The following is a 72,089-nucleotide window of genomic DNA, read 5'->3' as shown; positions in this document are numbered from 1 at the left end:
GAGTTTTGCTCTAACATCAGCTTGGCGAGACATAGGGAGAAACATTTCTATGAACTTGATAGAAAGTTCCTCCCAAGAATGTATGGATCAAGGGGTGAGAGTTTTCATCTATGTTTTTGCTTTTGAGCCTAGGGAATGGGGGGACAGCCTCATTCTCATACTTTCCTCTGTCACACCCTCAGCTTTGAAGTTATCACAGATGTCTTGAAAGTTTGTGAGGTGTGTGTAAGGATCTTCTGCAGGGAGTCCATGAAAGGCTCCAGCTTCCCTTATCATGAGGAACATGAAGGGTTTTAGTTCAAAATTGGGAGCTACAGGAGGGAGGATTACTCCCATTTCTGGTCTGTTCTTGAAAGAAGCAGCCAAAGTTCTAAAATTATGTTCAGGAGGGATTCCTTCATTATTATTGTTATGATCAGCCATGATTTCAAAAATATTTTCCCTGAGATTTCTTCTCCTTCTATGTAAAGTGCGTTCTGGCTCAGGGTCAAAGAAAAACTCAGGTATCTCAGTGGAGTGGGGAGAATCTCTTTCAGAATCTTCACACATAAACCATAAAACAGATAGACGAATTAGCAGAATATGTGACAAAAATAAAACAAGAAATAAAAATGAAATATACAGAGTATGTATGTACTTAAAACAGTAATAAGGACAACAATTAGTGGGGCGCCAAAAACTTGTTAGGTTAAAAACTGTTGGGTGAAAAATATATTATGATGAAGACGTTCCTCAGTTCACTAAGAAAGAACACAGTTGCTCTCTTAGTTTCAACCCAAGTGCGCAAGTGCACGCATCAAGTAATAAATGGGAGTGTTAATGCCCAGATTATCGTTTCCACGAGGATGGAACTCTAATAAGTGCCTTATACTATTTTACAAAGAATGAAAATGAAAAGAAAAGTTAGTAATTGACCTATCTGGTCAAACGTTCCCTACTGTCTTGACAACGTTCCTCAAGAACAGTAGGTTTAATCTGACAGCAAACATTTCATCGCTTCGTTATGTATGATGCCCTTCTTGTTGAGAGAAAGAAAAGCAATATTCATGGGAGAGTTATAGATACAAGATCGAATAAATAATAGAAAAATAACAATAGTAATAACAGTAACTAAGAGACAATAGGATGGATGGTGTAAAACAATTTAACAGAAGGAACGGATCCACTGTTTTATTCTTAAATAAATATTTTCTCTACTCAAGTTTTAACACTTTTGTCTTTGTTCCAATCTCTTAACTGCCAACGTCTGATTCATCAGCTTATCGACTGGATGGCTCACAAGTTTCCATATTCCTATGGCTCCCTTGACTCCAATAGGTACTTGGCACAGGACCTTAAAATGAACGAGGTGGCCCCTTATTCCAAAGGCAACCAGCAGTGTTGTTTCCACAACACTGCCTTCCCCCTCTGGTTAAACTGTCTGAAATCCCTTCCTTATGGAAGTTCCTTTCTCAGTATGTGTTTAATTTCCATTGATACACAATGAATATAGCTCACTTAACCAGAGAAATCCAAAAGCTTAAATACAAAAGTATCGAAAATAAGTCTTTAAGAACTTTGCAGCTTTTCCGTTTCACAGATATGTTAGCCCATGGCTACTAGTTTAAACATAATTATTTCAAACTGAAATCCCATAGACCCGAGATTCAGTTCAGAGATAACGAATGGAAAAGAGAGAAATAACACTTGTATTTAAATGAAAATAACTTGATTACAACAAAATGAAAAGTGGAGAATATGGTTGTTGCTCATGAGGAGTCTCAAGTGGGTGATACAGAATGAAGAAGAAGTGTTGTCACTTATCTAAAGTTAAAACTATACAAAAAATACAAAGAAAACTATAAACTAAACTAAGTGATCTCTTCTTAAGGAATTCGATTGTTGTCTTCGTGCTGGAACGTCCTATTTATAAGCGGAAGAGTCAAGGGAAAAATGGGTAATTCTCTTGGAGTTGTTTTCTTGACTGCATGGAAGGGGCGGTGTGAACAGTGCTTTGAGGGGCGCAAGTGGCTGGATGGGACAGTTATTGTTGAGATTTGTCTTTCCTTCTGATCGTCACATGCCTTGCTTTCCTCCTTAGCCAATAGGAACCGTGTATTCTCTGCTGCGCACGTTTCCTCTTGCTTGATTGCTGCACCGCTTATGCTTTATGGAAACTTCTTTCCAACGTTTCCTACAAAATGGTTAGAAATATTAAATGAGTGGAGCAGGTGTATTTAATGTTCCAAATCCGTTTCCCTTTTTATATATTTTCCAAAGACTTACGTCTCTATCTGTTCCCCACTGTGTTTTTGTCAAAAAGATATTCAACATATGCTTTTAGTGCTAAAGTTGCTCATCAGGTGAGGGAACGGATGGCATTTTTCCATCAAAATGGGCTTAGATGGGCACGAACTTTCGTACCATCATTCCTCATTCTTAATTTTATACACCCATTCAGTTCTCATCTTCCTTGAGGCAACTCGATCAATTCATAAGTCTGATTTTCGTACAAGGACTTCATCTCGTCCTGCATTGTCTTCTCTCATTCTTCCTTATCTGAGCTCGTTACAGCCTCATCATAACTCTGAGGTTCACCATCTTCAGCAACAATGGTGTATTCATCAGGTGGATATTTTGTAGAAGGTCATCTCACTTGAGTAGAGTGTCTGGGTTGTTCAGCTGGCTGAAAATTCGACTCTTCATTCTCATCTCGGATGTCATTATCCCGGTCCTTGGAACCTCGGTCAATCTCATCATTTTCTTCATTCTCTTGATTTCCTCCTTCTACTTCAACTCGGACAGGAGGGACAGGTTTTCACTTAGGACATAAACCCGGACTTTGGGCTTCAATATGTCTTGAATAGTCTTGTTCTCATGAAAGGCTACTGATGAGACAAAAAGTCGTTAACATCTAAGCTTACTTTAGTGATAAAAATTCATCCATTCTGTTACCTGGCAACCATTTTTTGTTGTTAAAAGACGTTCCAGCTAATAAGAAAAAAAATACCAAAAGAGGAATGAATGTTGGCATAACCACTGATAAAGGAAGGAAAAATGGGAACATATTGACTTATTTCTACCTGCTCCACTAACCTCTCTTCTGACCATTTTGTAGGAAAAGCCTGAAAATAAGCTTCTAAAAGAAGAGAGAGCGCAATAATCAAGCAGTAAGAAGCGTGTACAGCAGAGAAGGAAGAGTGTTCATTGGTTCAAAATAAAAAGGCAAACTTCAACCCTAAGTTTCCTATTCGAACAACTTGATTCATTTGTCAGAACAACAGCTCATAAAAATCACAAATTTGCCATCACCTTCCTCAGTCTATAAATAGGAGAGCCTAACACGAAGAAAGGATCTCATTCCTTAAGAAGAGACCATATATTTTATAGTTTAAGTTTCTGTTTTATAACTTTATAGTTTTAACAATAGCTAAGTGACAATATCCTATTCTCCATTCTCCAACACCATTTGAGACTCCTCACGAGCAAACTTCCATATTCTTCATTTTATTTCATATTATTGTAAGAAGTTGTGTTTATTAATATACGTATGTTACTTCATTTCTCTTCCATTCGTTCTCTTCAACCTGAATCTTGGGTCTATGGGATTTCAGATTGAGATAACTCTATTTGTATTTTCAGCCATGGCTAAGTTATTTTGGAATAGAAAACTATGAAGTTCTTAAATAACTATGTTTAAAACTCTTGCATTGAATCTTTTGTACTTCTATGATTTAAGTAAGCTTTAACTAGTGGGTATCAATGAAAATTGAACGCAACTGAGAAAGGAACTTCCTCGAGGAAGGGATTTCAGACAACTTAATCATATGAGGAAAGTAAGATTGTGGAAACAATCTTACTGGTTGCCTTAGCAATAAAAAACCACCTCGTTCACTGAAGGTTCTGTACTTAGTAACTGTTGGAGTCAAAGGAGCCATAGGAAAATGGAAACTTGTGAGCCATTTAGTGCATGAGTTGAGGAATCAGAGTTGGCAGTGAAAAGACCTGAACAAATTCAGAAGGGTTAAGTCTTGAGTTGAGAGCATAGCTATTTAAGAATGGAACAATGAATCTATTCCTTTTGTTAAAACTATTTTCTGTTAATCATACCACCTTGTTGTCTCTGAATTATTGTTAACTTTAAATTCTGCATTTAATATTTTGCTATCACAACACCAAACCTCCCATGATTTTTTGTTCCTCCTAAAATCAGGAAGGATTCAATATATAACAATGCAAGGAGTTGTTTAGAGTCAATCTGAACTTTTTTGTTTTAGGGGAATGTACCTAAGATATTAGGGAACGAAAGACCAAACCGTTCAAAAAAAATGTTCTTTTATTCTTTCCACATTCTTTAAGATTAGTTCAAAATATTATTTAGAGTTATTATCCTCGTGGGAACGATAATTTGGGCATTAATAATCCCACTTATTACTTGATGCGTGCACTTGCGCGAGTGGGTCAATATCTTGAGAACGAATAAGTTTTCTCTTGATAGACTAAGTAAGGGAACGTCCTTCAAAGCACTCAACACCCAACAACTACATCTCAGCTTTTCACTATTTTCTTGTTGATTGGATCCCAAAGTCAAAATCCGAACTCACATCTCGGCAAATCGAGGTAAATACATTTTTTTGTCATTGCATCGAGCTTAGCCCTTTCGTCTTTGGGGATATGCACGAAAGCTCGGCATCCAAATACCTTCAATTGATCATAGGTCACTTTTCGACCTGTCCAGACTTCTTCAGGAATTTCTTCTTCAAATGGCCGTGATGATGAGAGGTTTACCAAGTCAACAACAGTTCTGACGGCCTTAGCCCAGAAAGATTTTGGGAATCCGGCATCGGATAGCATACTTTGTACCATTTCTTCAATAGTTCAGTTTGTCCTTTCAGCAAGTCCATTCAGTTAAGGAGTATTGGGGGTTGTCTTCTTAAGTCGGATCCTGGTCGCTCTACAATTAATAAGCATCAAATGGGCTACAGTACTCTCCACCATTGTCAGATCAGACCACTTTCAGCTTCTTTCCAGTCACCCATTCCACCATAGCATGAAATTCTTTAAAGGCTTGGAGTACCAGATTTTTAGATTTAAACAGAAATACCCACAATTTACGAGAATGGTCATCAATAAAAGAAACAAAGTATTGAGCTGATCCAATGGATCTCCCCGACGTGGAGCAGACATCAGTATGGACGAGGGCAAGAATATATTTGTGTCGTCTAGGTTGAGCCGGTCTCATGAAAGAAACTTGGTGCTGCTTTCCAGCTAGGCACTGCGTGCAGCTCTCTAGCACTTGGCCTTTCAACCCGGTCAATAATCATTTCTTATTCAAAATTTGGACCCTTTTGTCGCTCATGCGGTCGAGGCATTTGTGCCACAATTCCATACTAAGTCCATCTCGGATAGAGTTGGCTTCTCCATAATTTATCTTTCCTTGCATCATGTACAAGGATCTTTCTTTCTTCCCTGGGGCAATGTAACAGCCCGTTACGTACCGGTAGTGTTAACATTGCATATGGTATTAAGCGCTGTTACAATCACAGTAATTGAGTTAATTAAATTACGGGTAAATATTTCCTTTTTGAAATTCCTTGTTATTAACCATTAATCATTTCCGTAATCAATTATAAACAATATTGTAATTATAATTGCAAAACTTGCGGAAGCATACTACTTATTATTTATAACACTACTAAGAAATATCACTAACTCTGGGTTTTAAAATAACATATTTTTCAAATCTGCAGTGAAGGAATCGATTCCCATTCATGATGAATCGATTCCTGGCAATCGATTCTCATGCTTTAGGGAATCGATTCCCAGCATTTACTGTAGAAGTCAGTAGCTCCATTTTTGCTCCCCTGTTTTTAGGAATCAATTCCCATCACAAAAGGAATCGATTCATGAACTAGGAAATCGATTCACATCCCAAAAGTAATTGATTCCTAAACATCCCAGCGGCTAAATGCTACGTCCCTTGTTTCAGGGAATCGATTCCCACACTGAAGGGAATCGATTCCTCTACTGTAAAAATCACAGATGACAGTTTTTTCACTTGATATTAAACCAAGTATTTGATGAACCCTTAGTTCATCAGGTTTTTAAGCATGAATTAATATCAATTTGTGTGATTAAATGGATGGAAAAGAGGTTAATGTCCTGGAAATCTCTCAAATACAAGTTCTGAAGCTTATGTTGAAAATTTACATTGTTTTTGTAGGGAAATGAAGCTCAAGAAGCAAAAGAGAGAAGGAAGAAGATTCTGAAGAATGGAAAAATTCTAAGTGTTGGGCGCTAAAACGCCCAAAACTGAGCGTTTTAGCGCCCTGTTGCACAAAAGATGCTGGTGCTGAACATTAAAACGTCCAAAACTGAGCGTTTTAGCGCCCAAGACAGTTAAAAGCAGTTGGGCATCCGTCAAGGTTGAGCGCTAAAACGTCCAGAAATGAGAGTTTTAGCGCCCATGTCAGTTTTCAGTTGTAATTTGTAAATTATAAAAGGACAAGGGGCCTTCACATTCTGACGGATTCCAGATATCAGATCCAATCTATCATATCTCATTCTGACTTTTCCCATCACACTAGGAGAAGGGAGATCAGATCAGGTCTTTCATAGATCTGATCTGACTCCTCATTTTCTCTGAATTTCCAAATTCTTTAGGATTAGTTCTTGTAATAGTTAGTATTTCCTATGTAATTGTACTTGGAGATTGAAGACTCAACTATCATGACAATGGAGTTTGATCTATCTTTCTTCTCTTATTTGTATTTCAATTATGTCTGAGTAGAGTCCTTTGTAGTCTGATTCAATGGAACTCAAGTTTGAATTTATGAATGGTTAATTAGATGTTTTGTTTATCTATTATATGATTGTATGAAGTTGTCTTGATTAATTCTTTATGTTGAGGAATAGTGTAGAACAGACATGTTTACATTATTTCTCTATTTTTGACAACTTCATCATCAGTGTTCTAGTAGTCAAGGGATTGATGCTAGGATTCTGATGTGATCTTAAGACCTTAGTAATTAATGCATGTATTAAGAAAGGAATCACCAAGGGATTGGGGTTTCTGATTAATGTGTCTATCAGGGTAGTAAGGGATTACATCTTGAGATGATAAGAAAAAGGTTGATCAACATCACATAGTAGATAATTCATAATGGAAATTGGTTCATCTATAAATTCATGTTTGAGGGAAAATGACATCTGACTACTTGTTTATATTATTTTTTACATTTTATTTATTTATCAAGTTTTAATTCAATTGAGTGTAGTTTCTGGTGACAAGAAATCTATGCAATCTATGAACTTTTGTTTGATTCAACTCAAGTACATATGGTTAGTCAGTGCTTGACACAAATCCTCGTGGGAACGATCTTTACTCATCATTTTATTACTTGTACGACTAGTGCACTTGCTAAACGTCCAACAGTATTCTACTCCTAACACTTTAATACTAATTACACCACTTGTACCATTACTAATGTAGGCTCTAGGCACTTCCATAATGCATAATTATTAAACAATGCATCATTTACAATGTTCCTCATTTCCTTTGCCATTTAAACATCATATGGCTCATTTACAACACTAAAACTCCAAATGCCTCAAAACACAATATGTGGCCATGGACAAGTCCCATGCTCGCCAAAATACCAGTATAAGCAAAAGGCATAGAATATACATCAAATACAAAAGACTTAGAATCTAGTCATGAACACCAAAAAGCATGGCAATATCAACATGCAATATGTTCATAACCTAAGTCCAAAATGCTAAATACTATGCTATCTGCATCAAATGTAATTCTCCAAAATGCTATGCTCTCCATATGCACACCATGATCCGATCCTCCTCTACGCAGGCCTCTTGCCCGAAGATCCTCTATGCTCACTATAACCTGAAATGATGTCCTCAAACGCGAGGTGAGATATACAAATATATCTCAATAAACCAAAGGTACTAGAGGATCACTCCACCTCATGGCTCACTCAATGTGCATACAATGATCATCATATAAAATGCATAACATACAAAATCACATCACACTGCGCTCACATCCAAGAACATCCACACAAGGATTTCGTTCAAGGACCCCATCATATAACTCCCAGGAAGCTTCCTGGTGTCTCTCCCATGGTTGAGACGACTCCATGGAAAAACCTAACTGGAACTCCAAAGAGACCTATCCAGCGAAAGTCCCATGTTTGGATCATCCTAGTACCGCTCCCAGAGACGGCCCGAAGGCAAAACCCGACCGGAATCCCCCAAAGGGATATCTCCAGCGGAAGTCCAAACCATACACATCTACTGGCCAGAGATCACAGATATGTCACACAACATGCTCCAAGCATGTCACACAATCAAGCAATAATGCATGAACATACCATTTCACACAATGTCAAAGAGCAGACAATCCAACCACTACTTTCCACTAGGTGTGGCGGAAGACACAAGGGGATAAATCCCAGTACCAAGAGTTTACCTTAACTCTGCAAGTAATGCTCCTCAACGTAAGCTCCAAGCTTAATCCACCTCTATCGAGTCCGCGAGAGGGAACCTATAACGATCAAACAACAATGATCATCAATACAATTTCAAGGCAATCAATTCACTTTCAAAATACTAATACCCAAACCTATTCACTTAGGCCAAAGGGCTATTTTACATTTATTTTTCCTTAAACTTCCCTATAGGTCGAATTCCCACACACACATACATTCAATATTCTTCCTTCCAATTCCATTACATTACACCAACCCACCATCTATTTAAACACCATTCACAATCATACAACATCAATTATACCATTTTTACATCATCAAACCATACATGACCTCAATAGGTCGAATTGCTCATGCCCACCAACCTAGGGGTATTCAATCCAATTTCACACTTTCACACATCATATAATTAATTCATACCAGTGCTCCATAACTCAATCACACCATCCTACTACAACCATGCCATTTCACAAAGTCATGAATATCAACTTTAATTTTCCTAAGTTAGGAAATCTATTTCATCAATAATTTTTATTGCATCAATCATCATTATTTATCATTCTGAGCATTTAATTCCAAAGGAGACATACCATTTAATGCTCCTAACTATCACAACTCATCAACACATAATCAAACCCTCAACCACTTTATGATTTCAATTAAAACTCAATGAGAATGTAGAAACTTACCACCAATAGCTTCCTAGGGTCCAAGGGAATGAGTTCCAACCAACCAATCAACACAAGAAAGCACCAAAATCCCCTCAAAACACCAAATTTTCATGGCTGTATAGTGGGGTTTTCTCCTCCCATAATGCTCCCCACAAAACGCTCTCTACTTGAAGTCACTCACAAACTCAAGATGAACAACTTTGTAGTTGGAAGTTTCTCAAAAAAATGACTAGAAAAAGAGTTGGAAAACAAAAAGCTCCAAACCTCAACAATGGAGAAGAAGCTCGACGGTGGAGAAGGAAATAGGAGAGAGAAAATCATATTTTTGTGTCTCTTTTGGCTTCCCACCCACTTAAGTCACTTAAGTGAGTCCCACACGTCATTTCACTTTCTTAAATCACCTAATTTAACCCACAAATTCATAATCTACACATTTTTCTCGTTCACGTCATATTTTTACTTCCTAGAAATACTGATCATATTTTTGCACTTATCGGTACAATTATACCGCAATATTTTACACCGGTAAAATCATTATTCATCAATTTTCTAGAAATTTGCTTACCCACTTATTTTTTCGTTCTAGATCCATTTCCAGTGTCAATTTTTCCATTTGAGACCTTCTACTCAATTTTCCTTTCATAGGGTTACATATTTGGTAAATTACCATTTTACCCTTCTTATGCAATTTGACCCTAATTTCAGGATTTTCACTAATCCTACCCTTTTAAACCGTATTTTCACATATAATAATACATTTATGAAATACGAAGTATTAGAAGATGCTGATGCGCCACAACGGAGAATGGATCAGCGAAGATGAGCAAAATGTGTCTGAGCAAGAAAAATAAAAGATAGAGAATGAATCTGAAGAAGCAACTGAAAAGCAACCTGAGGTAAGTTGGGAAATGGATAAAGATGGAAGAACGAATTTCATACTTTCTGATTCATTCAAGAAAAAGCATGGAGACCATGGAATAAAACTATTTATGTAAATCTCCTTGGTAAGAAATTGCCGCTTATGTTTATGAAAAAATAAATTGAAAACATGTGGGCTAGAGAAGGTCAGGTTTTTGTTACAGACGTTCAAAATGGATATTTTCTGGTAAGGTTCTTGGATTACGAGGAATTTGTCTCATGCTCTAATTGCGGGGCCTTGGGTAATTTTTGATCATTATCATGCCATTCGTTCTTGGGAACCTGATTTCCACCCGTATCAGGCAACGATTGCTAAAATTATGGCATGGGTTCGTTTGCCTGGCTTCCCAATTGAATACACCAATACAGAATTGTTAAAGGGGATTGGGAATTGGCAGGGTAAATTCATCAAGGTGGATGCAGCTACAACGTCTCTAGCTAGGGGTAGATTTAGGAGAATATGTGTTGAATTGGACCTGACTAAGTAGCTTCAGGCAGAATACAAGATTGAGGGTAAAATCAAGCAGGTTGAGTATGAGGGGCTTCACCTAGTTTGCTACTAATATGGGAAGTATGGGCATAAAACTGAAGCTTTCCCAATTAAAGGCCAGCAGAATCAAGGTTTGAAGCTTTCTACTGAAAATCAGAATATGAATGAGCTAGATAGAACTTTTGGCATTAATGTTCAAATTCATCAAGAATCTGAGACAGGGGAACATGCTCAGGAAGGTAGATTTGGTCCTTGGATGTTGGTGAATAGATAAAAAAGAAGCTTCAAAGGCAATAGTTCAATTCAAAAAGGGCTTGATGGGGCCCCTAATCCCCAAGTCACAGAAAGAACTCTTGCTAGATATGCAGCACTTGAAACAGAAATTAGTGACTCAATACAGGAGACTGATGAAGCTCAGGAAGACTGGAATAAAGAGGATGGAGAAAAAGAAGGTCAGGGCATGCATAGTCAGAAGTTGGCCTTAAAGAAAAAAGAAAAAAAATCAAAGAAGGTTGTTCAGTTGGTGGAATCAAAAAATAATTTCAAGCTAGTTGGAGGTAAAAAGGAGACAGCTAAGAAGAGTGTTTCCCAAATAAATTTGGAGAATAAAAGCGTGGAAGAGGAAAGGGCCACAACTTCAGAGAATAGAAAGAGGAATACTTTGATTAACAAAACAGAGACTAATGATAAAGAAGTGGCAATGAAAGACTTCTCTAATTTGAGAGAGAACCCTTCAATCCAAAGGTACACAAACCGGAAGCCCACAAATACCAGTCCTGAGAGGAAGAAGCAGATAGACTTGGTTGGGGGGCTTCATGCTCCTAGACCTCCAGACTTGGAGCGTTAAGAAATGGATCAGGATTTTCCTGCGCAGAATCAAAGCTCAAATGAGGTTCAGTGTGAGATACATACGCCCATGGAGGAAGAGTCACATGTTCTCTATAACCCTATAAACCTTTCTTAATTTATTTATGTCTATTCTGTTTTGGAATGTGAGAGGTGCTGTTGGTAGGAATATTAGTCGTGTTATTTTTAATCTAGTTAAAAATCATCAAATTTCTATCTTGGTGATTCTTTAACCTAGAACTAATAGTAAAGTAGGATCAAATATTATGAAGAAATGTGGTTTTGACAGAATTCGGGTAGAAGAAGCTCAAGGATTTTCAGGTGGCATTTGGATTTTGTGGTCTTCAACAAAGGTTCAGGTGGAAACATTATCTCAGACTAGGAAAATGATTCATACGAAAGCTACTCTTAATCAAGGGGGTACTTTTCTGTGCACGACATCATATGCTAGCCCAAAGGAGGCTGGTAGACAAAGTTTATGGGGGGATTTGAGGAGTGTTGGCAGAAATGTAAATAATCCCTGGATTGTGGGAGGTGACTTCAATGAAATAGTAGCCAGTTGGGGAAAAAAGGTGGTTCATCTCCTAATATCTCTAAATGTCAAAAGTTCAGAGATATATTACAAGATTGTCAATTAGAAGATGTGGGTTTTAAAGGATCATCCTTCACTTGGCAAGGTCCAAAATGGACTCATTTAGATCGAGTTTTCAAGTGGCTGGATCGTATAGTGGCAAATATGCAATGGAGATTAGAGTTTGAGGATGCCAAAGTCACTCATCTTCCTATGATTAAATCTGGCCATAATCCTATTTTGCTTAAGCTTGTGGATCGTAAAGATGTTAAGGGTAATAAGCCATTTAGGTTCCTAGCGGCATGGCAAAATCATCCTAGTTTTAATCAATTCCTTAATGATTACTGGGATCATGGTTTTGATATTCCATACATGTTGCATAGACTGGTGCCTCATCTGCGTAATTGGAACATAAAGGTGTTTGGTGACATTCATAGAAAAAAAGATAGAGTGACAAGTCAAATTGATAAAATTCAGGCTACTAGACTTGTTAATGATTCAACTAGACTAGAGTATAGGGAGAATCAGCTTCAGCAACATCTAGCAAGGGTACTTGAAGAAGAAGAACTCCTATGGTTACAAAAGTCTAGGCAACAATGGATTGCAGATGGTAATAGGAACACAAAATTCTATCATCTCAATACAATTGTTCGAAGGAACCATAATAAAATTACTAGATTAAAAAAAGAAGTCAATATCTGGATTGAGGATCAGGAAGGTTTGAAGCTTTTGGCCTGTGAGTTCTTCAAGAAGCTTTTCACAGAGGAAAGTTCTAATAGGAGATGGTTATCTTCTCAAGATCTCTGGCCTTATTTAAATACAGAGGAATTGAGAATGCTAGCTAAGACTCCTAATTAGGATGAGATTAAAAGCAATCTGTTTGACATGGGCCCTTATAAAGCTCCTGGTGTTGATGGTTTTCCAGCTATTTTCTTTCAAGCGAATTGGGATAAGATAAAGGATCAAATTTCTAAGCACATAGTTGTTTTGTGGGAGAATCCGGATCTGTTAGCTGGCAAAAAAAATTGATATATTGTTTTTTAAATAAAAAATTACGAATTTATGACAGTTTTGGAAATAATTACACATTTATTGTACAATATCTCGTCCAATTTGGGCGTCACCAATCACGCCAAAATTGGGCGTCACTCAAGAGGCAATCACGCATAATTTAGGCGTCACTCATCCGGTACTGACACGTGTCACATTTTTTTTTCCAAAAAAAAAATCAACAATTTAATCATAAAACTTCTGAAGGCCATAACTTTTGACTCGGGTATCCAAATCAGGTAATTCTTTTTTTGATTCCACATAACTTTTCGAGATCTACGCAATGACATCTCATTTGACATATCTTATTTCTCACAAACACAATTTAAATTTGCAAAAATGATATTATAAGAGCTGTTAAACCCAGAAGCCTCTCAGTTCTGAGTTTGTGATTTAATATTAAAAAATAAATAAAGATTTTATTTGTGATTTAAATTAAAAAAAAAATTTATTTTTATTATAAAAAAAATTTGGTTTTTGAAATTTATGATTAATGCTATAAGCTTCTGGGTTATTATTCGTGGTCTGAAATTAATGATGGCTTATGGATGTTTTTCAAAAATAAAATCCTTCTTCCTTAGAGATTTAGAATATTTATTTAATTATTTTCTTTATTAATACAAATTTTTCAAATTGATTTTTGAGTTTAAATCACAAATCAAATCTTTATTTTGTTTTCCTTTTTAATAATAATTTTTATTTTTATTTTTAATTTAAATCACAAACCAAATCTTTCTTTATTTTTTTATATTAAAGCACAAACCCAGAACTCAGAGGCTTCTGGATTTAATCGTTCTTATAATACTATTCTAGCAAATTGAAATTGTGTTTGTGAGAAATAAAATATGTCAAATGAGATGTCATTGCGTAGATCTTGAAAAGTTATGTGGAATCAAAAAAAGAATTACCTGATTTGGATACCCGAGTCAAAAGTTTTGGCTTCAGAAGTTTTACGATTAAATTGTTAATTTTTCTATTTGAAAAAAAATGTGAGTCAAAAGTTATGCTTTAAAAAAATAAAATATGATGCCATCAAATAAAGATTTTCTCATCAGGAGTCATAACAGAATACAACAATTATAGTGGAAAACTAAAAGTAGGTGTGTAAATAGGCTAGACCGTCCTACAGGGCCCTACGACGTAGCCTATGTTAGGCCAGACTTGACCTATTACAAATAGTAAAATAGAACAGGCTTAGGCTTTTAAAAAAACTTATTTAAAAAATCAGGCTATAGGCTAAAGCCTATAAGCCGGCCTATATCATATTATTTATTTTAAATAAAATTATTGTTTTAATAATTTTGAATAATAAAATAATATTATTTTAGTTATTTTCTTAAGGGTAAAGTGTGTATCATTTTAAAAGATGTGAAATTGTGTCATTTTAAGAGAGAAAAAGAGATAGATAATGATGGAGAGAGAGTTGACAAAAAAAAGTAGACGTGTGGGTCCCACATCTTTGTGAGAGTGAAATGATATAAGTTGTGTCATTTAAAAAGATAAACATTTTTCCCTTTTTTTAATTGTTGTTATAAGCCTAGGCCAAGGCTTTTCTTTTTTAAATATAGATCAGGTCAAACTTGTAATTTGGGGCCTACATAGGCTAACAGGTCAGTCCAGACCCAATGTTTTTTACAAAGTCTAGCCTAACCTAACCTATTTACACCCCTAACTAAAAGTAATGATAGAAAAATTATCTTAATACCAGTATTGAATAACTGCTCTTAGAATGTTATATATTTGAAAGTAAAATAATTGATTTTCTTTATCTACTACCGTTACAAAAAAAAAATAGTTATTATTATCCACAAAATTACTAAAGTGCATTGTATACAATATGTTTCAATACAAATTTGGATGTATAATATGCTTAGATGTCAATAGAAAATTTTATTTTTTTATTGATGCGCAGATGAAAATTTCTGTTAAAACATATCACTACTGAAAAATTCATTTTTGTTGTAAAATATTATAGATGAACTTTCACATAGTTCATAACATTTGACTCTTTGTTTTTCATGATGTTTGATATATTCTATAATCATCACACTAATGGTGTGTTGAATTGTAGAATACATCCAAAGGGTATTGTAAAATTTGTAAAATATTATGGATGACCTTTCAAATAGATTATGGATGACATTTCACATGAATTATGGATGACCTTTCACATGATTCATAACATTTGACACTTTGTTTTTACATGACTTCCATGTTTAAAAATGCATCTAAGATAGGTCCTCATATAGGACTCATTGCTCATACTTATTCTTATTTTATTTTTTCTTTTATTTTTTTTCTACACTTTATTTTCCTTTCTTTCATATTTCACTTTCTCTTATATTCTCCATCAAATTCACAATAATTTTTACTAATATTTATAAATTTTTAAATTTATATAAACTTTTTGTTTTTCAAATAATGAAAATTTTGATAAAAGAAAAAATTTAGCCCACGGGTCAGCCCTAACCCAGTCCGCTAAATTATAGGACTTTGAAGATTAGGGCTAAAAAAGACCCTACCACAAAAAAAACACTAATAGATTAGGGCCAAATATAATGCTTTGCGGGCTGACCCGTGGGCTTTAACTCATTTTGACACCTCTAGATTTCTGGGAAGTGTACAATACAACCTGATTCACGAACTTAAAAACTGAAACGAATGTGGTTTACATGGTCATCCAACAAAATGGTATGATTAAATTCCCTTCAAGTAAAAAGTATTCTATATGCTATATGTCTGTGGATTAATTATATCAGGATTGATGAAAAGAGTTTGGTCCTTGTTCATGGTGATTGTTACCGAGTTGGCTAACCACAGGAATGTCCAAGCTGTTTCCTTCAGATCCAGGTGCCACTTCCCTTACATCAGCTACCCTTGCCTCTGTTGCCTGAATATCACTCCACTCATTGTCTCCAACAGGCTGAATATTCACCTGATTTGTTGATACGTGGACTACGCTCTCTGCAGGGACAGGAACAGTTCTAGAAACACTTAGGCATGCTTTATCCACATTCTCTTCTGTCAAATCCACATGCTTTGTATCTGAGCAAGACTCGGTCTTCTCAACAACTTGAGTTGAATCAATGTGTTCTCTGTTAACAAAAAAAATCATCTAGTATTTCAACTTTTTTTTTTTGTAATAAGTATGTCAACTTTGTTGTTCAACATCTATAACTATCATGTAAAGAACCAAATTAGTGGCTCATGGTCAGAACAGAAAATCAAAATCGACATAGTTAATACTAATTTCACACAAGGTTAAAGAAGATAAGATGCTGAACCTTTGAAGTTGTGCTTTAAGTATGTTCACATATGCAAGAAGCTCCTGCTTCTCGCTTACTGCTGTTGATTCTCTTTGAGCAGAATCCTTTATCCTGGCTTCAGCATTTGCCTCTGCAACCCTAACCTTTTCTTCTGCCCTTACAACAGTTGCTTCTAAGATCACATCATGCTCTCTAGCTCTTGCCAGCTCAGAACGCCACATATTTGCCTCTTGAGTAGCAGCATCTCTCTGCTTCATTAACTGCTCTTTTTCTTTGCTCAAACTTGTAGTCTTTTCTTCATACTCTTTTAGCTACAAAATAAATAAATAAACGTTTCAACAAAATAAACTTGTAAGACAATTTCACTGGAAGTAATATCCATAGTTATATTTGAGGGTGAAATGTTCACATTATTTTACTGAGAATCACACAAATTTCTATCAGCCCAAAAACTACCATAGAAATTTTAAAATGCACCAGCATAATGGCACACCTTTTGTGCAGACAGCTCGAACTGCTTCTCTGTCTCTTTCCTCAAACGCTCAATTTCTGCACAGGCAATTCTCCATTGCTCATCCATAGAATAAGCTGCAGATGCAGCTGCCTCTGCAGCTTCAGCAGTCTCAGATAGTTTCTCTGCTATTTCTTTTATAGTTGAATCACGGGTACGGAGATCTCGAGCTAAATTCTGTAGCTCCTCGTCCTTAACTCGTAGTGTTTCCTGGGGAACAGATGAGCTCCTTCAGAACCAAATCCAAAACAATAAAGAACCATAAAGGAACAAGAGAATAAAACACTCACATACAGACAATCCCTGTCAAATACTTCCTTTCTCTATTTATAACCACCACCCTTATTTTTCTTTGATATCAGTCGCTATTTTTCTTACTGCAAACTATGAGCAGCACAAAAAGGAAGAGATTTACCTTAAGAGTATATATTTTAAAACTTCCTTCAACTGATCTAGCCTAAATAAAGCTTTATGCTAATCTAGGGAATACTAATTACAATTCATTTAATATTTGCCATCTTTATTCTTCTATTCAGGAGGGTTAGAGTGGAACAGAATGAACTTCAAATATAGACGCACTTCAGATGCTTTAAGTTTTCAAACATATAAGGGCACCACATTATGGGACAAGCTTTCCCTTACAGTATAATATCAGAATAAGTAATCTTCTTTCTAACCACCCAAGTTTGCACTAGAGGCAATTTGACTATTGGTATTAATGGCCCTATTTGGTGATCAGTTGAAATTATAGAGTTTAGGTAATGATAACAGAAAAGCGAGAAAGACAGCTAACAACAGTATATTGAATATATGATTGATATTATGTGATATGATACTTTAACTCAATGCTCTATTCATACTAACATTTACGTTGAGTACTACTAGTACAAGCCTAAGTTCACTAATAAGGCTAATAACCTAATATTTTAACATTTTCCCTCAAGCTAAAGCTTACTAAACTTTGAGCTTGTTACAAGAGGCAGAAAACCACAAACAGATAAGCTTTAAGTCAGTCAACACTAGGCTTACTGACTCTGCTAGATTGTAATGGGGTACTATTGAGAGAGAGAGCAACTTCAAAGAGGGTTAGAGCCTATAGATAGTTGGGCATGAGACAGAAATTGCAAGATAAATGCTTCCCTACCTACCATAAGAACCATCTGATGAACCAATGATTGAAAAGTTGGAAGTTATCTAGTGCTATGTTTGATTACATGGCTAGTTTTGAGAGCCTAATCCTTGGGTATGACATTCAGGAAGAGTTTTGGATCTCTGTTAATAAGTTTGTTAATGGGTTACGAGAAGATACCAAGAGAGAGGTGCAACTTCTATCCCCCTCCACACTTCATAAGACCTTTCATAAACCTAGGAAGGTAGAGCAATTTCCTAGGGTACCTGTTCAGAGGGGTTTCTCCACCCTACCTTCTCGCCCTTATCCTTCCCAATATGGAGCTATTCCTCGGCCCACTATTAGCCCCACTTCTAATTCTATGTTTACCAATAGGTCTTCCAAACCTGGTAAGGCATATGCCACTGCTCCTAATTAGTTTGCTTTGTCTAACAGAGCACTTTCATTATCGTGATCCAGGACAAAGGCCGAATCAGTGCCCACATGAGAATCTTGCCTTAACTACAAACTCATCAGGCACCTTTAGAGTCAGATGATGTTGAGGATAAGATAGTAGAGCCTTTAGAGTACTCGTATGATACGGGCGATGAGCAAGTCAGAGCTATCTTGAGATGTATTTAATTCACTCCCACATCTCCACATGCTTGGATGCAAACTAGCATTTTCCACAGTTTGGTGACAAGTAGTAACACAATCAAGATGTGACTCATGGAAAAAAGGGGCTTGGTGGAATGTGCTCATTGGTAAGATTGTTAATTGTTGGAAACACAGAAAAAAAGGCTTTTGCCCAAGGGGAAATGTACTTGTTCATCAACTCGCACCTAAATGAAAGATTATTAGCAATTCAAGTGTGAGAAAAAAAGAGTTCCTACTCTTTTCCAGCAGTTAGATGAGATTGAGGATATTTTGGATGATGAAAATGTCAGCTCTTTGCTCCTCCTTTTCACCACTGCTTTGCAAAGTGGAAGGATAGTACTGCATCAAATGCTAATCGGACCTAGAAGAAGATTTATGATTTCATTTCCTAGGTTCTGCTCTGTTAGATCTTTCTATGCCTAGGTTCCCTAGGTTTGTCAAGGGAGTACAATGTCAAGAGAAATACTCTTAGGTTGTCCTACATCATGGTTAAGTCCATTCGATGTAGATCTCCACGGCATTTTGAGCTCTCCCTAACCCTAATAAGCGGTATGAGTCAAAAATCTGGTTAGGATGAGCCTATTCGGTACAAGTATATAGAGCATATGGCCTAGTTTGGTGATAAGTAGTAACACAATCAAGATGTGACTCTTGAAAATGAGGCTGGGTAGAATGTGCTCTTTGTTAAGATTGTTAACTCACTTGACTGTTCAATATATATACACACACAAAAATAAAAATATTTCTGCCCAAAGGGGAAAGTGTGAGTGGAGTCCTGAATGAGTGAGTAAACAAGTCTCATATTGGAAGACAAAGTAAGAACTTTATAAGTAGAAAGATTCATAGGCTTAATGTTGAAGGTTTTGGGTTAACATAAACTGCCGAGCACAATGGTGTGATTTCTTAGCAAGTCCATTGGATGCATATCTTTTAAATGTTTTGGGCTATCCTTGACCCTAACACGATCAACTGTGAGACACTTTTCTTTTCTTCTTCTCTCTTTTACTTAATTTTCTTAGCAAATGAACATAAATTAGAAGTCTGTAAAGCTCAGTATAGCAAACATACAGCAGATTTAAGGGCAGACTATCTAACCATAAAAGCTAAAGGAAAAATAAATACAATCACAAACATTACTATTTATGCCATTGACAGAAATACTTTATTGTTTAATACATGACACAGATAAAAAATGAGACAGTATCTGCTCCCCATTTCTTCATTACTGGGATTTCATTTATTATTAGGTAACAAAGACTTAATTTTTTTTTTTTGTAATACCAGCATTTGATCCTGCACCATTATGGAATTGTTCTACAACAATTACCACATCGACCAGAAATGCCACCACAAAGAATATCTTTCTTCCCTCTTTTAACCCCCAATCAGTGACAAAATTAACATTTAATTATTGGAAGCAGGGACTAAGTAAAAGTAAGTATTCAAAAAGACCAGCCACCTAACCTATTCAAAAAGGAAGAATATTTATTCTGATACTATAATGTAAAGAAAAGCTAGGCCCATAATGTGGGGCCCTCAAGGAAAGATGGAACATATTTTCATTCATAGTTATCAAATGCGGATTGCGGCATGTCGCGGCCAACCCCAAAAAACGCTATAGCGTTATAGCGGGTTGCGGTTGCGGAAATAGCGGAATAGATATATGACAGAAATAATGACAAAAAGAAACATTTTTCAAAGGCAGAGATAGCAGAAGTGATAGAGAGAGACGCGGATAGACTAAAAAACCCTTAAATTTTTTCTATTACACATTTAAATTTAAGACAAAATTGACATTTTGCCTTATAACAGTAATATGGCCACAAATGCGACCGCAATGGCCGCTATTGCGTTCCGGTGTGGCGCGGCGCGGTTTCTTGCGGCGAGGCACCGCAACGCCCATACGGCGCGGCTCGCGGCGCTATTGCGGCGCAATTAACTACTATGTTTTCATTTAATGATCAAAATAAGGAAAGATGGAATAAAGCAGTGCACCTTCATGATTGTTAAATCATCCATTGGACCATCAGTAGTCTTGTTTGTCATCACTCCCAGAGCATTTCGCAAAGAAATTTGCATTGCTGCTTCAATTTCTTTAGAACATTCCAAAGCAGTTGAATTGGCTGCAGCAACAACCGTTGCAACAGTTCCTAATTTTGTAGAACCATTGCCACTTAAGGAATTTACAGCCTCCTTGTGAGCTTTTAGAACCAACTGAGTTGCACTGATGTCAAATAGTGAAATACATCAGACAAAGAAATAATTAAATCAAATGAAGCAAGAAAATCTGAAATAAGCAGTCTCAAATCATAGAAATTAATCCATTATAGCAGAAAGCAAGAATAGCTTATAGAAAACAATGTTAGAAGAAACATTGAAATTAAAGCTTCACCATCACATGACAATAGTTTTTTATATTTATATCTTTTTCCCTCACAATTTGAAGTGCACAAATTCAAGGGGCAAAGATGGGGGAGCAGGAAGAACATAGTCAAAGACCTAATATTCAAGTATTTTAATCAGAACATCATTGCTCATGAAATGCAGTTTTAGTGATTAGGAAAGTGTACATTCTGCAGATGTTCTTTTGCACACAACAGACTATTCCAAAGAATATAAAATACACTGTTTATAAAAGCCAGGATATTATGAAAGGATGATGCTGCATTAATGGTTCTCGAATAATATTAACAAGGACGCAGGAGCGTCACTTTCAAAAATAAAATTGCAAGCAATCCAGCCAGTAAATAAACTCCACGTTGAAATTAAAATATTTCTAGGTTCAAGCACATTTAAATTTATTCCCTCGCTTGTTTAGACACTCAATAAATAACACACAAGAAGATCGCCAAGTAGCCTTCCTCCTTGCCCAGGGGTCCAACGAATAAATCCTATACATTGAAACTGTTGCCTCCTTTAATTCCATCAAAGAACCAAGAAAATTATACTTCTAATACCTTTTAGCAACCATAAATCATACGATTTTTTCCTTTACTATTATCTTCCTCAAACCTCAAAATCTTTAAAATATTATCTGAGCCATTCTATATATCCAACTCATGTCCTGCATAAATAGGGAAGCAGGCAACTTTCTTCAACTTTACTCTCAATCAGCAGTGGTGTATCTCCATCATAATTTTCCAGAAAGACTTCATTAATCATTATCTTCTCAATTTCAAATCAACCTGGAAATTGAGAAGAACAAACAACTTTCCAATAACTAGGTGTTAATAGAGCCATTCCAGTCTATTAAATAATCCTCTAAAGCTCCACAATTATGCGTGCTACACAAGTTGAAATGGTGAAGAAAGAAAATGAGGAGGAGACACAGACTCAACACAGCAGTTTCTGGACGAGCAAGTCTAACTCTCAGAACAAATAAGATTCTACAAGAATAATAACTTGCTTTCGATTAATTTAGTAAAAGGATCTTACTATGATGTGGACTTGTAAAGAACAAATTTAACCCAAAAGCTTAAGCTGTTGGGTGAGGTTACATTAATGATTTTATATATCTCAACACGACCCCTCACACGAGAGCCCACTAGGTTTGAAGGGTGGACAATGCAACAGGCCCAACCTACCTGTGCTAAGAAATTCCACAAGAGAAAGTGGGGGGCAGCGAGGTTTTGAACCCGGGACACGAGGCTCTAATACCATGTAAAGAACCAATTCAACCTAAAAGCTTAAGCTGTTGGGTGAGGCTACATTAATGGTTTTATATATCTCAACACGCCCCCTCACACGAGAGCCCACTGGGCTTGAAGGGTGGACAATGCACAGGCCCACCTACCTGTGCGAACAAAGAAATTCCACTAGAAAGAAAGTGGGGGGCGGTGAGGATCGAACCCGGGACACGAGGCTCTAATACCATGTAAAGAACCAATTCAACCCAAAAGCTTAAGCTGTTGGGTGAGGTTACATTAATGGTTTTATATATCTCAACAGGACTTATGAGAAGTGTCTAGAGATAAACAACAACATAAGAAATTCACAAGTTTACTTCTTTCTATGATAAAAGACAGGTAGATTCCCAAATTCTTCTACTGGGCTCAACAACACTAATTTGCTCAGTCCCAAATTTACTCTTCCATAGGAAAAAACTTCAAACCAGATACAAATACTTCTCGAAGTATAAAAATGTTACATTTTAGCTGAGTGAAGAAGAGTTACACTTCCAAGTGCCAAACAAAGATTTAAGAAGAAAGGATCACCCCTTAAACCATCAGCACCTCTTCAGCAAAGAGTTGATGAGCACTCATTTCTTATGCAATCTCACACCTGGCCACCAACTTTTTTCTTAAGTAAAACTTACATGCTCTACAACAGAGATATGGCAGTATCCTTTTATGGTCTGAATCATATGACTAACAATTCATGAATCTTCGAAACACCTCTTCTATAAAATTTGTAATCTCCAAATTCCAATCAATCTAAATTACAACTATTAATCTAGAAGTTGAATTGGTATGGCATGTAATATTACACTCACAAGCAACACCACTTCAAAAATATATGGAAGTTTCTAAATATGAAAGAAAATTATCATACGCTATAATATATTGCAAAACTATATAACTAGTAAGAAAATATATCATTTGCGAAAAATTGCATCAAGAGAGAGGGAGAAAGGGAGAAAGGGAGAAGAAAGGGGGTGTGGGACTAGACTAGAAAACATACTGTAAAGTTGACACCCAAGCCCTAGCTGCACCAGGAGTCTCTGCACAGAGGAAGTAATCCTTTTTCTGAGGTGTCCCAATATCTTAAGAAAACAGTTAAGAAGGGCACAAGTAGAGAGATTTTCATTCAATTGTTAGTAACTGACTAACTGATGATTGTTAAGTGCGAAAACAGATAACAATATCAAAAGGATACAAAAGCAGCATCCATCGTATTTTGGTAGTCCACTAAAACACAGAAATGTAGGAGCACCATGTCAATGAGCATACAAAATAAACTTCACCCGGCAGAATTTTGAAACTGGAAATTGTTCAAGACAGGATCATTCTTACTTGAAGTTCACAGGAGATATAGTAATCGTGCTATTTGCATCAAATATAATCGTTCCCTTAACAGCTGGTTCATTTCTTCTAGTCCTATTGCAAAGAGAACATAAAAGTTTAGTAATCAGTGTTTCAAAACATAAATACAACAAACAATAAGGAACAACACTTATAAACCTACTTGTATTCCATTCGCCCTGTTGTTGGATCCAAGATTACCCATCGCTCGTTCCACTTTCTTAGCTGCAAACACAAAAATAATTGGCACGAGCTAGCTAACAAGTCAAACAGATACATCACGGCATTTTCTAAAAGCATCAGGATTCAAGACACTACTGTATAGAAAAATAACAATGATTATTCAAAGGACTACAAAACCCAAAACATAACGGAATTGTAAAATGATCACTACTATCTCCATGCAATAAAAATAGGAACTTGGAGCTAAATTTGCAAATATCAACAAAATCCCACAAATGGGTCAGTAATGAAACTGCATATACATACACCCAATTGATCAAAAATCAATATTAACATATACCCAGAAACTAAAAAGTTAAAAGTAGGATCAAATTACTGTTTCAGATCGCTTGAGAAGTGGTCCTTGTAACAATTTTCTACCAGAACCAGAAGATAGCTGCCGCTTGATCCTATCCAAGCTATTCTCTGTATCCGCAGCAACTACCTGTAATATTCCGATCACCTCAAAAACACACACACACACACATATATATATATAGAGAGAGAGAGATATACCAGAGAAGAACCGTTGGAAGCCATGGGCGTGTAGATCAAGAATTGTCGGAAACTTCCTGAAACAGAAGGGTTTTGGGCTATATTTCTCAAGATTATTTATCTAATTATTTAATATTGTTGAGTGCAGAAGAATAAAGAGAAGTGTAAATAAAAGCAAAATTGTAAGGGAAAAGACTGGTAGGTATTTTTTTTTTCTTTTGGTACCTTGAATGGACTTGCAGTTAGTTGCAGGGGATTGATGCCAGGGTGGGAGTTAACGAATTATTTCAAAAGAAGAAATGAATTACATTTGTATATAGTATTTATTTTTTGGGTAAAGAATTTCTCCACTTTATATAGATAAGTTATCTCCGGTGAACCTAAAACGACATCATTTTGGGACAGAAATCAAGGTGTCTTTTGTAATTCTAATATATTACAAGGTTATATTAGTCTTTATCATTATAATTTTTTAGGGAACAGATCCACTTACCACCAAAAAAGTTTACCACTCTTATAATCAATTTAATCACCGTTGATTTCCGTTAATCTAACGGTTATAATTTATTGGAAATTAATAACGTTTATTGTGTCACACTTATTAATTAATTATCAATTCTCAATAGATTATAACCGTTAGATTGACGGAAATCAACGGTGATTAAATTGGTTGTAAGAGTGGTAAACTTTTTTTTTGGTAAGTATATCCTGCCCCAATTTTTTAATCTTATAACCTCAAAACGATGACATTTTGAGCTTACAGTAAATAACTTTATCTACAGTGACCGGAGAAATACTTTTCTCATTATTTTTTATGGTCTTATTTTACTATACAAACTTAATTATTGGACTAAAATTTAAGAAAAAAGAGAATGTAACCGAGATTAAAATCTAGGGAAAAAAGTATCTAATGTTACTTTAGACATCTTTGTCTAATGTTCATCAAAACGACGTCGTTTTGGGGTTGAAAAATTAAAAAAATTAGAATGATAAAGACTATTATAACCCTGAAATAAATTAATATTACAAAAACACCATGATTTCTGTCCCAAAACGACGTCGTTTCGGTGAACATTAGATAAAGTTATCTAAAGTAACTTTAGAAAACACAAACCCTAAAATTTAACAATTTGGACTTTGTATTTGATATATATGATAACAAGTGGTGTTGGTGTTACGAAACATCCCATGTCCAAGCCCAAATGTAACCCAAAATGTGCAGCATACTTAGATCGGTACATTTAACTAAGGTAACCCATATATGTGTCCAGTGGGTTGTAGTTATCGTATGGAATAGTTATTTTAATTGTAATAGCAAACAATTTATATTTCTACATTTTTTAATAGAGGTTTAAATAGGAACGAAAGAGAAATGAAAAAGGCATATGATACAGTTGCAACAACTTCTCTCTCCTTTATCTTTTTTTCCTCTCTGATCTTTACTCTTAACATTTGGTGCTTCCATTGCACTCTTACCCTCACATACAATGGCTGAGAATACTGTCTCAAAGATGTTTCGAATAGAGTTGATTCACTTCAGCAAGAACTAAATCACAAACTTTATGCATTACACCAATGATTAGACGTTGCAGAATTGTTATGTGAGCGACAATACTTGAGTCTTCAGGAATTGCAAACCAATTTACAAAATCCAATTCTCTTTTACATCAGGATCTTGCACGCCCTATTACACTCTAGCAACAACATTCATCGTCAAACACCAGCAACTCCAATATGGGTATTCTTGGTGCTGGTCTGAGTGACAATATCATTCAATCTGGATCCAATACTAACAGAGCTCGCACTGTTATGCTCGATTTTCCCAAGTTCTCTTCAGGCGACCCTACTTCGTGAATAGCAACAGCTGTCAGGTATTTTCAATTTTACAACATTCCTGCTCATGAACGCGTGTTATTAGCTACAATTAATTTGGTCGATCCTGCTGCTTACTGGTTTAATGGTTCTTTTCAAGATGCTTGTTTACATGATTGGGATGCTTTTTGTGTGGCCTTACAATATCATTTTGGAGTTTGAAGATCCAGTAGGAGCCTTATTAAAAATCCAACAATTTGGATTTGTTACTGAATACCAGGCAACGTTTAAAAGATTGTGAGCAAAGTCCCTGCAGTTTCTAATCCCATGTTACAGAGCTTTTTCATATCGAGTTTAAAACCTAAGATCCGACATTTAGTACTCACACACAGACCTTAAGACTTTCATGAAGCCTATGCCTTAGCCAAAGTGTATGAAGACCTTCTTACTGATGAGAAACCTCAAAAAACATGGTACTCAGCCAACCATTTATCTGCCACAAACCATTCACCACCAGTACCTGCAAATCCAACTCCACAATCAAAACTAGACCATGCAAATCCTATACCAGCCATTCCTATTCGTCGACTAACCCAGGCAGAAATGCAAGCCAGAAAGGAAAAGAATCTATGTTACAAATGTGATGAAAAATTCGTCATGGGTCACAAATGCAAGGGGAGAGCAACCTTGCTCTACTTGGAAGGGGTGGAGGATGACCCTGACAGGGCTTTATTATTGGAAGAACCTCCACCGGAATCTGAGGTGTTGCCTAAGATCAGTTTTAACGCCTTATTTGGCATTCATTCCTCGGTTTTTTTCGCTTACAGGGGTTTATTGTTGGTCATGTAGTATAAATACTGGTGGATGAGGGAAGTACCCACAATTTCATTACACCGCGGATGCCCCAATTTCTTAATCTGTTGTTAGTGTCAACTAATCCCTTTAAGGTACATGTTGGAAATGGTGATTCACTCATATCTTCTACAATATGTCATAATACTCTTTTATTGATCCAATCTCATTCTTTCAACGTTGATTTATTTGTATTGGAATTAAAAGGGGCCGATATTATTCTTGGTGTACAATGGTTATCCACTTTAGGCCCTATTCTCACTGATTACAAAGATCTCACAATGTCTTTTGATTATAAAGGTACCAAAGTATTGTTACATGGAGAGCACTTACTTCAGGCCAATCCTATTTCCACATCCCAACTGTAGAAATTGGTGACCCAAGATTTAGAGTAGGCTTGCTTGATGTGCTTTACTAATCAACCTTCGAAAATTAGAGGAACAGAAACTACCATACAATCTCCAGCAGTACTGCAACTCTTGGATACCTTCTAGGATGTATTTGTTCAGCCCACTACTCTTCCCCCAACCAAACACAATGATCACCACATTCTACTCTACCCGAATTCAAAATCGGTGTAAGTCAGACCATACCGTTACCCACATTTCCAAAAGAATAAGATAGAAAAATTGGTAGATGAAATGCTACAAAATACTCAAATTCACCACAGCCAATCCTCTTTTAGCTACCCAGTTTTATTAGTGAAAAAAAAAGATGGCACCTGTGTTTCTCTGTTGATTACAGAGCCCTTAATGCCATTATTGTTCTAGATAAATTCCCCATACCCACAATTGACGAGTTACTTGATGAATTACATGGAGCCACTATTTTCTCTAAGATGGACTTCCGTTCAGGGTATCATCATATCAAAATGGCACCGGATGACATCCACAAAACAACATTTCGCACCCACCAGAGCAACTATGAGTTTTTAGTTATGCCATTTGGTCTCTTTAATGCACCATCTACGTTTCAAGCGACCATGAATGAGGTTTTTTCTCCCTTTCTTCGTCGCTTTGTGGTGATCTTTTTTGATGATATATTAGTCTACAGCTCTACTTTACAATACCATATTAACCATTTATATGTTGTCTTGTCCACCTTGAGGAGACATTCTTTATATGACAAATTATCCAAGTGTCACTTTGAACAATAGACAATTCACTTTTTGGGCCAACTGATATCTAGGAAAGGTGTGTCACCAGATCCCTAGAAACTCTAAATACCTACTTCAGTGACTCAAGTGCGCACTTTCCTAGGATTGTCTGGATACTACTATTGGTTTATAAAAAGACTATGCAGCCATTACTCGCCCTTTAACAAATCTGCTCACTAAGCATGGGTTCAAATGGTCCCAAGATGCAGAAGATGCCTTAAATAAATTAAAGATTTTTCTTACTGAGGCCCCATTATTATCCTTGCCTAATTTTAATGAGCCATTCATAATAGAAACAGACGCATCAGGCGTTGGTATATGGGTTATTTTACTGCAAAAAAAGCCACCCAATTGCCTTCTATAGCAGGAAACTCTCTCCTACGATGAGAGGCAAGTCAACTTACGTTAGAGAGATGTTTGCCATCACCTCTATCGTTGCCAAATGGCGGCAATACTTACTAGGAGTGCCTTTCACCATTTACACTGATCATAAAAGTCGGCACAACCTAATGAATTAGGTTGTCCTGACACTAGAGCAACAACAATTCCTATCTAAACTACTGGGCTTCAACTATACAGTCGTCCACAAATCTGGAAAAGCCAACAAAGTAGCAGATGCCCTCTCTAGACATCCTGAGATCACTCCAGAAGAGGATCCACCTCTGCTTGCAACATTTACAGGCCCATTAAGTGATTACAGATCCTTATTACAGACTGAGTTGAAAAATGACCCCTGAGCTACAACAATTATACAAGCACTAAGTTTTAATCCAGCTTCTCATCCTCATTGGCGCATTAAGGATCAGCTGCTATTTTACCGCCACAGAGTATTCCTACCTGCAAATTCTGAGCTCATTCCTCATTTACTCCGAGATCTGCATTCTTCGGTACAAGGTGGCCATTCTGGAATACGTGGGACATTGTTACGTATCAATTAAAATTTCACTTGGAAAAAAATCAAAGAAGATGTCACATAATTTGTACAAAATTGTGAAATATGTCGGAAGATCAAACCTCCTAATCCCTCCCTTTTTAGTTTATTAAAACCAATAGCTCTATTAGAAGAAACTTGGACTGACTTAGCCATGGATTTTATAACCCACCTACCTCTGTCTTCTAGTTTCACAGCAATTTTGGTGGTCGTAGACTATTTTTCCAAAGGCACCCATTTTTCCCCTTTACCAACTCAGTACACGGCAAGTAAAGTTGCCCTTGTTTTTTGGCATAATGTTGGTAAACTCCCTGGTATGCCACAATCTATCGTCTCTGACTGTGATCCTCTGTTTTTTAGCAATTTTTGGAGAACTCTTTTTCACCTTCAAGGTACAAGTTTGAAATTTAGTTCCTCATATCACCCTCAAACGGATGAAGTAACATAACGCTTAAATAGAAGCTTATAACTTTACCTTTGTGCTTATGCACATGATTTTTCCTCAGCCTGGTCAAAACAGCTCCCATGTGCAAAATACCATTATAATACCTCACCCATAGTTTTACTGGGATGTCTCCTTACCAAATCATTTTCGGCAAACTTCCTCCAAATATGTTGGCTTATACTTGGGTCCTCTTTAAATGAAGTTGTTGATGCAGAACTTACTTCACGGGCAACCATTCTCACCAAGGTAAAAACAAATTTGCTCAGGGTTCAGCAACACATGAAAACTATAGCAGATAAGAAAAGAAAAGATCAATCCTTTAGTGTCGAAGACAAGGTTATCGATAGGTCTCAGTGCACAGACGCTCTTCCCACAAGCTTAGTCTTCCCACAACCCTAGATCTACCGCCAGGTTCGCGTATTCATCCCATTTTCCATGTAGCACTGCTACTACCTTCAGATCTAACCAAACCCATACAGTGCATTTTTTTCCCTCTTTTTCTACGGAGTTTCCACCAGTTCATACACCATTTGCAGCCATTGCTTCTAGAATGATATAGCGCAATAATACCTAAGTTCCAAAGTACTCATACAGTGGGAAGTCTCCGTTCAGAGGACTCCACTTGGGAAGATTAGGCAGAATTTCGGGAGGGAGGTTTACCCATACCAGGATTACCAGAGTTACTGAACTCAGAGAACCAAACCCCAAAACCGCATTTTTCTAACTCCTTACCCATGGAAAATGTAACACCCCGTGTATACCCGAAATATTAACATTACATCGTATTAAGCGGTGCTTAATTAAAAATGCGGAATATTCTTTTTCTTTTCAATTATGACGTCATTATCAATTACCAACTGGATTACTTAATCAATTTCATAAAATAACGCCTGTATGTAAATTGCACTAAGACATCTACTGAAATACCTCAATATATAGATAAAGTGTGTATCTAAATCACGGCATTACATCAAGTAATCCGGACAATATCCTGGTACATTATTACAACTCCAAAAGACTCAAGACATAACCAAGACATAATAATACTATGTGTCATGGACAATCCCCATGCTCACCAAATAAACATAGTAACAACAAGTCTCAACATAAAACTCCATAAACATAAACTGAAGCTATAAGCATAAGCAGCATGCAAATCCAGCATCCAAACATGGCAGCATAATATAACAGCAATCTAACTCAGCTCCGGCCTCCTGCCGCCTGAGGTCTCAACATTACCTGATCCTGAAATAAGCATTCCCCAAACGTGGGGTGAGATCTCTAAACTAGAAATCTCAGTAAGACAAGGGGTCCTCAAGGATCTTCCACCCCAAGCTCACTTACATGTGCAATATAAGTTCAAAAAGCATTTATATCATTATCAGTTCCAAAACTATGTAGTGCAACAGATATCTATGGCATGTGTGTAATCACTATCTACTGGCCAGAGAAATGTAGGAATACGTCTATTCCCTACATGTAGTACAAGGAACACCGCTTGCACCTCACCCACAGCCTCACCCTCTTGTATGTTCTACATACTCAGGCTTACCGTATAGGTGGAACACCTCCATGCATATCAACAAGACACTAACATATAATAGCTCAACAGCATTTTCAAAACATCAAAAGCATGTAGCACAGCATGCATATACCATATCCCCATGGGACATAGTGGAACCACAACATGGCTAAACCGAGGACACGAAAGCTTACCTCTAAGCTAGCTATCCAATGCCACAAGCTCAAAGTCCAATCACAGCAGATCACAATCTGATATGGACCAAATATAAATCAATAAACATGTACCACATGCATACAAATTAAAGACAACGTCTTTTCATTACGTTTTCAAGTCTTAAAGCTTCTAACAAAGCCACAAGCACTAAATCCCATGATTCTGGCTTAATCCATTAAAAACAGAAGTTCAACTTCATCAATCTAGGGTCTACAAACCCCCAATAGCCTACTGTATGCACATCACAGCTACTATTCTGCGAAATCCCAGAATATCCGGATATCTCATTGTCCATATCCGGATATGCATATCCGGATATACAGATTCACATATCCGGATATCCAATATCCGAATATCCCAAAACCACGTATCCGGATATCAGTTCGACAGATATCCGGATATCAGTTCGACAGATATCCGGATATCTCACGACAGAATGCAGTTTCTGCATTTTCGTGAAGATATCCCTCAAAGGTTCCCTTTTTACCGATTTTAAACACCTAATCATGCATTTCTAGATGTGTTAAGCCTTACCCAACAACAAGTTATCATCTTTTAACCTTAACATGCATCAAGCTTTCATTTTTAAGCCTTAAAACTCAAGTTAAAGGTTGATATACATACCAAAGCTCAAAAACAGCAAAGGGAGATGCTCTTGGAGCTCACAACCAGACTCAAGCTACTGCCACAAGAGGATGCACGAAAATGAACACAAGATGACTCTTTTACTCAACAAGAAGACACCTTGAAGCATCAAAATGCCAACAAAAGGTCACACCCCTCAAGAACAGCAAACACAGCTCTTCAAACTCCCTCACACAGGTTCTCTAACTCAGAAACACCACCCCAGTGTAGTCCCAAGGCCAACCCTCACCCTCACCAAGTGTTTAAATGGGAGAACAAGCCTCAAAGGTGGAAGCTTGCTCAAGAAATGGAAGGGAAGGCAATGGAACAGTGTATAAGGTGCAAGTCAGCCACCAAGTCACGTAGACAAATCTGAGTGCCTAGGGTTGTGAGCCCTTAAATGAGTATTTATAGCCCAAACACACTTAAATGCACAGTATTAACTTTAATTTCTACGCTTAGCATTTTAATCCCAAACTTTGGTTTCTGAAACTACATAATTTTCTAAGAATTATCATATTTTTCTTATAATTTTCTGAGCAACTTTCCGGTACGCGCTTTTCAGAGCCAGTACCGGTTTCTAGCACCAGTTCTCATTATTTGGGCTTGAAACTCGTTTTACAAGTCCTACATATTATTCTAGTAATTATCATGCACTTACATTAATTTTCCGGGATACTTTTTCGGTACACATTTATACCGACTAGCAGAACCGGTATCTGCACTTTTCTCCCGAAAAGCGACTTTCAGCATTCTTAATCACTTATTATGATTATTAAGCCTCATAAATAATTATTAGGGTCAATTATGGAATCATTTCTTATTTTTGCATAATTAATTAATTAAATACCTTAATTAACGGTGCGGGTTCTTACAGAAAACAAGATGGTAGCCCCTCAGGAAGAACATGCAAGGCACGATCCAGGTCTAGACACTCCAACAAGGGAGACCAACACTTAGATCTCAGAGTCATAAGTCAAAGGGAAACAAGAAGCCCCTTCTCGTATGTCGGACTCCTTAAAGGAAGACATATCTACCATTGTTCCTTGTCCACTACCCAATGTGATCCAATGGCTTATGCAAGTGATATTTTTGAGCACCTTGAGGACGAGGCAGATTTTCAACAACCGGGGGATGTTACGAAACGTCTCGTGTCCAGGCCCAAACGTAGCCCAAAACGTCCAGCATACTTAGACCAGTACATTTAACTAAGGTAGCCCATATATGTGTCCAGTGGGTTGTAGTTATCGTATAAAATAGTTATTTTAATTGTAATAGCAAACAATTCCTATTTTTGCATTTTAATTGAGGTTTAAATAGGAATGAAAGAGAAATTAAAAAGGCATCTGATACAGTTGCAATAACTTCTCTCTCATCTTTTCCTCTCTCTTTTATCTCTTCTTCCTCTCTGATCTTTACTCTTAACAGTTAAACAATATATAGAAGGATATGTTTAACGTATCACTTAATATGCAAAACAATCCTCAGATACTTTTTTAAAAGGAAAATGCTTATTAGCAGTTTAATTTTCCATCGTTTTTATACTTTTATTATGCCACATTTTTAAAAAAATTTACCTATATGGTATAGTGTAGGAATTAAATCTCGAAATGCCATATTTAAGTTTCATTTTTGAAATTAATGGAATCCCTTTTGTCACTTGCTATGATTCACTAACACTTCAAAAAACATGATGTGTCGTGTCTGACACTTCTCGACACTATCTAACACTCCGACACGCATTGTAGAGACTCAAAAAGGGGCTCAAAAGTTGCATTGCATTACATTTTTAGTTTCAACTTTTAGATTCGTTGGATTATGATTACCTGGTTGCATTGGTGAAGACAACTATTTGAATATAGCCTATGACAATTGTACATGGGTGGTGGACTCAGGAGAATCCTTCCATGTTACTCCCCATATGGATTTCTTCTTATCATATCAAGATAGCGACTTTGGTATAGTGAAGATGGGTAACCAGGTTACTAGCAAGATAATCGGAGTTGGAGAAGTCACGATGATGACAGACATAGCTGAAGTCTGGTTCTTAAGGAGGTTAGACACATTTATAATATGCGACTCAATCTCATCTCGGCAAGTAAGCTCGATGAAGTCGGGCTGGTGAACTACTTTAAAGAAGGAAGATGGAAACTCGCAAAGGTAGCTTGGTGGTAGCCCGAGGTAAAAAGGAAGGATCTAACTAAGTTATGCAAGGGAAGATCGGCAATGCAAAGTGTTGGGTGGTTTTCTGTTGTGGAAAAATATATATTCTGATGGAGGACGTTCCTCGATTCTAAATTAGCAAGAGAAAATAGATTTGTTCCCTTACTTCCAACCCAAGTGCGCAAGTGCACGCATCAAGTAATAATGGGTGTATTAATGCCCAGATTATCGTTCCCAAGAGGATAGAACTCTAAATAATGCCTTAAACTATTTTATAAAGAATGAAAATGAGAAGAAAAGTTAGTGATTGAACTGTCTAGTCAAACGTTCCCTACTGTCTCGAAAACGTTCCTCAAGAACAGTAAGTTCAATCTGATGGCAAACAACTCCTCGCATCGTTATATATGTGATCCTTCTTGATGAGAGAAGGCACGGTAATAGTCATTGAAGATTGATAGATACAAGATTGAATAGATGAAAAAAATAACATAGTAATAACTATACTCAAGAGACAACAAGGTGAATGGTTTTAAAACAGTTTTAACACAAGGAATGAATTTACTGCTCCATTCTTAAATAGTTATTTTCTCTGCTCAAGACTTAGCACTTTTTGGCTTTGTCCCAGTTTCTTAATTGCCAACTCTGATTCCTCAGCTCATGGACTAGATGGCTCACAAGTTTCCATATTCATATGGCTCCCTTGACTCCAACAGATACGTGGAACAGAACCTTAAAATGGACGAAGTGACCCCTTATTCCTAAGGTAACCAATAGTGTCGTTGCCAAAATACTACCTTCCCCCACTGGCTAAGCTGTCTGAAATCCCTTCTTTAAGGAAGTTCCTTTCTCAGTATGTGTTCAATTTTCATTGATACACAATGAAAATAGCTTACTTAGCCAGAGAAATACAAAAAGCTTCAGTACAAGAGTTTTGAAAATAATTCTTTAAGAGTTTTGCAGCTTATCCGTTCCACAGATACTTCAGCCCATGGCTGTTACTTTAAACATAATTATTCTAAACTGAAGTCCCATAGACCCGAGATTCAGCTTAGAGATAACGAGTGGAAAGGAAAAAAGAAACACTTATATTGAAATGAAACAAGAAAGATTACAACAAAATATAAAGTGGAGAAGATGGTTGATGCTCGTGAGGAGTCTCAAGTTAATGTTACAGAATAAAAGAGAAGTGTTGTCAATTAACTATAGCTACAACTATACAAAATTAAACTACAAACTAACTAAATAATACTAAGTGATCTCTTCTTAAGGAATTTGATCCCTTAGGAATTCGATGATGTCTTCGTGTTTGGGACGTCCTATTTATAGGCAGAAGAGTGAGTGACAATCTTATAAAACTCCTTAGAGTTAGTTTCTTGATTGTATGGACGGGGCGGTGGCAACAGTGTTTGGAAGATTGCAACTTGCTGGATGGGACAATTATTGTTGAGTTTTGACGTTTTCTTGCAGTCCCCCATGTCTTGCTTTCTTCTCAGTCAATGAGAACTCTTTATTCCCTGTTGTACACGTTTCTTTGCGCTTAATTGATGCATCGCCTCTGCTTTATAGAGACTTTGTTTCTACGTTTCCTGCAAAGTGACCAGAAGCATTAAATGAGTGGAGCAGGTGCAATAAATTCTCTCAATTCGTTCCCCTTTTAATATGTTTTCCAAAGGATTACGTCATCATCCATTCTCCCACTGTATTTTTGTCACAAAGATGTAAAACAAGTGATTTTCATGCTGAAGTTGCTCATCATATGAGGGAACATATGGTATTTTGCCATCAAAATGGACTTAGATGGGAACAAATTTACGTCCCATCAAACACCCCAAAACTAAACTGTTGGTTGTCCTCAAACAACTCAGAAATAGTGGATTAGACTGCTCAATTTCAAAGAATAGCTCAACAGAAAAAAAAACTTGAGCCAATGAGCAATCATAATCTTTTCAAAAAATGAACTACTTTCCATAGGTAACAAGTAAAAAGAATTTGTTCCAAGGTAAGTGAAGGTTGCTGATCTTCTGTCTCACTATCACTCAGGGCTTGGTGTTTTCCCTATCCATTCCTGGATGTGATTCTTCAGAACTTGTTTTTCTGTTGCTTTCCTATGAAGTGCAGATGTCTTCCCTTCCAAGGATCTTTTGAGAGGAAGGTTTGTGGAGGTGTGGAAGAATGGCGGTCATAATCATGGGGCCAAGGAACGTTCATTTTTACGCTTTTGAACTGGACTTTTCCTGTTTGAGGGAACACCTTGTCTTTTTATACCTTTTCTCCCCTTGAAGGAAGGTTTCTGGTATCTTCTTCTGAATTCTTTTGAATGGTTGTTCTTCTTTTCTTTGTTTTCCTTCTTCTGTCCTTTTTGCTCATTTTGGATCTGTTCCTTGCCCTTTTTGGTTGACCTGGTTATGTGTTGATAATTATGGATGGAATGGAAGTGTTTGTTTGAATGAAAATGAGTGAATGTTTGGTTGGTTGATCCTTGTTAGTGAAATCCATTTGTTCTTCAGCAGTGCTTACAGCATCAAGAAAAGTTTAGAAGTTTCGTTGTGGTTACACCTCAGGAACGCTCTCATGAGTAAGTGTTTGGCCTTTTTTCGTTCCTTACCAGCTCAAGTTCACACAGATCAGCATCCCTAAAAAATCTGAAGATTAAATTCTCTTTATTTTTCCTATTTCAAGTACTCAAAGAAAGAATAAGAATGATTAATCATTGACTTTGTGTTTCATGTCATTGGCTATTCAAAATTGTATAGCCATAATACTATAACTGAAATGTATGTACCAAGCAGTTTGAACAAAAAGATTTTTCATTTCAAAAAGAGAATATTTACAAGGGAATGGAAAGGAAAATAAATACACAATACTGAAAATAAATTAAAACTTAACAATTAGGAGGGTTTTCTCCTTTTCACTGGGGACGTCTCTTGTCTAAGGTGGTATCCTTCTGAGCACCCTCAGCTTCTTTAGCTTCATCAACTTTCTCTTGCGTAAGTGGTCTCCTTCTGAGCTGATCTCTCAGTCTTCTTACTTCAGCTTTAGGGAGCCATTTCTCAGCCTCCTTCAGTAGATCGCTGATTACTGCAACAAGGTAATTGATAGTGGATCTCATCATTGTCCTACCAGTGTGAATGTGGACAAGCTGCCCTTCAACATCCAACAGCCTCATCTCCAACTATAGATTCTCCCCTCCAAAAAGGTTCCAAAGGCCTTGAGGGCTTCTTTGGTTTCTTTTCGTTCTTCAGAATGTTTGAGGAGGAGATTACTAAGCAGTAGTTTAGCTCTATGGTTATACAGGGAGTTGGACAGTATCAGGGAGTCAGATGCTCTTCTGATCTCACCCTTGACAGCCTGTAATGTTGATGCAGAAGAGGAAGGACTGGTGTCTTGGATGGTTGCTCTGATGGTACTGAGATGCTGTTCTCTATCTTCCTTCTGTTGTTCCTGGAATTTGTTGAATGAAGAAGAGAGTTGGTCCAATCCGTTCCTTAGATCCTTCAGCTCTTCGGTAGTGCTTGTCATGTCAACTTGAGGAACGGATTGCTTTGCAGGCAGCAGCTTTTCTATCCTCCTCTCCATCATTTCAAAAATTTATGCAATCCCAATATGCGACTTCTTCTTTGTAGGAAGGAAAATTGCTAGAATAGGGGAGGAGGACATATGTTTGCTTTGCTGGCTGTTGCCAACAACAGGAGGTTCTTCAGGTGCTTGCCTGGTGACACCCTCTGGTGCTTTGGATGATGAGGGGATTGCCTCAGTGTGCTCCTCCATCAGTGGAGGAACTGCCATACCTTCCTATTCTACTAAAGCTCTAGCAAGAGCCTTGTTATAACACCTCATATTTCTAAATGTGTAATTATATATGTTAATGTGAATTGAAAGGGTGGGATTAGTGAAAATCCTGAAATTAGGGTCAAAATACATACCAAAGGCAAAATGGTAATTTACCAAACACATACCCCTAGGCATGAAAAATTAAGTAGTAGGTCTCAAATGACAAAAATAATGCCGGAAATGGATTCAGAACGAAAAATCGAGTGGATAGGCAAGTTTCGAAAAATTTGATGAATAATGATTTTACCAGTGTAAAAATACTGCGGTGTAATTGTACCGATAAGCGCAAAAATATTGTCAGTATTTTTAGGAAACAAAAATATGACATGAACGAGAAAAATATGTAGCTTATGAATTTGTGGTTTAAATTAGGTGATTGATTAAAGTTAAATCGCATGTGGGACCCACCTATGGTTTAAGTGACTTAAGTGTTTTCAAAACACAATTTTCCATCACTTTCTCTCTTTTCCCTCTCCTTCTCTCCCGTGCGTGTTTCTCCATGGAAATAAGGTGAAGCTTTTGATTTTTTTCAACTTAAATTCTAGCCACTTTTAGGAAGAACTCTCAACTACAAAGTTATTAAGCATCATCATCTTGTGAGTGACTTTCTTCTTGAGAGCATCTTGTGGGTTGTAGTGTGTGAGGAGATCCTCCTTGGAGAAAGGGTGGCGGTTTTGAGAAAAATGGGGGCCATTGGTGGTGCTTTGGCTTGATTGGACACTTGATTATCAACCCTTGGAGCCTTAGGAAGCTATTGGTTGTAAGTATTCCTATTTTCATAGAGTTTTGTGGAAATCACAAATTGGGTTTTGTGTTTGATGATGTGTTGATGAATGTGATGGTTAGGAACCTTTAATAATGTTGCTCCTTTGTAAATTGTTGCTTGAAATGATGTATAATGATGATTGAACCAATAAAATTTATGGTGATATATAATTTCGTAACTTAGTGAAAATTAATGGAAAATGATGAGATGGTTGATTGTAATCATGAATGTGATGGTTGAGAATGATTGATTGTGGTTGGTATGAATAAATGGTGGGATTATTTGATGTGTATAATTGTTAGAATGGATGGAAAACCTTTAGGGTATCATCTATGAGGAATTCGAACCATGGGAAAGGTTGGAAGGAAAAGTGAGGTATTAGTGAATAATTGTGAATTGGTGATTAAGTTGAGGAGTAATGTGATTGAAATAGGTGAATTTAAGTTTGTGTGCCATTAGGCCTAGGTGATCCTAATTGCTCATGATGTGTGTGAAATGAATGGTTTGCATTGAAATTGTATTGATGGTCAATATTATGATCAATTTGGGTTGCCTCTCACGGACGCGATAGTGGAAGATTAAACTTGGAGTGTACGTGTTGGAGCATTGTGCTTGGAGTTGAGGTAAACCTTTGGAACTTGGGTTTAGTCCCTTGTGTGCTCCACCGGACCTAGTGGAAGGTTGTGGTTGGATTTTGTGCCTTCGGACATTGTGTGGATATATATGTTCATGCATTATTGCTTGATTGTGTGACATGCTTAGAGCATGTTGTGTATGAATTGTTTGATCTTTGGCCAGTAGATGTGTGTGGTTTGGACTTCCGCTGGAGATATCCTTTGGGGATTCCGGTCGGGTTTTGCCGTGGGACCGACTCTAGGAGCGGTACTAGGATGATCCAAACGTGGGACTTCCGCTGGTTAGGGCTCATGAGGAGTTCCAGTTGAGTTTTGCCATGGGGTCGTCTCATCAATGGGAGAGGCACCAGGAAGATTCCTGGGAGTTATATGATGGGGTCCTCGAACGAAGTCCTTGTCGGATGTTCTTGGATGTGTGCCCAGTGTTGTGTGATGATTGTATGTTATTCATTTCATATAATGTTATTTGTTGCACATTGTGTGAGCCATGGGGTGGAGTGATCCTCTAGTACCCTTGGTTTACTGAGATATATTTGTATATCTCACCCCGCGTTTGGGGACATCATTTCAGGTCAAAATGAGCGTGGAGGATCTTTGGGCAAGAGGCCTGCCTAGATGAGGATTGGATCATGGAGTGCATATGGATAGTATAGCTTTTTGGAGGATCATTTAGGATTGCACATACTAACATTATTTGATATCTTGAACTTAGAGTATGAACATTGGATTGCATGAGATTATATTTGCCATGCTTTGGTTGTTCATATATAGTTCTAAGTCAATTCATCATAGTGTTGTATTTTGAATATAAAATTGTATACCTCTAATGTCGTATATTTTGGATATGGTGAGCATGAGGATTGTCCATGTCACTTGGACTATGCTTAAGAACCAACTGTTGTACATGATGTTCTATGGAAGTTTCAATTGATGAAAATGAATTAGGTATATAATTGAAGAATTGGGAAATGTGGGCTTAGCCCCTCTTTATTTACAAAAAAAAAAAAAAAAAAAGAATTGGGAAATGTTGAAAATACAAACATAGTGCTGCCCAATTTTCGTCTCATAGATGATGGAATTGGATCCCTTTGCCTTCTTGGAAGTTATATATCTTTCTTTTAGCTTTCCAATGAGACCAAGATTGTGTAAATTTGATTAGTATAACTCAAGTTATGGGCAAAGTACAAAAGTAGGTCAAATTGCCCTGTTTTGGTGCTTGCTCCAGAACTGCGACGCTATTGGCGTCAAGTTGACTCTATTAGCGCCAACAATCAAGGGGAGGTCGTAGCATTGACGCTATGGGCGCCAATCTGATGCTATGGGCGCCATCCTCTTTGCCTCCTGGGGCGTTTTGACGTTGTAAGCGTGAGACTGACGCTATGAGCGTGGGGGTCCTGGGGATTTCAGCATCAATTTTCTTAGAAAATTCATAACTTGGGCTACGGTGCTCCAAATTGAGCGCGGTTTGAACCCACGTGTAGCTAACTAAGAAACCTATAATAATTCAATGAATGAGAAGCATTTGAGAGGTATAAAAGTTTTTAGATCATATAAAAAGGCGAGAACACTTAGTGTTAAACATGGATAGGATAAGTTTTAAGCTCTGTTGGTTTATGGGAACCACTTAGCATGTTTAATTGTAAGTTACATGGTATTAAGCTAATGTATTCATAATTCTAGTATAAGTTTTGAGTTATGATCACAGTTATTTCAAAAGTACAAACGATATTAAAAAGAAAAAGTTTTCCTGTAATTACAAATAAATAATGTGATTGTAACTGAGCTTAATATCATATTTGATGATAACACATCGGTCCGGTAACGGGGTGTTACACTCGTCCCCAGAAGTATCAAGACGGATAACAAGGTAAGAGAGGGGACCTCCCAGACTGATTTGCCTGGGAACAGATGGCTTTTTCTTCTTTTTAGGGGATTCAACAAGAATCCCCTTTCCTTTATTAGTTTTCTTTTGAGGCTGAGCTTCTTGCTCAGCCACTGGTGTTTTAGCAGCAGGTGTTGCTTCCATTTCTATTCTCTCATCTCCTTGTTGTTGCCTAGGAGAGGGTTGTGGTATAATAGTGAACAGGTGGTGATGGGGACGGAACGTCAGAGAAAGTAGTAACTGGGCTGCTTAGGGACTTCTCCTTAGTAGCTGGTGTAGATTTTGACGTTCTCCCAGCTTTCAGCCTTTTTGACAAAGGCTTATTGTCTTCACTTCCCTCCACTTTGTCAGAGAGTGTGATGGGTTTTTCAGAGGATGCTCCTTCTGGCCTCTTGGTGCTGCTGAAGGTTCTCTTTAGCCTTTGACTTGAACGTTCCCCCTTTCTTGGGGGAGCTTTGGCAAGGGATTTCTTTTTGCCCTGTCTGCTTTCAGTAGCAACAAGGGCATCCTTTTTCACTTTGGTGGGAGGGGGAACAGTTTTTCTTGCCTGAGTGTAGGCAGAAGTGGTGGATTCTGAAGGGGTGGCCTTTAGGGTTTTCTTCTGCGGGGCTTCAGGGCCCACCTCTTCATCATTATTGGTGACAGTGCATTTGAATGCTTCAAGAACTATCTCAGCTGTCTCAATATATGTGCTCTTTAGACCATTCCAGGTCTTGGAATCGATGACAGACGCCACCACCGTCTCATCATCCGTGTAAGTTTTCGCACCAGCTCTCAAGCAGAGCTTTGTGATCAAGCAGGGAAGACAGATAGTAAATAAGAGGTACTACATCAAAATGAGTGTTCTTTATGATGCAGTAGATTTGAACTTGGAGTGCCCACTCGACAGTGGCCTCATGAGTGGAGGGAGTGAGGTTAGAGTTGGCAAACAACGCCCAAAATCTGGCTTCGTCCCTCATGCTTCCCTTGCAGAGGGATCCCTTGGCATAGGTAGGATTTCTGATGGCTATCTTCTCCTTCACGTCCTACAGAAATTTGGAAACGTCCTTGCTGTCTATATATTCCTGGTACGGACAGTTGGGAAGGGTGGGCAGGTGGAGTACCTCCTTGACAGTAGTGGGGGAGAATGACACCTTTTTCCCCCTCACTTTGACCTCATCAGTGGTGTCCTCTTGAGGTAGCATTCTTGCTTGATACAGAAACTCAGCCATCATCGAGATATTCACCTCTCATTCATCAATGGTAAACCGAAGCCACTTGAGGTTGGTCAAGGCCTTTGTTACGAAGGAGGGCAGATGGGCTTTATCATGTATGGATATGTTCCTTTCAGGGTAAAGGTGGATAATAGGTTCAGTGAGTTCAGGTTCCTGGCCACGGCTGGCCATAGGAATCACTGTTACTGAAAGTTTGGTCATTTTTAGTAGAAAGGAGGTTAGGGCAAAAAAAAAATGCAGAAGGAGGGCAAAATTTTCTAAGTTAGTGGAAAGTAGTAAAACTTGAAGGAAGAAAGAGATGAGTTTAAATAGACAGCTAGAGGAGGGGAAATGGAAAGGCTTTTGGGACATGGAGGTTGAAGAGAGGGAGTGGAAGAGGTAGTGGAATGGGGATGTTACAGAATGAATGGTCAGGAGTTAATGGTCTGTAACTGATGATGATGATTGCAAGGAGATGGAACGGTTTAGGTTAGAAATGTGGGAGAGAGGGAAAGATGAAAGGGGTCAGTTACATTAATGGTTGAGGAGACGGTTGCTTTTTCATGGCACGTTTTCAAGATTTGTAATAAATGCAAATTTGATACGGCTGCGTACTTTTTGAGTGACTCATCAGGGGCAGGTGTCTCTGTCACTCTTATCTCCTAACCTAGGGAACGTTCCCTTTGTCTTTTTCCTAAATTCTCAAAAATAATAATAATAATATAATACTACATGCAAATCTAATCTAACAAATAGAAGGGGAACACAAATCATATCAAATAACCAATCACTATTTACTACAGTTTAATATATATAAAAACTTTTAAAAGCATTTTTTTTAAAGAAAAATTGGAATAGTGTGGTTAGTGAATCACCCCAAAACTACGTTCCTGGAAAGGAACGTATATTATTTGGACTTTGGAGTTGAACATCAGACGTTCCCTCCATTTGGGAGCTATGTGGTTAAGATTAACCACCCCAAAACTTTGCTCTTTGTTAGAGAGCAAATGCATCCACTGGATTGCCTCCCAGTCAGCGCTTAGTTTAATGTCTTTAGCTAGACATGGTACTTACCTTTCAGGTCTCTGGAGAAGTTGTTGAGGGAACTTCAGTGTTCCCTGGTAGTTTTCCTGGTGTTCTTGTATTGAGGTTGGCAGCTATCTGTCCCAGATGAAATACTTCAGTGTCCTGGTGACATATTCTTTGACATAGTTTTCTAGGGTGTTGATGTGTTGGTCATCTCTGTAGAACGGAACGTAATTGGTTCTTCTTTGTTGTTCAAACGTTCCGTTGCTGCTGCCTTGTTGATATTGCTGCTGCTGAGTGTTGAATGGTCTTTGGTTCATGGGTGGCCTCCATTGGGGATTATGGTTCTGATCTTTCGTTACAGTTCCTCCAGGATTTGAATTGGTGTTGCGTCTTGCTTGCTGATTGTCTCTGGTGAAGTTTCTGTTTCCAAAGTTTTCTGCATAACACACCAATGCAGTAGATGGATAGTCTGTTGAATCATGAAGGTCACCACAGGCTGAGCATGGTTCAGTTTTAGCTGCTGTGAGTTGCAGGACTTCCATCCTTGGTGTTTCTTGATCAGCCTTCAGGTTCTTCACCTCATTCATGAGTGAGGCAAGCTGGGCTTCCATGGCAGTTTGTTTGTCTAGTTCTAGCATGCCAGGCCTCCTTACTGGGCTCACCCTGTCTATTGGCCACTGGAGACATCTTTCTGCAATGCTTTTTATGATTTCATACCTGGATTCAAGAGTTCTTGTAAAAAAATATCCTCCTGCAGCAAAATCTAAATGTGATTGAGAAGTATGGTCAAGTCCTTTATAAAAAGATTGTAACACTCCCTAACTCTCTACCCCATGGTTTGGACATTTTCTGATGATGTCCTTGTATCTCTCCCAAGCTTCATAAGGATTTTCTCCATAAAACATCCTGAAGTTAGAGAGCTCTGCTCTCACATCAGCTTGGCGAGACATAGGGAGAAACCTCTCTATAAACTTGTTAGAGAGTTCCTCCCACGAGTGTATTGATCCAGGGGTGAGAGTTTTCATCCATGTCTTTGCTTTTAAGCCCAAGGAGTGAGGGAATAACCTCATTCTCATACTTTCCTCTGTCACACCCTCAGCTCTAAAATTATCACATATATCTTGAAATGTTGTGAGGTGTGTGTAAGGGTCTTCTGCAGGGAGTCCATTGAAGACTCCAGCTTCCCAGATCATGTGAAACATGATGGGTTTTAGTTCAAAATTAGGTGCTACACGAGGGAGGATTACTCCTCTCTCTGGTCTGTTCCTGAAAGGAGCAACCAAAGTTCTAAAATTTTGTTCAGGAGGAATATCCTCATTATTATTGTGATCAGCCATATTTTCAAAAATTTCTTCCGTGAGGTTTCTTCTTCTTTTGTGAAAGGTACGTTCTGGTTCAGGATCAAAGAGAAACTCAAGTATTTCAGTGGAGTGGTCAGAATTTGCTTCAGACTCTTCACTCATAAACCATAAAACATAGGTTATATGAATAGCAGAATCAATGACAAGAAACAAAAATGAACTATACTGAGTATGTACTAAAAACAGTAATAGGAACAAAATTTAGTGTTTCTATCCCCAGCAACAGCGCCAAAAACTTTTTAGGTGGGTTGCTGTTGGTGAAAAAATATATATATTCTGATGGAGGACGTTCCTCTATTCTAAATTAGCAAGAGAAACAGATTTGTTCCCTTACTTCCAACCCAAGTGCGCAAATGCACGCATCAAGTAATAATGGGTGTATTAATGCCCAGATTATCGTTCCCACGAGGATAGAACTCTAAATAATGCCTTAAACTATTTTATAAAGAATGAAAATAAGAAGAAAAATTAATGATTGAACTGTCTGGTCAAACGTTCCCTATTGTCTTGACAATGTTCCTCAAGAACAGTAAGTTCAGTCTGATGGAAAACAACTCCTCGCGTCGTTATATATGTGATCCTTCTTGATGAGAGAAGGCACGACAATAGTCATTGGAGATTGATAGATACAAGATTGAATAGATGAAAAAAAATAACATAGTAATAACTATACTCAAGAGACAACAAGGTGGATGGTTTTAAAACAGTTTTAACACGAGGAACATATTTACTGCTCCATTCTTAAATAGTTATTTTCTCTGCTCAAGACTTAGCACTTTTTGGCTTTGTCCCAGTTTCTTAACTGCCAACTCTGATTCCTCAGCTCATGGACTAGATGGCTCACAAGTTTCCATATTCCTATGGCTCCCTTGACTCCAACAGATACGTGGTATAGAACCTTAAAATGGACGAAGTGACCCCTTATTCCTAAGGTAACCAATATTGTCGTTGCCAAAACACTACCTTCTCCCACTGGCTAAGCTGTCTGAAATCCCTTCCTTAAGGACGTTCCTTTCTCAGTATGTGTTCAATTTTAATTGATACACAATGAAAATAGCTTACTTAGCCACAAAAATACAAAAAGCTTCAGTACAAGAGTTTTGAAAATAATTCTTTAAGAGTTTTGCAGCTTATTTGTTCCACAGATACTTCAGCCCATGGCTGTTACTTTAAATATAATTATTCTAAACTGAAGTCTCATAGACCCGAGATTCAGCTCAGAGATAATGAGTGGAAAGGAAAGAAGAAACACTTATATTGAAATGAAACAAGAAAGATTACAACAAAATATAAAGTGGAGAAGATGGTTGATGCTCGTGAGGAGTCTCACGTGAATGTTATTTAATTGGTTATTTAATTGTCTGACTGTGGGAAGGTCTTCCGATTGTGAATGTTATACCTCTATTCATTTTTTTTGGTAACAAGAAGAGGATAAGCCCCAAGAAAAAGAACGAAAAGAAAACAACAAAACAGAAAGAAATATTTTGAGATCAAATCATTTCAGAGTTAAAAGCCTTAGGACTAGAGACACCTGTTGCATCAGCCTGCAAAAGAAAGCCAAGTTTCACAGGCGATCGCTGGAAGTGCCAAACACCATCCAACTTTGAGTGATCCAAAAGGTAATTAGCCAGCCAGTCCGCACAATAGTTCACTTTTCGAAAGACATGCACCAGATGAATCTACCAGTCTCGATCCAACCATTATCGTATGCTAGTCATTATGTGCGACACACAGACATCATCACCAGGTTTGGTGAGTAAGGAAATAATTGTTACCGCATTGCATTCAACAATTAGTCTTCTCCATCTCGCATTCCAGGAAAACTCCAAACCTCTCAGGACACACCATAGCTCTGTTAATGGAGTAGTACACTTCCCTACCCTATAGGAAAACCCATCTAGACATCTTCCATTGGAATCTCGTAGCAATCCACCATATGCCGCAGTCCCCAGATTTCCCCTCGCAGCTCCATTTGTATTAAGTTTCACCACACCAGCTTCCTGTGGCAGCCAGCTGATCTCTTCGCTCAAGATTCTTCCCCTCAAGACCCTCATATTTACCCCCTGCAGAGCATCAGAAATCTCCCTTACCTTTCCTCCAACAATCTTCACAGAGATGTAATGCATTGATGGCAAGTTGCTATAAGCCCGCTCATTCCTCCAACCCTAGATCAACTAGCATGTAATCATAAAGGTATAGTACCACGAAATCTCACACCAACTAGTCACTGGCATTTGATGTTTGAGTCCAACCTTTCTTCCATAGAAGTGGAGAAGAAATAAGACCCCCAGCTGAAGGCTAAATGTCTTTCCAAACTTGCTGAACAAAGTAGCAATCACGCAAAACATGCAACAATGTTTCATTCTCCAATATGCAGAGAAGACACATTGAGCTACCATCAGCCCATTCTGTCGTCCTTACCTTCATCGAAATTCGATCATGTGCCACCTTCCACATGAACAATTTAATTCTTTGTGGCCTCTTCCACTTTCAGATCATATTCCAAACTTTCCTCTCATACCTCCTGGGTATAGCTTCCCTAACTGCTGTAAAGGATTGGTACATAGCCTTAATCGACACCTGAGATTCACCTTCCAAAAGCCAGTATTTCCTATCCACCCCATCACCCTCTCTCGGAGGTAGGATACTTTGGATGTATTGGACAACCTCCTACAAGAGAATATCTCGAAACAGGTCCAACTGCCAGTTCCCATTGCCATTCACAAATCTATCAAGTCTGTCATCGATATGCTCTGCAGGAATCGAACATGTGGTAAGTTCGATAAGAGGCAGAAGGTTTCCTATCCAGTAGTCCAACCAAAAGGAGATTGATTTCTCTTCCCTTATTTCCCATACTATGTTATCAAGCTCCGCCAAACCTTACAAATAACTACCCAAAACCACAAACAACCCGTCTTTAAAGGGAAAGTGTCAGAATCACTAACCAGACCTCCATACCTCTATTCGGTTTAATTAGTGACTCACTAGTTGAACTAATAATTAGAGGTGTTAAAATAGGTTTAAGCCCACGAGTCAACCCACAAAGTCCTATATTTGGCAATAACTTATTGAAGTCTTTTATGGTAGGGTCTTTTTAAGCCTTAATTTCCTATGATTTAGTGGGCTAGGTTAGGGCTTATCCATCGGCCAAATTTTTTTTTCATCAAAATTTTTACTATTCAAAAAATAAAATAAAATAAATATAAATTATAGAAATTTAAATATTTATAAAATTAAAATAAATTATAACACAATACAAGTAAAAATTAAAATTTTCAGCAGTAATAAGTGGCAATATGTTTCAATAGAGAATTTTATCTACATATTAATAACAATGAATTTTTTTTTTTTTTGGTATGCAACAATGAAATTTTTTATTGACATTTAAGTATGTGTGTATATCTAAATTTGCAATGAAAGATGTTATACATAGTGCACGTTATTAGTTTTGTGGATTATAATAAGTAAAAAGATTTTTATAAAAGAAATAATTGAAAAAAATTAATGGTTTAACTTTTAAATATATAACTGACTAAAAACAGTTGTTCAACACTGGTTTATCTGACATCTTTTACATATGGTTTACTTCGAAAACTTTTCGATTAGTGAATTGGTGAAATAATTGGATTTGATAATCGAAGTTTCAAAGTCACTATCATGCAGAGATACGAAAAAAAAATTATATATGCAATTATGATTATACTTATAATATCATAAATCATAATGATGTCACTTAAACATAGAAAGTTATACTTATTATACTAAGAAAATATTACAGTAATTCATAAATGTTTCACATGGTTACATTTATAAAATTGGTTTTGCCCATTGCCTGATAAAATCTTACAACAGAACAATAGAATTTGAAGTGCATGTTACCCCTGTACTAAAATCAACGAAACTTTGCTAGATATTTTTCTATTAAATAATTTGAGACTATCTGACTTGTTTTTTCTGAGGGGTGAAAGGCATCCCAAAATACAAATTTATTTGCATCTGTGCATGTAAATGGGCTTTTTGGGTCGCACATGTAACCCATCTCAAATCTACCTGTTCCACAGCATCCAACTCTTGCAACCTCGAAACCTGTTAATTCAAAAACGAATGATAGAGTGTTCAGACTTTGAACATATTCAATTCTTTGAGCTAAATAATAACTCCATTTAATTGGTAGCTCAATTTGGAATTTGCCTCAGCTCATGCTATATATATGAGTATCAACATAATATACAGATGGATACAAATTTGGAATACTTATTGGTAATTTTGTTCCAAAATATATTATATATTTTATTTTTCTTTTTAATGTGGCTTGCTTTTCTCTTAAGAAAAATAATTTACCCTTTAAATAACCACAATAATCGTGTTGTGAAGAGTAATTATTTTGTTAATGTTGATGCTCCTCGACTTTAAATGAAATAGAGACATCTTGCAAATTAAAAAAGAACAATATTTTTATCATGATTATTTTATTATGAACAGTGACAAGTACAATTAAAAAGGTAAAAGCAGGACATGTACCAAACTAAAATTTATTGCATTAAACGGCAGCAAACAACAACCTACACTAAAATGCAATTGACTACATCATAAAGGACTCGATTCTTAATTTTTATGTACATGTAAAAATTGTTACGTAATTTTGTTTTTAATCACTATGTCTAGTTCTTGTTAGTATAAACTTAATATTTCCTAAAACATTGTGGGAAACCAGTTTTCATCTTTAATCAACATTGTCATATGCTTGAGTTATCCAAGCCACCCATGATTTTTCATTTTCTTTTTCATTTTTTTGGGTTACAAATTTACAATAGTGGGGATAGCTAGAAATTTTATGATCCCCCGCAAATTAGTAATTTCAATTCTCCACCACAATGCCTACGCCTAACGACTCGTATATCTTGCATACAGAACTGTGTAAATTAATCCAATTTACATTAAATAATTATATATTATATATATATATATATATATATATATATATATATATATATATATATATCTTTGTATCACATAAATATTCAATATTTTAAAATAATAATGTCTTTGTTATTAATTGGTTTATGCATCAAATTTTGTATATCAAATATACACAAGAATCTTGGGATTATAAATTACTTTCGCTTACTAAGTTATTGATAGAAAGAAAAGTATATAAATGAATTTCTCACCCAAAAGGAGAGGAATTTACTTGAGTAAAAAGCATATATAACTAACTATAAACAAATAAGCATTGTCAAATATAAACTTACCAAAACGAGGAGGATGTGCAACGATTTGTAGTAGCATATTATAAGCATTTGCATCTACCAATTGAAACCCAGGGAGGTCCTTATTCAGCTTTGTCACTAAACATCCCAATTTTCCATTGAATTCCAAAGCCACATTGTTGTATCCCTCCACACAATCATGGTTGTCCAAAATGTTTATGGCCCTCTCCAATGGCAGACACCCCATTGGAGGCAACCCTGTCAGAGAAATTTTCCTTGCTCCAAGATCATAAATTTCCCTAAGGAAATTCTCAGCAAGTCCAATGAGAAAATCTTCATATTGCTGAACAGTATTGAATTGAAACCTACGTTGAGGGAGTGTGTAATAGTTCTCAAGGAAGTCATTTGTTCCTATGCTAACTAAATACAAAGCCTCCCTTAATATTTCATTAGCCTTCTCCTCACCAAGATAGGCTCTCATTTTCTTTTGGTAGTCCTTATAGTACTCAACTTCTTTCCATAGAGGTATGACACCCTGCAAAATACAAACTCAATGTGCTTAATTTAAAGGGTAAGCTTGTGCTATAAGACTCTCTGAGCAGGTTCAGATAAGGGTCTATAATAGACATTCTTACTTTGCATTTGCAAGAAATTGAATAAACAAATTGAAAATATAACTTTCGAATAATGTGACACAACACTAATTATTTCTTTGAGGTGAGTTGGCTCCCTCCGATATCTTCACAAGTTTTGACTCTTTGAGCCAACTATGAGACTAATCCGAAGTGCGGGACACGTCAGAGTTGAAGAGCACAACACTAATTATAGTGCTAAGGCTCCCATCCTTAACCGCAAGAGTGACGAAAGCAAAATACATACTAACTTAAGCATGGTAACACAATAGTAGATTAATATGTAGCAAGATTTATCAAACGATGATAGCTCAGTTGGCGCCATAGAACTGAGCAGGTAGGGGTGAGAGCATTTGTTTGATCCTCCCCAGTATCATCTTTGGGAAATGTTTAAAGCCTTAATCCCGAACTCGCCCCGAATCGCATTAGTCGTGAAGCGATAAACCGATCGGAATATTTAAAAAAAAAAAAAATATGTAGCAAGATTTGAATAATTCTCCAAGTTTTCTTCCAAAATGAGAAATAATAAGAACAAAAACTTAACGGGGAGAACTTATGATACACTACCTTTCACTTAAGTCTAAATAGAGTCTAAGACAAAGGTTTACATCAACTTGAGGGGGCGATCACCCCTGGCCGTCCCTGACTCTCTACCTTTGTTGATTTAATTTAGTAATACACAAAACTTTATGCATGAGAGAATGATTAAGGATAATAGTTTTGTTACAATTTAACATGGGCTAAAGTAAATCAAAGGTAACTTGCACATACTCTATTTGTAAGCAGTTAGATAACATCTTGGTCTCATTTTAACTGTTTAATTGTATAGATGTGTCTATCTTAGAATTTGTGACAATTACAACAACATTACTCAAATAAAAATGTATTGCAAGAGTGACTAGTTGAACACTTACAGCAACATTTGAAGTAGCATTGTCAAATCCTGTTCCAGCAGATGCAAAGCAAACACCAGTAGCAAAATCTTGTATACTATAAGATGGATCCAAGTAAGCAGGAACTGTTGGCTTAAGGCCAAAGGCCTCAGAGATGAAGTCAGGGGGAATGCGTCCATTAGAGAAGCGACCAGTAGGATTACCATTGAAAAAATCACGACCATATGGTTCAAAGTTGCTCTTTGCAATGGTTGGAATGAAGTTGTTGTTACCTGTGTCCACAGAGGAGTCTCCAAACACTATTATTGCAGGAACTTTGCCACTTCTTGATATGGAAACATGTACAAAGATTTCAATAAAGAAGAACCATAATGTATATGTTTTTTCCATTCCACTTGGTCTCATCAAATTGGTGCTTCCAATAAAGAGATATTTGAGTGCAGACTGCAGAGAGCGTGTGCCAGATACTAATACTATTGAGGGAAGAAGTTGTCTCGTATTCTTTTAAAGTAATTAATATTACTATAAATGAATGATAAATAACAAAGCTTAGGGGACACTTCTTTGACAAAATTAGGTGGCAGTTTTAGCCAATAATTATGGATTTGTAATGCATGGTAGCTTGCCACCTGCAAAGCATGATTGACCCATTATGTGAAAAGGAACATGAAATGTTCGAATGCTTTTCATTTCCAGAGATCTTGGAAAAGAAAATTAAAAAAAAAAAAAAATTACCAATAAAAGTTTTGGAGATTGAAAATGTAACTTTTAGAGAAATATAACAACAATTAATTGGGCTTCACTTATCAATTTGAGTTATTTGATGAGATTGTAAGTTATCATGATATTAGAAGCAAGGTAACCACTGTTGAGGAATCCAAATGTGAATGATTGAGTGAAAAAGTCTCATATTGGTTAAAAATGAAATAAATGAATACCATATAAGTGGAATGACTCATGCACCTAATAACTTAAGGTTTTGGGTTTGATTGTGGTGTTCCGAACCCACTCCCATTGTTGACGGTCTCACTCTGCCATAAACTCCCCTTGCACGGCCCAACAATTGGTATCAGACCTAATGGTGGATTGGCATGTGGTGATCTAAGTATGTCTTGATAAGGAAATCCAAAGTCTTGATAAGTGCCAAGGTCTTGATGAGTGCAACCAAGTCTTGATGAAAGAGCCAATGTTTGATGAGAAGTCAATTGCACGGCCCAACAATCACAAAGTCACAAGTTTGATTCACCAACCTTATTAGAGAAGTATATAAAATTATTGATGAACATAGTATCAGAGCTTCGGTATCACGAGTTCGATCCTCATCACCCCTTACTTTCTCTTGTGAAATTTCTTAGTAGCCTGTGCATTATCCATCTTTCATGTAGGCTTTCACTTAAGACTTTAAGCTTTTGGATTGAATTAATTTTAAATCAACATAATATAAAAAAAATTGAATCTGTATGATATTGTCATAAAATGATTAATTTTAACCAAGAAATTTTTTGCAAAATTATGGAAAAGAGAGGGTCTATAAGGAAAGAAAGAAAGAAAAAAACAAGAGAGTCAATGAGCTTTGTATTGATTTTACTTCTGGGTATTTAACACTGCGTATAAAAAAATACTAAGATGGATGATTTGGTTAAATTGGATGGTGACAGATGAAGAAAAGTTTTTGCAGTGAATTAAATTCTTGTGGGATCCAATAAGGCTAAAGGCAGGTTGTGGAGAGGTAATGCAATCATGCATCTAGAGATATGGGCCATCTATGAATCCGGTTGTTCTATTATACAGCTAGTGTCTTCTTAAATTTCTCAATGTATTTATTAGGGCCTGCAGGCATTTAATTCTAAACGACCAATTAAAAGAGCAAAAAATTTAGATAATGCTTTGTAAGAATGATCATGTATATACTTTGTAGAAAGTTGTTTATGTTTAATCAATGCTTTCGAGTTTAAGTTCTTAGAAAGTTGTAAAAATTAGATAATGCTTTGTCTTTTGTTTTTGTTTTTGTTTTTGTCTGACTAAATCGGATTAATTAACAATCAAATAATCGATGGAGAAATAAAAAATAAATGAATAAAAGATCAATAAAAATCAACCCCAAAAAAAATCAACACAAAAACAAAAATAATGTAGTAATTGAGTTTTTCATAAATTATGCCAAAAATTTTCTTTTCTATTCGGTTGAAGATGTCGTTTTATGTAAAGTCACACAAAGATATTTCTCAGAGCATTACCCTATAGTATACACAATAATGTATATTATTTTTTTTATCTCTAACATAAAAAGGTACATCACTATTAAAAATATCCATAATTTTTAATAAATTTAATTTTGATACATTATAAAAAAAATTATGTTATCATCTAATAATGTATTACCACATCATTTAATAACATTGACAACTCTTTTGTTATTAAAAGTATTAATAATGTGAGAATTTATTTGATGACAATATAATTTTTTTACTCGACAATACACATTATTTAAATTTATTTTTAATATATCGGTTCATTCTCATTCATTATATACAAAATATGTATATTTAACAAAATTAAAGAAAGAGGTATTAGAAAAGTATAGAATAGAGCTCTATTGGATTTATATAAACTCATATATAAGTAAATCTTAATATAAATTCTAAATAAATCTAAAGTATAAATTTGAGATGGGGAAAAGAATATAATATTCTTTTTGTGTACTGCTTTTTGTTCGTATCATGTTAGCCCCAAAATAGGGATGCCAATTTTCAACATGAACTAGGGATAATAACACCACAAGAAAAACTTATGTTTAATTCGATTCGTTTCAAATTCATGTTATGTGTCTGTTAGTAAAATTTAACACGAAAAAATTTGTGTTGTGTTGCTTGTCAACTTGCAAACATAAAATTGATTTGCGTTAATCTTTTTATATATTATTTGTATACTATGTCGCATCAATACGATATTGATGAAAGCAAAATTTATTTGTCTCTTATTGTGTCACGTTGATCCGTATAATAAGTGATATATTTTAAAGTTAACAGGTTATTTGTATCGTATTATGTCGTGTCCACTAGAATAATAAACAACACATTTTGATATTGTGAGTTATTCATATCATTTCATGTCAATATGCAAAATAAGTCAGTTATATTGGTGTAAAAGATTTTAACTTGTTTTCAAACTCATATCATATTCATGTTAAACATATTCGTGTTCGTATTGAATTTGTATCATATTATGTAAATACGAATGCCACCCCTACCTAATAATCAGGATGTGTATGCTTTATTGCTTCAATTTCTAGGACATCTACATTTTTTCCTATTTGTATAGACATTTTCTATAACACAAAAAATATATGATATATTATTCAAATAATCTACGGATACTAGATAGGGAATTTGTTCTTGAGAGAGTTAAATGACCACGTGGTTGTCTTTACTCTTTACCACAACTTGAAGCAAAACGGTTTTAAGGTAATTGGCAGAATTTATTGTTGAAACTAGAAAGACATAAATAACTAAATTCCTGCAATGTGTCCATGTGACTGTAGCAAGCTGCTAACAGTAACATGCTGCAACAAGTCTCATTTGAGTTTGGGGTGCGAGATTTTTTTATTTGTAGAGAAATGTACTCATCTTTATATATTTAAAATCTGTAATCTACATTCCACACCCCAAAAAATCTCTCTTAATTCATTTTTTTTTTTTTGTAGTTTTTTCGATGTAATTTTTTTATGACTTTTTTTATAGATTTAATATGCATTTTGGCACTGTCAAGATATATGCTTTAGATCAATTTTCATATGCATTTAGGTTGATAATGTTTTTTCTTTTATTTGATATCCACTTAAATTAATTTAAAATCCTTTTAAGAAGCTGAGAATATGGCCCTTGAATGGTTTTAGTTATTTTTAGGCTTGAAGTACGAATATTGCATAAGCCCAATGTTTTCGGTTTTACTTTTGCTTATTTCAATTTCACTCGAAAGTGGGGTATGTGAGAGTCGAACTCGTGATCTTATTATGGACATTGAAGTGGTTTTGAATTGAAGTGATTCTTTATATGGTATCAGAGCTTCAGTGACCACAAGGTCACATGTTTGATCCTCATCACCCCCACTTTCGGGAAATTAAATAAAGGTAAAACAAAATTGGACCTGTGTAATATCCATGTTTCAAGCCCAAAAAACATTTGTGTGAGGTAGTGTGTTAGAAAATAATATAAATCTTTAAAAATCCCTCACCCAATAACCTAAGATTTTGAGTTGAATTAATTTTTTTACACTAGTAGCTATATAAATTAATGTATTAATAAGAGGGTGCCCCAAGAATATGACCCATGAGTCCTGGGGTAGCTCAAATTTAGGTGCATTGCTTTGCTATATGAATCTTAGTCAACACAATTTTTTTGTTTTTGGAGAATTAGTCAACACAATCTATATACAGGCAAACATGTCCTTTAATATATGCAATTGGAAAGCAATCCAGTGTTGGATTAAGGGGGTGATGAGACTTGCAATAAACACTGTACTACGTAAAGATCCACACGTTAATAGGTTTGTTACTAGTTTTTAAACTAAACTATTAATTAATGCATTACGCTTATAGATTTTTTACTTATATAATTTTCACTTTGTATATTATTTTTTAACGTAGGACTTCTTCATTTACATCTTGCTCATATTCTAAAACAATGAAGTTCTTTGAAGGAGGGAAGAAAGAAGAATCATAGGGGAGGAGAAGAATACATGAAGAATAAGAATTCATGGGAGAGAATTGAGATTAAACAACAGGTTTTACTAATAAATACAAAGTAAAGACTTAAAGCTAAAGAGACGAAATTAAAAACAACTACAGTAAATTAAAACTAAAAAGGTTTAAAATTTTAATTTCGAGACTCGTACCAAATCAGACTAATAACGAAATAAGTAACTGATTGAAATATCTTTAAAAAAAAATAGAGAAAAATATTTCTCTTACAAGAGAACAAATTATTAAGTATCAAACATGTTTTTTTACTTTTAAAATTTTAAAACTGTTTTGTAAAACACAAATCAAGGAGACCCAAAATTATTTTCAACAAATTTCAAAACGACGGGGTTGAGCAAAAAAGATGCTGAGTATTTTAATAATTTTATTTTCTGTTTATATCATGTATTTCACTAAAATATTCAGTATATTTTTTTTCTCAAACCCTAAAATAATATCATATTTAAAATTTATAGAAGATAACTTTATATCCTGTTACAAGAAAATTGTAAATCCCGTCAAAATAATAGATAGCTCACCCAACTAATTTTATATCCGATTATCTTAATCTATTTCTAATTCTAACCCAAGTAATTTAAACAACTAATTCTCATCCTATCCTATTTCCCAATGATCTCCTCTGATCCAATTCTCATAGATTGGGCCCTTTTATCCATTAAATAAGTGGGGTCCCTCTTGGGTCTATTAATTATTGGGCATATATACTACATTGTTCAAGTGCGTTTTCAATTTTCATGTCTCCTCCAAGCAATATGTATACCGAAAGAATGTGGAAACATGGTTCACTGACGCAACGACAGGTTAAGAAGAGCATGATATTATGGGTATTGTGTGTGGAAAGAAGCCACCCAAAGTACCTTGGTGTTGTTAAGCAGCAGCATCTTGATTTGTATGTTTATAATAATAATGTAATTATTTTAAGGGGTTTGATTTTCTCATGTTAAATGAGAATTCAATTCTCATGTTGTAGAGATAAAAAGCATGTGGGACCCATGTGTTAGAAAAAAATTATATGTAGGACCCATGTCAGCACGGAAATCGAAGGGTGTGTAGAAAAATTTGAATTCTCATGTTAAATGAGAATTATAAAACCCTTAAAATAATATTTTAACATCTGTACAAAATATTTGATATTTTCAAAGATCTTGAAGTTATAAGATGTCAAATAAACTCTTCCACCAAGTATTTATTCACTTTTCACTTTTGAAAAATAAAAATATTAAAAATTCCATTGCCGGGAATCGAACCCGGGTCTCCTGGGTGAAAGCCAGATATCCTAACCGCTGGACGACAATGGATCTTTGATTATAAAGTCAAGTTGCTATTAAGCCGGATGTTTGAGTCTGAAACCTTTTGATAGTGTAGATTTTATGGATTTATTTGTAAAATTTCCAAAAGCCTTAAGGCGCAAAGGAAAATGGTTTACATTTGCAATGCAACTTCTCAAAGCCTTTTTTTTTTTATGGGTTTTCATTTTTATCCTTTAACATAACACAACAAACTTTCCTACACTCACAACATTTTGTGGGGTCCACACTTTTTAAAAAAATAAATAAATAAAAAATTAAGACACGCAAAACGAATCTCTATAACATTACACAATCACTTTTCCTATAACATAACTCTTACCCTTTTTTTATACATACTTCTCAAAGCATGAACTTATTGTATATGATACAATTATAGCCGAAATAGATAACTAATAACATGATTTTGAAAAAAAAAAAAAAAAAAAAAAAACGAACACTACTGGCAAGAGGCAACATCCTTAGTAATGTATAACTCTAAATAAAACGACTTGGTTGTGTAAAATAAGACAAACAGACGTTAAAGATCTACAAAATATGCTTCAAATTAAACGGGGGCTTGCAAAATATTTTCAAACCAATAAATAAGTGGTTCCAAGCTTCTTCTGTAAACCAAGTAGTTTACCTACTCATGAGCTGGTTTGAATCATGGAACGCGATGAACATGGTCTAAAACCGATATTCCCTACATGCTTCTTTACTTCACGATTGTGGTCCTTCAACCCAATGAATCTTTTTGTCACAATCTTTATGCTGGATACATACCGAGAGAGATAATTAATAGGGTGACACGAAAAGCATAAGATCACACCTAAAGCAAAAAGAAACACATAATAAGAATTTAACATGGTTCAACAACTCACGTGTTGACTTTCACCTAGATAATAAAATTAATATCTTTATTATGAGAGAAAAAACTAGTACAAGAATAACTGTGGAGTTAAATAATAATAATAATAACAATTCTAACACATATCCGTCCATACCTACCCAATGTGTAGGAAATCACGAAACGCATGAAGGGTAGTTTCATTCGCAATATGCAAAATGTGACAAGTAGGGTTCCACCATAAATAATAATGTTATAATTAATTAATAATATACATTGATTAGGTCTTTATTGTTACTTTGATTTGACTTGTTCCATTTAACTTTAACTATAAAAAAATTAGTCAGATATGGTAAAAACAAGAATACAATAATTGATAAAGTTTTTCTCAAACTCCATTGATATGAAGGTGCATTGAATCTTCACGAATTCCAGCTTAATCTTGTCTATGACTCGTCTCTGGCTCGCAAGCATAAAAAGCTGAGCAATGCGCTTCTCCAAAGTCCCATATGTCAAAGATCTATAAATCCTCTTAAGAATGGATTAAATAGGTGAAAGAATCCTTGTTTAGGATAAAAATCACATCATGAGTCATGGCTGGATCGTAAATGGGCACTACAACCCCAATGCACTGTGAAGCACATGAAAAGTTGAGCTGAGTTACGTAAGCAGTACGCTTGGCCAGAAACAATTTTGTGAATTAGCGCGCTTCAACTAGTAAAAAACAAATTTGGGTGGAAACGTGCTTTTAGTGTGCTAGAGCACACTTTTCCAGATGAAAATTCTCATTTAGGTATGAATTATTTTCCGCCCATATTAGAGACAAATTTAGGGACATATTTCATAGATGGTATTCTAAGTTGGGACAGACAATATTTCATCCTTATTAGAGACGGATTGCAAAAATTGAAAATATTTCGTCCCTAATAGGGACAAAATATTTTTTATCTCAAAATCTGTCCCTATTAGAGACAGAACTTATTTCATTGCTAATTCTCTAAAGTAATGTTCTGGACTAAGATTCAATAATATTGTTTTAATTAGTGTGAATGATTTAATCCTATACCATTTACGTTAGTTGATTAGTTTTCAGACTTGAGTTCAGTTTTGCTATCCTAGGGGTATGTATTTTAACTTGAAGTTATTGGGTACTTTCTGCGAAGATTTTGAGAAGTTGTTTCGATAGTAATAATAATAGTTGCAGGTGGTGAGGTAGAAAAAAACATAGATTATCATGTAAATTGATATTGACAGTTATATGGATAGATTATGACTCCAACTATAACCTACTACTAAGAATATTATGGCAAGAGACACCAAGCACCATAGCCTAGTCACAGAAATATATAGAAGAATATAGACTGATATTAATGAGTTCAATTTTGCATAAGAAGATATCATGATATAATAATAATAAGGTAAAATCACTTCTGAGGGAAAAAATTTTTTGTGTAACTCATTCTAACTATGTATTTAGTATATAATTATAATAGTAAAATTATTTTTTCTCCCTCCGTCATATCAGCCGACAATGTCTGAGGAAAGAGAATTTTTTTTTATTATTATAACTATATACTACCGACAACAGTAAAAGTGAGCGACCCTAATAATAATCGTAAGAATGGAAAAGTGTTTCTCCTCCCACATGACTCAGGAGATATTATTTTGGGATTTAGAAAAACTACATCGTTTGATGATGATAAGCCGAACACAAGTGGTTAACTACTTGTTCCTTCTATCATTTTGTATGTCTTGTCCTTTTCCATCATTTAAGTGACAACGAAATGTGAGCAATCCAATGAAATTTCCTTACCTTCCAATATATTATCACCACACACACACAAATATATATATATATATATATATATATATATATATATATATATATATATATATGGGAATGATCCATTTATAAATTTTTACAAATTACGCTATCTTCTCCCGAAAGAAGATAATGTAGTTTGTAAGAATTTGTAAACGAAAAAGTTTGTAAATATAACTTGCCATATATATATATATATATATATGGTTTAGTGTGTGTCTGGAAATAAGCTTATGTTCTTTTATATCTGATAACTGTGTACTCCATGGAATACACAGTTATGATAAGAAAGTTTTTTTTTCTCTTCATGTCAGCAGACAAGTTTTTAAAAAGAGAAAAAAAAAACAATTTTAATATTATAGCTGTATATTTTCCGGTGTACATAGTTATAAGGGGTGAAATGACATACGCTTATATTCTTTAAAAGGACAAAATAGTTTTCCCATATATATATATATATATATATATATATATATATATATATATATATATATGGGTAGGATATTGTAACAACAAATTAGTGTTAATACCAATGTTACTACCAATCAATTTCACCGTTAGATCGATTATGTTGATCCAACGATTATATTTATTTCTATCTTTGTATGGTCATGATTTCTCATATTTAATGCTTTTAAAATGGGGAATCATGACCATACAAAGGTGAAAATAAATATAAAATATTAAATATTAGAAATCATAACCATATAAAGATGAAAATAAATATAACCATTGGATTAACATAATCGATCTAACGGTGAAATTGATTGGTAGTAACATTGGTAGTAACACTAATTGATTGTTACAATATCTTTCCCAATATATATATATAGGTAAAATCATTTCTCCAGTTGTTGGACGTCAAACAATAAGTCTTACATCGTTGATTGGTTATGATTCATCGTATTTAATGTTTTCACCTACCCTTGTATGGTTATGATTCTCCGAATTTATTTGCTGGACATCAAGCGGCGGGAGAAAAGTCAAACTCATATATATATATATATATATAACGTTTCTCTTATCAAAGGAGATTAAGCTATATACTGCAACCCCAAAACGATGACGTTTTCGGGTTTAGAATAAAAAATAAATGGTATTTTAATAAAATATATGTTACTGTGGGAAAGTAAATTTTTTAAATACCCTTTATTTTTATTCTAAACCCCAAAATGACGTCATTTTGGGATTATAAGATATAACTTAATCTCTTGTGACATGAGAAATACTTTTCCTTATATATATATATATATATATGGCAAGTTATTCTTATACCGATGTAAAAATAAGAAGTCTTACATCGAATCTTAACCACTGATTTGCTTGAATCTAACAAATCAAATATATAATAAATCAGAACCGTTAGATATAAATAGAATCAACGATCAAAATTGAGAATGTAACTTTTGTTGGGTTTTTCTCTTTCACTAAAGCCCAATAAGGCCTAGTGTGTAAGAAGAGCCGAAGAAACCTAAAGCCCATTCTGCTTAGGGCTTAGGTTTCTTGGAACCCATATATATTCTACACTTATAGCCATCAGCCTCTCTAGTCTTCACTTGGTAGTTGAAGAGGCTAAGGTAAGGTCATCTCCTTGAAAGTGAGAGTGCACACACACTTCCTATTTTCCCTTGAGACATAGTCTGAAAGATCTGCCACTGCCCAGCTTCAAGGAGGTTGTTCGTAATGCGACGTTGAGGTGAGTGATTTGTGAAAAAGAATCATACATGGGAAGATTCTGCACGATATCTGTGCACCAAGAGGTAATTGTAAAACGATGATGATCCGTTTGCATCGTAAATTGCAACGGTCTGAAACGCTTTCGCTGATCCAATAATTCCTATAATTTGTATCAGAGCACGATTACATGTTTGGATGTGGATCTAGTTTTGATTTACAATTTTCATGTAATTAGTTTTGCTTCATGCAATATGGCACCTAGGATTCTATGTTTATTGGTATCTATTTTGCATGTTTATCTTTATAATTCTTTTCTATAAAAATCGATGCTTTTATATTTGGTTGTTAGCTTTAATCCATGGTGGAGATTTGAATATATTTTCTTGGGTTGTAACAAGGAGGCTAATCCATTATGATTAGGTTTCTTCCTTGATTTTTATTTCAATTTTTTTTATTGTTTTTCGTTGTATTACAAAATTATAACGAAAGAAAATCAAGAAGATGCAAAGAGAAGGACATTCGTCGCTGTTTGGACGTGTTCGTGACTTTCTGGTGACCAAACTTAGAAACCAATAGATGGCGTAAAAGGGGACAGAAACACGAGAAGAATGGTGGCTGGAACATCATCAAAGCACGTCGGACGCGCCCCCATGCGCCGCCAGAGATGGCTGCGAGTAGGGCCCTCACTCGCCTGTACAAATTCGGCGCATGGAGGGGCGTGGGTGACCGATTTCAGGCGGTTCCAGCAGTGTTGTGTTCGTCTCTTCACGGTGGTCCTTCCTTCCCCTGGAGTTTCGTGCTAAGATGAGCTCGGGTGATAGCGCAGTGGACATTCACGGCTAGGGTTCCTGAAAGTTGACTAAGGGTTTATTGCCAAATTTTGGTATTTTGGGATTTTGGGCCCATGGTTACCATAAAGGGGCTTAAAACAGAACCTATGGACCAGAAAGAAGGAGCAAATGGGATGGAAAATGTTTCTTTTTTGTTTATTTTGTAATTTTATTTATTTGGGAAACCATGGATTAAAGTTTTTTAATATTTAATTGCTTTATTTTTATGAATGAATAAATTATATGATTGACAACATGCTCTATGTGATAACATGCTATATAGAATAGGTGGTGTCATATTGTTGCATAACTTGTAAGTTACATGAGCATAGTAGCTATTATGTCTTCAAAGACTAGTATGATAGTTATTATAGATTATTTTCATTTTATATTATCCTAAAAAATTAATTAATTATTATTATGATTTTTGTTAAAAATCTAGATTAATAATTGAATTAATTAATTTTGGAAAATTAAAATCAAGACAAATGATCTAGAAAATTTCCTAAGAGAAATATTTATTTTGCGAGTAATTTGTGGGTCTTCTAAAATGGTCATGTGTTAAACACACGCTACATACCACAATCTCGTATCTTGATTGTGTGAAGCATAAGCTGCCTATCATGACCGAATTTTAGGACCTTAATGATTTTAAAATTTTGATAAGCTAAGTGATGCACGTTCATTGGCGCGCATGCTTACATAGTTTTTGAAATCAAACAAAGGTTACCTCTTGGAAATTTGAAAAATTGCTTATTTGAATGAGAGGAGATTTAAAATTAAGAAATTAATTTAACCTCCAAACGAATTATAGGACCATTAATAAAATAATCATGCGAAGCCCCATCAGATAAAAATGATTGGATTTTATTAGATTGGACCTAAATAATCTTGTGAGGATATTTAAATTAAGAAATTAATTTAACTTCCAAGCACATTGTGGGTCCGTTAATAAAATGGTCATGTGAAGTCCAAATAGATAAGCATGACTGAAATTTATTTGATTGGGCCTTAATAATATCAAAAACTAAGTTATTAAAGATAATTTTGAAATTCAACAATGAATTCGATAAAACTAATGAAAATTCTCATTAAAAATAATTAATGGGTGAAGGTTTTAATATTAATTAATTAATCTTAAAACCTGCGGACTCAATTTGTGGGTTTATTAGTGAAATGGTTATCGCTGAAGCCCTACTGAATAAGGATAATCAGATTTCACTAGATTAAATCTTAATAATTTCAAAATTTTAGAAAAGTAGTGTACGACCCATCGTCGACAATCCTTGGATACTAAGGATAATTTTAAAATTAAACAATGGTTAATTACATTCAAATTTGATAAAATTGTTAACCCTCCCGTCGAGGCTCTAGCAATGGCATCGAAGGCCCAAATAACAATTTTAGTTTTTACAAGGGACTTGCTAATTGTAAGCCTTGTTAAGAAAACTGAATGATTGTTAACAATAAACAAGAGTAGTTATGGAATCTACTTGCACTTCGTTTGTTTATTGCATTATTTGATTATAATTGTGTGCCTTGTAAATATATATATATATATATATATATATATATATTATAAATTGACTATATATATATTATAAATTGACTTCCTTAAATCCTTTAGCCATAATTTTGAGTAAAAAACCTCTAGATGGTACCAACTACGAAGAATGGTTTTATAAATTGACTTCCTGCAATCCTTTAGCCATAATTTTGAGTAAAAAAACCTCTAGATGGTACCAACTATGAAGAATGGAAAACGAACCTCGATGTTGTTCTTAAACATGAAAAGTTGAATTTTGTCCTTACCGTACCAAGGCCCTGGCCACCTGTAGAGGGTGCATCTGAGGAAACTAAGATGGATTACTCAAATTAGGAGAGGGCAGATATGGTAGTTCGCTGCTATATTATTGTCAGTCTTTCCAAATACTTACAGAAGCAAGTGTACATGATTAAGAGTGAAGTAGAGATACTTCAGACTCTTAATGGCATGTTTGCTGCGTCTAGCAGCTCTGCTAGATAGAATGCAGTCAGTGCAGGTTTTGCTAAGAGTCTTGTTAAATCCAAAGGGAAACCCAAGGGTGGTAACAAGAACAAAATGACTTGGTTATTAGTTGTCAAACCAGTTAAAATGAAGAAGTCAAAAGGCAAGTGCTTCAAGTGCGGATTAAAGGGACACTGGATGAAAGATTGCCCATAGATGATGAAAAGAACCAGGAATGGGTAATTTAAAGGCTTATTTAGTGGATGAATCTATGATTCATGAACCGCTAACTATGTTTGCTGCTCTTTGCAGTGGTGAAAGCATAAATGGCCTGTTACTATCGAACAAAGATATTTTAAGCTTGAAGATGGGGAGCTTGTGTCTGCATTAGCAGTAGAACAAGTTATATTATCTTTTGATAATTTATGACTTTGATTTTGGATGACTGTTTATTTATTTCAGATTTGAAGAGAAATTTTATTTCTATTAGTTGTTTGTATAAACATGGTTTGATAGTAAAGTTTAATTCATCAGTTTCAATAAAAAAGTTCATCTTCTTTTATTCAGGTATATTAAATAGTCTTTAATACTTGAGTTATATATCCCATTAAATTTTTTATGTTGAATTGAAAGGATGATAAACATGAACATTCACCAACGAAATAAAAGTTTCAAATGAAACATATCTTTGACCTTGATGATTAAGTCCTATTACCTCAAATAGGAAACATAGTTTAGTTAAAAGAGGGACTAAAAGTTTCATAGTCTTTGAACTACAAGCTATATGTAAGTCCTATTTGGAAGGTAAAATAGCTAAGCGATCTTACAAGGTCAAAGAGATTTGCGCAACTATTTAACTAGAATTGGTACATACTATTGTATGTGGACCAATTAACATTCTAGCTAGAAGAGGTTATGAGTACTTCATTATATGAATGGTTACTTTGAATTTGGACAGATGAACCTAGTGCGCTATAAGTCTAAAACTTTTGGAAAATTCCAAGAGGTTTAAGTCTGAGGCAGAAAAGCATCTAGGTGTTCAAATCAAAACATTTTGGTCTGACTAAAGTGTTGAATACTTATCAGATAAGTTCTGGTGTTACCTGATTTAAGTGGGGATAGTTTTCATAACTGCCAACTCTAGGAACACATTAGTTGAATGAAGTTGCAGTATGCAGAAATCAAACATTTCTTGGTGAAGTCCATGTTCAGTTATTCATCCTTGCCTATTGTAACACCCCGTATATATCCGGTTTGTTATCATATCATCGTATTAAGCCACACTTAATTTAAAAATGCGGAATATCTTTTTCTTTTCAATTATGTCCTCATTATCATTAGCCAAGTTGAATTACTTAATTCATTTCATAAAACATCACCTGTATGTAAATTGCAAAAGACAACTAACTGAAATACCTCATAACATAGATGTGAGTATCTAAGTCACGGATCTACAACACGTAGTCCGGACAATATCCTGATACATTATTAATTACAACTAGAAACAACTAAGCATATAGTCAAGTCAAATTGGCATGGACAATCCCCATGCTCACCAGATAAGGCAACAAAGCCCCACAACAGTCTCAACAATAACATCATGAAGCTAAAAGCATAAAAGGCAACAACCAATATCCAGCATCCAACATAAGTAGCATAACAACATATAATCAGCTAAGCTCCGGCCTCCTCCTGCCGCTTGAGGGCTCAACCCCCGCATTACCTGAAACTGAAATATGTGCCCCAAACGTGGGGTGAGATCTCTAAAAAGAAATCTTAGTAAGACAAGGGGTCCTCAAGGATCTTCCACCCCAAGTTCACTTACACGTGCAATATAAGTTCAAAAGCATTTAACAGTATAAGTTCCAAAACTATGCAGTGCAACAGATATTCATGCCATGTGTGTTTTAACTATTCTACTGGCCAGAGAAATGCAGGACGTACGTCTACAACCCCACAATAAGTACAAGGAACACCGCTTGCACCTCACCCACAGCCTCACCATCTTGTATGTCTCCACATACTCAGGCTTATTGTATAGGTGGAACACCACATGCATATCATAAAGGCACACGCATATAACAACTCAATAGCATTTATCAAAACAATACATGAAAACAGCATCATGCATATAAACCATCCCCTCATGGGACATGGTGGAACCAACAATGGCTAAAAAGAGGACACAAAAGATTATCTTGCAAGCTAACTATCCAATGCCAAGAGTCCACACTAGCTCAAGCCCAAACACAGCAGAATCACAATCCGTTTCGGACCAACAATATATCAGTAATCATACTTAACAAGCATAGATCACAAAGACAATGCATTTCCTTTACGTTTTACGTCTTTAGGCTTCTCACAAAGCCACAAGCCCTTAATCACTTAGATTCTGACTTATATTAATCATTACAGAAGTTCAACTTCATCAACATAGGGTCCACAAACCCATAACTCAGTTCTGTATGAACAGTACTTTCACTGTTCACGAAAACCCAGAATATCCGGATATATGTCGGGGGCATATCCGGATATAAATATCTGGATATCTCTCTGCAAATATCCGGATATCAATATCCGGATATTCAGATCCCCATATCCAGATATCAATATCCGGATATCCATATTTGGATATTTCGCGACAGAATGCAGTTCTGCATTTCGCGAGATATCCTTCCCAAAGGTGGTTCTTTTCATGCATACAGAAGCTCAAACATGCGATTTAAGGTGTGTTTAACATTACCTAACCTTAAGTTATGGTCTTTAGCTTGTTACATGCATCAAGGTTCCATTTTTAACCCTAAAACTCATGATCAAAGGTGATGAAGCTTACCCAAGCTCAAAACTCAGAAAAGGTTGCTCTTGGAGCTCACCAAAACACTTCAAAGATTCTGATTTTGAAGGAAAACAAAAATGGCACGCTACAATGGTTCTTTCTTCACAAAGGTGGCTTCTTGAAGCTCAAACCACTCAAAGTATGGCTCTCACACCACAAAACCAAAGAGGTCATCCCCAACACCCACTCACACAGACCCACTAACTCAGAATGGAGTGTTTCCTCACTCATCATGCAAACTCTCACACACACAAGGTATTTGGTGACGAAACAAGGACCAAAGGTGCTCTCTTTGGCTCACAAGAAGGGGAGGAATAAGGTGGCAAGGTGGCTGATGACGAGCACTCAGAAAACTTCACGTAGGCAGCCTCAAATGACCTAAACATCTGTGCCACTTAGTATATATAGGCGGATTACACTTAATCACACTGTATTAGCATTAATAGCTACGCTTAGCATTTTAATCTCAAACTTAGGATTCTGAACCTACTCATTTTTCTAAGATTTATCATATTTTTATTTTATTTTTCGCAGCACCTTTCCGGTACGCGCTTTTCCATAGCCAGTATCAGTTCTAGCACCAATTCTCATTATTTTGGCTTGAAACTTGTTTTACAAGTCCTATGTATTATTCTAGTGACATACACACTTTTTATAATTTTCTGGGATACTTCATCGGTACACATTTTTACCGAGTAGCAGAACTGGTATCTGCACTTTTCGTCAGAAAAGCGACTTTCAGCATTATTACTTACTTACTATAATTATCTAATCCTCATAATAATTATTAGGGTCAATTATGAAATTATTTCCTAATTTCACATCATTAATTAATTAACTTCCTTAATTAACGGTGTGAGTTCTTACATTCACCCCACCTTTTTAAAGATTTTTTCCTCAAAATCAGAAACATCCATGTCTCGGAAGTCGGGATACTGCTGGAGAAGCTCGTCCTCTCGCTCCCAAGTGTACTCCTCAGGAGTTCTCCCAGTCCACTGCACCTTGACCATCGGAATGATCTTGCTCCTCAGCTGCTTCTCGCCTCGATCGAGAATCTTGAGTGGTCCGACTGGAGTCTTTAGGTTTTCCCGAACCTCCACATCATCCGGTTGCACCACGTGCGAAGGATCCGCTACATATTTCCAAAGCAGAGACACGTGAAACACGTCGTGGATGTTGGCCAAGTTCGGAGGCAAGGCAAGCCGGTAGGCCACAGGTCCTACTCTACCAAGTATCTGGTATGGCCCAATGAACCGCGGGCTCAGCTTCCTCACTCCAAGTGCTCGACCAACACCGCTGACAGGTGATAGTCTCACAAAGACGTGCTCAACCCTCACTGAACTCCAGTGGACGATGCCTCACATCGTAGTAACTCTTCTGGCGATTCTGCGCCTGCTTCAGCTTTTCCTTGATCAACTGGATCTGCAGGGTACTATCTTCGACAAAGTCCAAGCCAAACAGCTCCTTATCTCCAACCTCAGACCAGCAGGTAGGAGTCTGACACCTCCTACCATACAATGCCTCGTTGGATGCCATGCCCAGGCTAGCATGGAAACTGTTGTTGTACAAAAATTCAACCAATGGCAGGTACTTATCTCATGCTGAACCCTGCTACAAAGTGCAAGCCCTCAACATGTTCTCCAATGTCTGGATGGTCCGCTCAGTTTGTCCGTCAGTCTGAGGGTGATAGGCTGTACTCAGTCTCAACTACGTACCAAAAGCCTCCTGCAGCGCCTCCCAGAATCGAGATGTGAACTTCGGGTCCCTATCACTGATGATACTCTCAGGCACCCCGTGAAATCTCACAATCTGGCGAACATATAGTCTGGCTAACTGCTCAGTAGTGAAGCTCACCTTCACCGGAAGAAAGTGGGCAGACTTGGTCAATCTGTCCACAATGACCCAGATAGAGTCATAACCAGCCCGAGTCTTCGGCAATCCCACCACGAAGTCTGTGGAAATGCTATCCCATTTCCATTCCAGAATCTCAAGAGGTCGAAGCTTACCAGACGGCTTCCGGTGTTCTATCTTCACCTTCTGGCAAACTAAGCACTTGGACTCAAAAACAGCAATGTCCTTCTTCATGTCAGGCCATTAATAGTTCATTTTCAAGTCTTGGTACATCTTTGTAGCACCGGGGTGGACAGTAAACTGGCCCTTATGAGCCTCTGTCATCACCTCAACCGTCAAAGGACCTCGAGGAACCACAATCCTCTTCTGGAAGGTCAACAGTCCATCCTCATTCAATGACACACCGTCCTGGTTCTTCACATAATCTAGGCACTCTCTCTGCACTTGCGCCTCTTTGATCTTTTCCATGAGCTCGTTCTCAACTTGCGCGGTTTCTATTTCGAGAAGTGCACCCCCAAACAAGGAAGTCACCGTCAGATCTTGAAACTGGTCAATGATGTCATAATCACCCATGGTCAAATTGGATAGACTCGTGGATTTCTGACTCAAAGCATCAGCTACCACATTGGCCTTGCCAGGATGGTATTTCAACTCAAAGTCCTAGTCCTTTAGATACTCCATCCATCTTCTCTGTCTCATGTTCAGCACTTTCTAATCAAACAAATACTTCAAGCTCTTGTGATCACTGAACACAACAAACTTCATGCCATAAAGATGATGCCTCCAAATCTTGAAAGCAAACACAATAGCAGCCAACTCCAAATCATGAGTCGGTTAGTTCTCCTCATGAGGCTTCAACTACCTCGAAGCATAGGCAATCACTTTTCCTAACTGCATCAACACACATCCGAGCCCCTTTCCGGAGGCGTCAGTGTAAAGCTCAACTTCCTCAGCAGGATCAGGAAGGACCAACACAGGTGCGGTAGTCAGTCTCTCCTTTAACTCTTGAAAACATTCCTCACACTCGTGAGTCCACACAAATGGAGTCTCCTTCTGAGTATGGCGAGTCATTGGCAGAACCAACATGGAGAATCCCTGGATGAACCTCCGGTAGTACCCAGCCAAACCCAGAAAACTCTGCACTTCAGTAACCGTCTTGGGCCTCTCTCAATCAAGCACGACCTCATTCTTGTTCGGATCCACTGCGACTCCTTCTGCAGAAATCACATGTCCCAAAAACTTTATGGACTTGAGCCAAAACTCACATTTGGAAGGCTTAGCAAAAAGCCTTTTCACCTTCAGCACTTGCAACACAATCTTCAAGTGCTCAGCGTGATCTTCCCCAATCTTGGAGTAGATCAATATGTCGTCAATGAAGACGATCACAAACTGATCCAGGTACGGCTGGAAAATCCTGTTCATGTAATCCATGAACACTGCGGGTGCATTTGTAAGTCCAAAAGGAATCACCAAATACTCATAGTGACCGTATCTCGAACGAAACGCAGTCTTCGGGACATCCTTCGGCTTCACCCGAATCTGATGGTATCTGGAAAGGAGATCGATCTTCGAATACACACAAGCACCCTTTAGTTGATCCAACAGATCATCAATACGCGGAAGGGAATACTTGTTCTTGATTGTCACCTTGTTCAGCTGCTTGTAATCGGTGCACAATCGCATAGTCCCATCTTTCTTCTTCACGAAGATGACCGGTGCTCCCCATGGAGACACACTCGGTCGAATGAAGCCTTTCCCTGAAAGGTCCTAAATGTGTTTCTTCAGCTTCGCCAACTCTGGTGGCGACATCCGATATGGAGCCAATGAAACGGGCCCCACACCAGGCAATAAGTCAATGGAGAACTCTATCTCCCTCTGCGACAAAAACTCAGGAATGTCCTCAGGAAACACCTCGAGGAATTCCCTCACCACAGGAATGCCGACGATATCCTCTTGTGACCCACTCACCAAACCTCCCAACATGACATAACCGAAAGCCCCTGCTCTCAAGGCTCTCCTAGCCTGCAGTAATGAAATAAAAGGCGAGGAACTGGCTATGGCATCACCCGGAGACATCACAACTCGCTTGGCACAGCAATCAATCAATGCACAATTTCTGGACAACCAGTCCATGCCCAGAATAATCTCCAAATTGGCCATCGGCAACCCTATCAGATCTACCGAGAACTCACGACCATCTCACTAAAACGCTACATCGCGATGACCAGTGGTAGAATCACACATTTCTCCGGTGGCGGTGGTCACCCGCAACGGTGGAGAAAGCACAGACATGGCAACTCAAGCCCCACAGCAATCGGGGTAGGAATAAAGGAATGCGTAGCCCTGGAGTCAAACAAGACATCAACAAACGATCCACCAATGGTAACAATACCTCTGACAAGGTTCGGAGGTCGGTCCGACTGCTGCCAATCCAAAGTGTAAACTCGCCCCGTGGCAGGTGGCACAACAAGTGTCACTGTAGGTGGAAGGGGAACCATCTGTAATGGAACTGCTCGAATTGCTGCAGCTCTCGCTGTCGATGACGGCCAATCTCTGGAGTAGTGGCCCTCATTGCCACACTGAAAGCATATCAACTGGCCTGAAGAACACTGTAACACCCCGTGTTAACCCAGTTTGTTAACATGTCATCGTATTAAGCCACACTTAATTTAAAAATACGGAATATCTTTTTCTTTTCAGTTATGACGTCATTATGCTTAGCCCAG

At 36.5% G+C, this 72,089-nt stretch overlaps 2 protein-coding genes and 1 non-coding gene across 3 annotated transcripts; all 3 read right to left on the bottom strand.

Moving 5' to 3' along the window:
* Positions 1–15,584: 15,584 nt before the first annotated feature.
* LOC133306074 (uncharacterized) lies at positions 15,585–24,572 on the bottom strand. The gene is made up of 11 exons (XM_061506352.1): positions 24,538–24,572; positions 24,334–24,389; positions 24,155–24,262; positions 23,759–23,820; positions 23,587–23,670; positions 23,450–23,481; positions 23,255–23,336; positions 20,570–20,798; positions 16,792–17,019; positions 16,317–16,609; positions 15,585–16,127 (listed from the first exon to the last, which is right to left on the bottom strand). The coding sequence occupies exons 2-11, from the start codon at positions 24,355–24,357 to the stop codon at positions 15,788–15,790; spliced, it is 1,482 nt and encodes a 493-aa protein (XP_061362336.1). The 5' UTR covers positions 24,358–24,389; positions 24,538–24,572; the 3' UTR covers positions 15,585–15,787.
* Positions 24,573–48,622: 24,050 nt separating this feature from the next.
* On the bottom strand, positions 48,623–51,870 carry LOC133306081 (GDSL esterase/lipase At2g42990-like). The gene is made up of 3 exons (XM_061506358.1): positions 51,487–51,870; positions 49,983–50,475; positions 48,623–48,816 (listed from the first exon to the last, which is right to left on the bottom strand). Exons 1-3 carry the CDS (start codon positions 51,868–51,870, stop codon positions 48,623–48,625), a joined length of 1,071 nt encoding a protein of 356 aa, XP_061362342.1.
* Positions 51,871–57,450: 5,580 nt separating this feature from the next.
* TRNAE-UUC (transfer RNA glutamic acid (anticodon UUC)) lies at positions 57,451–57,522 on the bottom strand. Its single transcript has one exon. It is a non-coding gene; the product is annotated as a tRNA-Glu (tRNA).
* Between the last annotated feature and the right edge of the window lie 14,567 nt (positions 57,523–72,089).

The sequence above is a fragment of the Gastrolobium bilobum genome, unplaced genomic scaffold, assembly GCF_033153095.1.
Source record: "Gastrolobium bilobum isolate Gb01-03AN ecotype WA unplaced genomic scaffold, APGP_CSIRO_Gbil_v1 utg2037, whole genome shotgun sequence".
Taxonomy (NCBI): Eukaryota; Viridiplantae; Streptophyta; class Magnoliopsida; order Fabales; family Fabaceae; genus Gastrolobium; species Gastrolobium bilobum.
The sequence above is the reverse complement of the archived record's forward strand: the minus strand, read 5'-3'. Positions and strand labels throughout refer to the sequence as shown.

What these genes read in the sequence shown, in the direction of transcription:
- LOC133306074 (XM_061506352.1), bottom strand. Translation starts at nt 24,357, where the DNA reads ATGGCTTCCAACGGTTCTTCTCTG. An exon ending in CTTCCAACGGTTCTTCTCTG is followed by an intron (nt 24,263 to 24,333) that starts GTATATCTCTCT and finishes GGAATATTACAG; the next exon opens with GTAGTTGCTGCGGATACAGA. An exon ending in ATATCTCCTGTGAACTTCAA is followed by an intron (nt 23,482 to 23,586) that starts GTAAGAATGATC and finishes TCTGTGTTTTAG; the next exon opens with TGGACTACCAAAATACGATG.
- LOC133306081 (XM_061506358.1), bottom strand. Translation starts at nt 51,870, where the DNA reads ATGAGACCAAGTGGAATGGAAAAAACATATACATTATGGTTCTTCTTT. An exon ending in ATGCTACTTCAAATGTTGCT is followed by an intron (nt 50,476 to 51,486) that starts GTAAGTGTTCAA and finishes TGTATTTTGCAG; the next exon opens with GGTGTCATACCTCTATGGAA. An exon ending in TGCACATCCTCCTCGTTTTG is followed by an intron (nt 48,817 to 49,982) that starts GTAAGTTTATAT and finishes TTGAATTAACAG; the next exon opens with GTTTCGAGGTTGCAAGAGTT.